Raw genomic sequence first — 72,089 nt, 5'->3', positions numbered from 1 at the left:
TAAAACATACTGGAAAAGGTAAAATTTCCAAGCTTAGATGTTAATGGTGGGGATAATATTAAAGCTTTGATTATATTTCTAATTTTCTTTGAAGGTCTCTCGCACTAAAATTTTATTTGAAAGTAATATGTAAAAGGAAATAACAACGCATTTGTAAATAAAAGCCTGATTTGGTTTACCTCATTTTTGACAAGTAAATTACCTTTTCTGGTTCTTAGGCTCCTTCATGGCAAAACATTTCTCCTGCTGTGTCAGTCAAGGCCCTACCTCCATCTGTGAGCCTGCTGGACCGTAATGTACGCAAAAGGGAGAAGCAGCCTCGTGAGAGAAAGCAAGCTAGGCAGGGAAAGTACAGAGGTGGGGACATCCCTGACCTCTCCTTCTCTGGTGTCCTAATCCTCTGATGGTTGGCTAAAAGACCTAGAGAAAAAAGTTTTAGGGGCCAGCAGCCCCCTCTAGAGCAGAGTAGAGCAAGGAAAGCAGAAGATGGATCTGAGAATGAGTTAATAAAGGAACAGCACCCACACCTTTTATTATAAAATTATTGTTCCGATCAAAACGTGTTCAGAATAGTAATAACCTACACTTGCCTAGAACTTTATAGTTTACAAAGCACAATCACCTTATATCACTTAACTGTCCTGATAAATCTGTGAGATCATTGTCATTGACAAGGAAACATGTTCAGAGAAGAGAATTAGTTTATGCAAGATTACACAGAAGAGGGAATTGTGGGATTTGAATTCAGATCAATATCTCCTGTTTTTCTCTCTCTGTCTCTACATATATACAATACATACATACACTTTATAGATACATGTTCATGTTACTTATATACATATACACAAATTTGCATAGCATTTTATACCCTTGTATATCATTTATTAATTTCAAATAGGAACACATATTACTTTTTTAAATGTTTGTCTAAATGTAGGAAGATAAAATATATGCTCCTCCTCAAAGGGGCTTGGCAACCTATAAGCAATTCCAATAACTTCAAATGATCACATTAATCTTTTAAAATAATGAGAATGGCTGACCTTTAGAACCAGAGGGTTCTTTGCTAAGAAATTTCGCTCACTATGAACCTCAATGGTATTATATCATTATATAATTATGGATTATATCATTAATTTTTAGCAAAATCTAACTAGCACTCTGGTTTCCTCCATGTCAATTCAGTATTATTTCCACTGCCTGTTAAGCCCCTGTATACGCCTATAGCCACCTACTGTGACATTTACTGGTGAAGTTTCTGCTTAATCCCTCTTTGTCCTGCCACGGTTATGTGCCCTGTGAGAGTATAGATGGCCTCCATTGTTTGTATATCTGAAATCTCAGTACCTAAAAGCATCTTCTAAATAGAGGAAGGACAATTTGAGCATTTTATGTCAGTTAAATACTTTTAAAGATCCCTTCCCTTGACTATACTTCTTTATCCTCATGTCTCTTCTGGGAAGCGCATGCAAAACTATTGTTATCCCTTTTGCATAAGAAGAAAATCATTCATAAAAGTTAAAATATTGTCCATGATAATATAACAAGTGTATAGCAAAGTAAGTTCTTTTGACCATGATTAGAAGGTGTTTTTCTCTCCTGAGGTTATTATGTGCAGGTCTGGATTTAAGATGGCTCTTTTATAAACTTTAAACTTAAGCATGACTCCAACTTTAGACTTAAGCGTGACATGGAAAAATGTTTTTCTTTATCGCATATTTCCCATTTCCAGTGCTGTTTATTCTTTCCTGTAGATCTTTTCTATCTGACATCAATTTTATTCCGCCTGAAAAATTATCTTTAAAATTTACTGCAGGTCTGGCAACAATGAATTAAATTCTGAAAAAAATCTTTATTTTTCTTCATTTTTCCCATATGTTTTCACTGTATATGAAATTCTAGTTTGACGACTTTTTTTCCCAGCACTTAAAATATGTCTTTGTCTTATAACTTGCAGAGTTTCTGATAAATCTGCAAAAATGTACATCCTTGTTCCTCTCTCCATAATATATATATTTTTTTTACTCAGGCTTCTTTTAAGATTTGTCTCTTCATCTCTCTTTCTTTTTACATTTTCAATATAATGTGTGTTGTTTTGTGACTTTTTTGGAGTTTATTCTGTGTGTGTTTCATTTAACACTGTATATGTGCATATTTATAGTTTTATAAGTTTAAAAAATTCTGCAGCTATTATTCCTTGAAATATATTTTCTGAATCTCTTTTGTCCTTTGTGATACAAAGTGGTCAGATTTTAAACCACTTGATATTGTCTCCCAGGTCACTGAAGCTCTATTCGTTTTTCATTTATTTGTTTCCTGTTGGGTTTTGCTTTGTTAACTTCTATTGCTTTGTCTTCAAGTTCATTACCCTTTTATTCTTTGGTAACTAACATTCCATTAAGCCATCCAGTAAATTTTTGGATTAGAGAGTATAGTTTTTCATATCTAGACAATTTCATTTATTCTTTTTATATACATTACTTTTCTTCTCAATATGCCTTGGATCTTCTTTAAATCCTTGAACACACTTATAATATTTGTTTTAAAGTCCTTATCTAGTGACTCTATCATCTCTGTTATTTCTATCTGTTTCAACTGACTGATTTTTCTCATGCATGTGGGTCATATTTTTTAATGCATACCAGATTTCTAATATATATTTTTTTTTGAGGAAGATTAGCCCTGATCTAACATCTGCCACCAATCCTCCTCTTTTTGCTGAATAAGACTGGCCCTGAGCTAACATCCATGCTCATCTTCCTCCACTTTATCTGTGGGACACCTGCCAAAGCATGGCTTGACAAGTGGTGCCATGTCTGCGCCCAGGATCTGAACTGGCAAACCCTGGGCCGCTGAGGCAGAAAGTGCAAACTTAACCACTGTACCACCGGGCTGGCCCCTAATATTTTATATTTTTGAGTGCTGTACTTGGTTGCATTACTTTAAAGAGTGTTGGTCTCTGTTCTGGTAGTCTTGGGAGGCTTGTTTCTAAAGCTTTTGAGGGAAAGTCCAGTGTGGTCTTACTCTAGGGTACTTTAGCTTTACTACAAAGGCAGACCCTCGTCAGGCCTCTTCTGGGGCCCAAGTATCCAGCGAGGTCTCTGCACTCTGATTGGTAAGAACTAAATCAATCCCTTCTTCTGTGTGTATTCTAGAATCCGTTCATTTCAATCTTCCCCTCGAATCACTCTTCCTCTAGCTATTGTTCTTTGAACAGCCTTGTGGAATTTCACTCAAAGATTCAGAAGTCTTTTTTAGATTTCCGTTGCTCTTTCTCTCACTAATTTCCTCTTCTCTAGTCCTCTGCTCCACAAATTCTAGTCCTTTTAACTTCTGCTAATTTGTATGTATTCTCCCTAACTTAGCAAAATCATGGACTCTGGATGCTTCCTTTTTACTCATCAAGTTGAGAAAGGTATAAAAATCAGTGACACGACTAAACTTTGGAAGGGAAATTTTTTTTCCCTTAATTGCATTCTAAATCTCTAAGTGGTAGACTCTGCACCAACTAGGATGGATGGGCTACGCAGGAGAATCTGAAATCACAAGACTTTCTCTTTTACTATTTTCTATTTCCTCTCTCTACCCCCTCTTCTTGAATAACACTGATGTTTTACAATGGTCTATGCTTTGAAGTGGCAGTTACTATGAATCCTTTGGGGTGTTTTTAACTCACAGTTTAAGGGCTTTTATTGATACCCAAATCAGACCATGTGTTTGACACTCATAGAGAAGGTTAGAAAGAAAGAAATCAGCATCTGGATTAGCTCTATGTAATGTTATATTCTAAATGATAATGAAAATTCACAAATGAATCTTGGCAGTGCTTGAAGCCATTCCGGTCAGATGTATTAAATTACTTGTGGGCAATAGGAGAACTTTGAATATTGTAATACATAAATACGATTAGTTTAATCTAGGAGACCTTATTAATAAAACACAATCAACCTTTATGTGCACAGACTGTCTGTAAGGATTCTCACTTCTCCTTTAGGAATTCTAACAGTTTGTTGGTTTAAAATGCAACATTGTCTTCTTCCTATGTATTAGTTTTCCGTTTACCAGAGAATGCAATTTTTATCACTTTTCTATCTTAAATATAGACTATTGTAGTTAGCGTTTTTGTATATTTGAAACATAGTCCTCTTATTTCTCCAACATAGAAAGAATATAAAATAAGGGGACAGAGGGGCTGGATTTGTGATCTGTGCTCAGTTTAGTGACCTTGGGCATGTGTCTTAATCTTTCTCAACACATTCTTCTCAATTGTTAAATGAGAATAACTTATAACCCACAACATTGCTAACATCAGCTGTAAAAACAAATGTGGAAGCATTTTATAAATGATAAAATATTTTGTGTTAGTTATTGATAATATCTGTATGTTTATTTGTCTATCTTCTCAAGCATGAGTGATCCAAAGACATAAACCCTAAATCAGTGGTTTAATATGACTGTACTCCTCCCCATGCTTGACTTCCTAAATCCCTTAGTTTGAAAAGTATAAAAAGAGCTAATGGAATACACTATTGCCTGCTGAGGTATAGGCCCCAGGCTCTTAAAGTCACTTAACCAGAACCCTTCACACCTGGGTTTCTCTGGGCCCTACTTTTATTTCACTAAGTTATTTAAATAGAACCCCAATCCCTTTTGAACTCATTAGTCTCACAGGTGGAAAATAAAAGGGTAGAGCAGTGTGACATCATCCAAAAGACCAAATAAAAATGAAGACTGTTTCAAGACATATGGAGCTTTTAAACTGTTAATCACTTTCCTAAAAGCTCCAGTCCCTAACGCTACGACTTAAGTTAGTCCTTGCCCCAAATGACAGCTCTTCTTGGGGGAGACAGAATGATGGAGGGGTAGTTCCTTAACCTCCTGTACAAGTAGGCAATTGTCAGTGACAATCCCCCACATTTTGTTATTTTGTTAATCTAAACAGCTGAACAGCCAGTTCTATTAGCAGTGAGAACTATTGATAACAATCTGGAAGGAAGAACTCAGAAGAAAATCAGAAGAATTTACCTTTTTAAGTTCACATTTTCCACTTTGCAAATGACCCTTTGTAACCTCCTAGGACTAATGGCACACTAAGGTTCATGGGCTCCTTGTAAATATCTGTTTAATATTGCTTCCAGAAATCGCCTCAAGGTGTGGCAATATTAACTCAATTATATTTTCCCCAAAGCCAGGTCATACCTGAGATAAGAACTCTCTCCTTTCCTGTTTCTTACTTTGATGTTATCAAATTTAGGGATTTTACCCAAACATGCTCATCAAACAAAAATTAGGCAATTGTTTAGATAATCCAAATCCTAAACCATCCAGCAATATAAAATATCTTCCAAATACCCCCAGACGGCAAAATTTAAAATTGTATCCCATACACTCTCAAATCATTCATATGTTCCCACAGGAAAAATTTGAATCATCAAAAGTATAAAGCATAATTTCTTTATTGTTTTTGTTTTGCTTTACTCTGCTCAGTCCTAGCCAGAATGGTCTTGGAATTCCTGTTGACCATCTGGGAGCGACGCAAATTGTCTATCCCTCTAGAGCTTCTCAATTTTATGTTTGCATTGAATGTGATCGCTACAATTCTACGTAGTAGGGTGAGGTGGGAATCAGATAGAATTAGGGATAATAAAAGAAAGTTGCAAAACTTGACGCCAATATAATCAAAAGTGTCTATCTACAAAAACTGCTAAATGCTTGTTATTGACAACTGTAACAATTCCTTCTATTTGCATAATCTAATTCAAATACTGAATGATATCGCTTAAGTGTAACCTAATTTAAGAAAAAAAGAACCCACCAAACTCATAGAAAAAGAGATCAGATTTATGGTTACCAGACTTGAGGGGTAGGGATGGGGGAATTGGAGGAAGGTGGTCAAAAGGTACAAATTTTCATTATAAGATAAATAGTAGGGAGGTAACATGCAATATGATGACTATAGCTAAAAGTGCTGTATGCTATATAGAAAACTTGTTAAGAGAGTAAATCTTAAGAGTTCTTACCACAAGGAGAATTCTTTTCTTTTTATTGTATCTATATGAGATGATGAATGTTTACTAAACCTATTGTAATCATTTCACAATATACGTAGATCAAATATAATACTGTATACCTTAAACTTACACAGTAATGTATGCCAATCTCTCAATAAAGCTGGAAAAAAATTAGTGGAAGAGGTGACAAATAAATAGTAACATTAATTTATTTATTCTTTCAAGTAATATTGTTGATCAACCACGATATGTCAGATGCCTTTCTAGCCAATGGAAATACAAGGAGAACAAGAGAGGTAAGGTTCTGATCTTATGGAACCTCATGCCTCTATGAGAAGAGAGAACAATAGACCAAGAAGCAAACAAGCAAACAGAAATTAGAGTGCTCCTGGGGAATTTCAACAGGGTGAAGCAACAGCAAGTGAATAGGTAGAACTTTAGATGGAACCTAGCTTTTAGCTTGAGCAACTGGATCAACGAAGAAGCTACTGAAGAAAAGAGGAAAGATCCATGTGAAGATAATTAAATATAGGTCTGGAGTTATGGGGAATAGTGGGGTTGGAAATAAATATTTGAGAGCTACAGCCTGGATGAGGTCATTTATTGATAATTGTAGATAGAAAAGAGTAGGGAGACCTACACCATGTCCTTGAATATTTTAATATTTAGAGTTTATGCAGGGGGCAAAGCCAGAAAATTTAAAAAAAAAAGAATCTAATGCAGAATGACCAGTGAAGTAAAGGGAAATCAGATTACTATGGAATCCAGAAGCCAATAGGAAGTGGCAATTTGTCAAATTCTTCTATGAAGTCAAACAAGATAAGACACTATTAGATATGTCAACAGGCGGGTCATTGATAACCATGATAAGAGTAGAAGCTGTACAGAGGTGGGCATCCAGTGGAGGAGAGGCCATGAGGGGTTAGGACTTGAGGACATTTGTTCATTATTTTTTCCGTGTAAATAAAAAGACTACGTTCATATACGTCAAATGAGGATTGTTTTTTACATATGGGCATGAGCAGTTAAGAGGGATGCGACAAAGAAAGAGAAGTTGATGCAGGAGAGAGATGGGGTGATTGCAGGAGGGCTATCGTTACCCCCATGAAGGTGAGCACATGACACCTAAGGAGAATCTTGAGAAATAAATAGAAATTGTCCAGACCTCTAAAGCAACATGGCTAATATTAAACGTAAAACTTTATGCAAATTTAGGCAACAAAACTTTATCCCAGATATTCCAGATCAATGTATCCAATAATGTCCTATACCCTAAAACTGATGCAGATGTTTCTTATTCTTTGAAGTGTATTTGCTTTTTATCTTTCATTAATTGCTGCTTAAGCTTTTTGTTGTGAAATATCCATGTATTTGTTTTTAATGACACCCAATATTAATGACATACATAGGAATAAATATGTTGATTTTTTAATCCCATTCAAGTTAATGAAGCACAAAAACATATTTTCTTATATGTGGTTCTGTTGCTGAAATGTGATTATAGTTCACTGTATTTCACAGCAAATGAAATTAATAATAGTACTTAATTCACCCACAACGAAAACCAACTCTGAAACTGCCCCTTGGTCTTCCCTCTTAGGCTCTTGGTAATGACATGAGCCCCATTCTTATTTTTTGCTAATGTGTAAAACTACACTGTGCCTTCACATAGGCCAGAGCAAAACCCGACAAGAGCAGCTATTACAATATGCCCCAAAAGCCAACAGATCTACCTGCACCAGGTCTAGACTGAGCAACAAAATTCACAGCCAAACATAAATATTTTACTTCAATCCACCTCACTCTGAGAATATGGCAGTTAATAACGGCAGAGATCCCTTCAGTGTTCAGTATAATGCCATGTGCTATAAGGCAGACATGAATACGAGGCAGAAAAAATAGGATACCTGGGAGTTAGAAGTTTGTTTGTGATATTCTGATGCTTCTCGGGTGAACACATTATCTTTATTCTGATAGTTTTATAGGTTTTTATTTATTGGTTTATTTTATTTATTGGTTTGTTTTTGTTTTGAAACATTTTGTTTATACAAATTCCTTTTTCATCTTTCTAGAATTTATTATGGGACAAATCTGACTTGACTTCCCCCTTCCTGAACTAATTCAAGGCTGTCTATTCAATAATCCATCTTTCACTACTCAGTTGAAATATTACTTATTTCATACATAATATATTACTTATTATGTGTATATTATATATGCATGAATCCAATTCTCCAATTTCTTATTTCCTTGACCTGTTGGTCAAGTCTGTACCATATCACACTTATCTAATTAATAGCATTTTAATATATAATATGTAGTAAGGCAAGTCCACTCTCCTTATTCTTCTTTCTTAAAATTGCCTTGACTGTTCTTGCAAATTTATGACTCCACGAATTTTAATATCAGCTTCTCAAGATCTATATGCATTTGACTTTCTGGGTAGAATGGAGGGTATGATAAGCTGTGCCTGCTTTTGGAATAAAGAAAATATTTCAAATTTGCAATCAGTTTGATAAACATTCTCTAAATTATTCATCTGTATCAGACACTTTGTTAGGCACGAGGGCTAAAAAATTTCATTAAATAAGAAAATATCCCTGCCCTCCAAAAATTTTAATGTAGTGAAGAGGACGCAGAAATATACAAGGTTGATGGCTGCAAAAGAATTTTCCTGCGGTTACTACCTGGGTAGTGTTTTCTATTATTCCCTGCAGTAAGTACCATGGCCACGCTCCTACCCATGAGTCTACTGAGTTTTGCCATACAACTTTTTCTTATCTGATTATATTTCATGCTGAAGTTTCACATGCACTGTTTATTTATTTTTAATGCACTGTGTGCCGTCTGTGTGCTGTGTACTGCAGTTGGATATGGAAATGGTCCATTCCCTCTAGGATCTGGTGATCTAGAGGTAGGGACAGACAGGGAGAAAAGCAGAGTTATGCCTCAGTAAATACTGTGAAGAGGGGTGCAGGGTGCAATGAGCACCACATGGTATAGGGAGAACACTGACGTGTGGAGATCAAGGAATTCCTCTGACTGCTGGGTGTCCCCACTACCTGCTCTCTTATTTACCAAGTGGAAGCATGAATATGTTGCTTATACTCCCTGAGTTTCAGCTTTTTATTTGTAAAAATGAAGATAAAAATAGAACCTTCCACATAGAGTGAGACGATCCATGCACAACCCCAGAACAGTCAGGCACAGAGGACGTGCTCAAGGAATAATAACTATTATTATTATTATTATCATTATTATTATTATTGGTTAGGGAAAATTTTGAAGATGAATGCTTCATCTGAATCCTAGAAGGAAGCAGAAAGAAGATCCAGGGGAATGATTTTACAAATTGCATTGCCCTCCATTGAGCTCGGCCCAATGTCAAAAGCCACCCAAATTCCATGAGGCAAATATCTTGATGCATATTTCACAGATGAGGAAATAGGCTCAAAGAGGTTAAGAAGCTTTCCCAGAAATACTTCCAATGAGAAGCAGAGATGGAAATCAAATGTAAGAATTCTGCTTCCACGTTGTGCATCTATTACCCTAAGTAGGGCTGCCTGATCCCTTGCCTGTTACCTACTAACAATAAGCTATGACTCACTAGGACGATTAAGTCAGTGCACCTGCTAAAGCAGAATTGAGCTCTTCTCTGCCCACTCATCTAAAATGCCTCGATTTGTTCTGATTGCGCACTCTTTACAAATGGTAATGGAGGAGAAAGAGAAATGAATTCACTTCACTTTTATTTTAAAGGAATGTTACAGTGCATTTAGTTAGGGGGGAGAATCTTGTCTTTTGGCCGGTATAGCTAGAGAATTTTAACCTAGAAGTCATTTTGAGTACACTACCGGGTTCCTAAATATTGACACTAGAACACAGTCGCTTCTCTCATGTGTTTAGGCGTTGTGAGAAAATACAAATTTCTACCCAATAGGAAGCACAGTTTGAATTACTGATGGCCTGATGCTCTTGCGTGGGCTTTTCCTTTTAGTGCTGAGTCACATGCAAATTTTTGATGCTGAAAATCATATTACACCATTTTAGAGACGGGTGGAAATTGAGATTCTGAGTTCATGATAAATGAATTTTAAACACCCCCCGATTTTTCTTTTCTTATCTTAAAGTTTCACATTAATATCCTGTGGCCATCTGCAGTGTCTCAATGTAACAATCCATCAGTTTGATCTTAAATCTATTCTATCCATGCCCCAAGCATAGAACATGACTCTCTACCATGCCAGCTGGGAAAATATTTACTTTGAAAAAATCTAACTAGTTACTGTCCATTATTTGTGTACTGATAACCTCTGGCCATGCACTTGAGTTAGGAAAGACCTCCAACTGCCCTTGTGGGAGGGCTTCGTGTGAGGCTAATTTTCACTTCTGTATATTTTTGTATTATTTTTATTAACTGGAAATTACACTGAAAATACCTGGAGGAATAATCAGTTCCATGAGAAATTATTCTTCACCATAACAAGGGAGCATAATTACTTGTTCACGTGTCCACATTTATAATTTGGCTTCATAACAGTACATAAATATTATTTCACAAAAATCTATCTGCATTGCATTTGTATAATTATCAGGGATTTAAAAGAAACTTGATAATTTCCTACTTCGGTGAATTTTGAACTATAAATATATCAGCATTTTATTTTCATCTGCTTTAGTATTAATAGCAAGTTCAAAAAGAATAACTACATAGAGCCCATTCTATGATACTTTTACTCGGTAAGTATATGCTTTTTCCCCAGGACCTTCTTTACCCAGATAATTTACCCGTTACAAGTTGAATATGTTACCAACATCTTTTTACCTTTTAAATAATACTTGTATTTTGGAAGAAAGAAAAAGGACTTTATCTTCCTTATGTTTAACATTGAGTCAGCTGTCTTAAAGAATGCTTTCCAGAGTCCCAGGAAAGAGGATGTTAGTGGAAATTGTAACTCATCATTTTCAATAATGAGATGAGTTTTTGACTTACATGATCAAAAAAAATCAAGCATAATTCCACAACTCAATTCATTTTTCCATCCAAGAAGTCCTGTCCTACAAATTACTCTTTCATCTTGATCAAATGAAAGATCCCCAGAATAAATTTGTCTTAGTCAGAAAACTGTGAGTGACAAAGGTAGAAAATCAACTCAAATGAGGTTTTCAATTATTTTTTAAGTGGGAGTTGGTCTACTAGTCCCTAGATCTCAGACTTCAAAATACCATTCCCCTCTGAAAGGAACCGAGACTCCTGTTTCAGGCAGGACAACATCTTGTCATTCCAAAAACTATCACAGAATGGGAAGACCATGTCAAAAGGATTAAGGAGTCAATTTGAGGAAACTTCTTTTTGACCCAAAGATGTTTAAAAAAAAAGAAGTGAGGAATAAATAAAGTGAAATAGAAAGCATAATATTTTAAATAGATGAATCCATAATGATAATAAAAAAAATGGTTGGTCACCTTTTAAGTATGCCAGACAAGTAACTTATTATTTTAAGAAGAGGTAAAGGGACAAAATAAACTATATATAATATCTTTGCTGTATAAACTGTACAACAGGGCAACCAAATAACTGATTACAGAAAGTTTTTGTTCATAGAAGTAAACATCTGGTAAGTGAGGAAGGGATGATGGTATACCACCATTTTGCAGCCTACGATGGGCAAACGGATGTAGGCAATGGGCAATGGTCATCAATAGCTACTAACTTCACAAAACATTTTGGGGAATGTTAAGAGCTTTCTGCATGTTGATGTTTTACATTCTAGGATTGCGGTGTTAGAGGAAATTGCAACTAAAAGTTGTGAATCCAGACCACTTCTCAGGAGTTTGTTGTTTCGTTTAAACATCTCAGAAAAGTTGATCTATTTTTCCTTCTTTTCTCCAATTGACTTTCTGTTTGAAAACACAGAATTTTTATGGCATCATGAATCGATCAGGAAACCTCAAAGGACTCCAACCTAAATGTAGTTTCTAGTTTCTACAGTATCTCTTTTTTTTTTTTTTTTTAAAGATTTTATTTTTTCCTTTCTCTCCCCAAAGCCCCCCGGTACATAGTTGTGTATTCTTCGTTGTGGGTTCTTCTAGTTGTGGCATGTGGGACGCTGCCTCGGCGTGGTCTGATGAGCAGTGCCATGTCCGCGCCCAGGATTCGAACTAACGAAACACTGGGCCGCCTGCTGCGGAGCGCGCGAACTTAACCACTCGGCCTCGGGGCCAGCCCCCACAGTATCTCTTCTGTCTGTTGCTAAGTTTCAGTCTCTACTGAGATTGCTGTGGTTCACGCTCACCATAACTTTCTCTCTCAACAATGGCAATAGCCACCTAACTGTTCTTTTATCTACTCTGCCACCAGAGTCAGCTTCCTAAATCATTGGACAGTCACGTTTCTCCATGTTGCAGAAGTTTTCCAAGCTTTTTCTCATAGAATACCCCTATACCAACCTCATCTGGACTCCATTCTTTCCATTTCACTTCCTGTTAAACCTCTTATTATAATTTACAATCTCAGTACAGTAGGCTAGGCCTTGGCTTTCCAGGTCTCATGAGACTGCACATACTATCCTATAAGCCTAGACTACTTGTACATCTAGTTGTATACTGTAGTAGATTTCAATTATTAAAACATTTTAAAATTATAATTCGTGTGTGTGCACATGAGCTACTCTCTAAAACTGTACAAAGTTGGATACTTGCAACAGGAAAGCACTTATTCATAGATTTAACGTCTGTTTCTGCTCCAATGCATGTTTCTGTAATGCAATTTGACTCATGTCCAATTAGTGTAGAGGGGATTGATGTCAATATAATATAGAAATCCAGTTGATTCATTCACCATTTTTTCTATTACATTAATATGTTACACCATCCAAGTTAGAGCAGCTCAATGTGAAGTACACCAAGACAGCTGAACACAAGCCCGGAGGAATGGATTATTGTACATGATGGTTAGTCACCTCACTTTTTTGTGTGAGTGCGGCTCAGTTTGGGCTCGTGTTCTGTGCTGTCTTGCGAGTTCTCTCCACGTGATTCTCCCTAATGTATGTGCATTTTGTCCTTGTCTATTATTTAGCAGCTTCAAAATTGTTTGCACCCTCCTGGCATTGCGAGCATTAATCTTTATTTTATTGGTAAACTCCAATATGTCTTCTATTATCTTTTTAATTTTATATACATTTTTTCCATGATAGTATGCTGTTGTATTGGTATCATAATGTATTTTTTATAAAGATTTATTGGTTTTGAGTGGTTTGTCCAAACTCCTATTTTTCCCATAAGTCTTGTTATTTTTTTTCAGAAGACAAATTTATTAAGGAATGCATATGTCATATTACATTATTCAGTGCAGTAAGGATAAAAAGAAAACCTACAAATGTTCAGAAGGTGTTTCCTCTATTTCCCTCCTCCCTTACATGAGGATATGTAGCTTTAGACTTGCCTACAGTGATGTTACGTTACTCTCTTCACCACTTCTAACAATTAGGAAACCAGTTTTATTGTTGGTCTATTTCGTCTCAGCTTCATTGAACATTCCTAAGATTGCATTTAAACCTTTAATTTGGCTCTGACTTGCACTTTATCACCTATTTCTCTCCTGTTACTCTAATTATTGCAAATGCTGTAAAAATAATTGCCTTGTAACCTTTGATTAATAGAATGGCCCATTGTATGACCTTACTATGTGATGGGTTTTGATTATTTTCAAATTCATCCTACAATATAAGTCAATCTTAGGAAGATTGACTTAATGGTATATCTCAAACAATACAAGGTCTATTAATATCGAAGTTGTGGATATTTCATACTTTAATGGGTAAAATTTCACCTGCGTGCTTTGACAATGTCAGTCCCTGCCTGTCTTGGTTTACCCAACTGAGGTTCTAAAGGCCAACGCTTGTGGACTCTGCTCTTCCCAGGCTGTGGTCAGTGAGAACTCAATGGTCAGAATGCTGAGGGTGAGGTCTGGAAAAGGTCTCCTGCCACCTTCCCAAGGCCAGTGTGCATGAAGCTATCTGAGCCCTGAGGGCCTCCGTGTTCACCATTCTGACCTCTCCCGCCTTCTCTTCAACCACCTTGGCCTGATCAGGCCTCTATCTGAATTTCAGATTTTATTCCAATTCCTCATTGAAACTGGCTATCATTGGAAGCTCCAGCCAGGAAACTGGGAACTTGATTCTTTGAGTTACTTTTAAACAATCCCTCTTCCCGGGGCTCAAGCTGGAGATTTTTACTGTAACTTCACGTTGTTGTCATGTCTTTACCTTGTTCACACTGCTGTGCTTAACTGTGAATCAGCCGCCCTTGCAGAGGAGCATTTGCTTTCCAGGAACCCTGGAACCATGTGTCTTCCCTCTCCCTCACAATTCTCAACACAGCAGGACAGAGGCGTCATACTTGCCTCTGCACTGTGCATTTGCAACTTAAACTCCTGACTTCCTTGATTGGCTAGGCTTCCCTCCTCGCAAGTTTGGTTACTATTCTTCTGGGAGTCCTTGGCGTTTTAATTCCAGTCAGCATCTCCTAACTTGCTTTTCAGCTGTGAAGTTGAGGGGACCTTAGCTACTCTAACAAACCTGGCTGTCATCTCAGTGGTTTACGGTAACATAAGTTTGACACTCACTCATGTAACAGTCCAGTGTGGTTCCTGCTCGGCGAGTGTGTGTACCTGGCTTCTAAGGTAACTCTGCTCATCTGTGTCAAAATGCAGAAGGGAGTTATTTATGGGCCAAGCCTGGAAGCTGTGTATAGCTATATTAACCTGGCTACAACAACACCTAGCAGGTAGAGAAAGTGGGAAATATAGACTCCCTGTGTGACAAGAAAAAAAAAAAAAAGGAGCTTATTGATCAGCAAACATCGTCTCTGCCTGGTGCATGAGAAAATATAAAGAGCGCTATAAACATATGTATGCCACACCAAAAGCCATTAAAATCATGACATACACTTTAAATTACACTTAAATCATGACAGATGATTAAAGTAGCTAAAAAAAAATAAAGACCAATTAAAATAAACATACCAGACATCATAATAATGCATTATATCTGGGTTTTTATATTTAGGCAATTTAAAATGGTTAAACTACAAGGAGAAAGAGTGTAACAAATTCAAATAATTTCAAAAGTTATTATCTTAACACAGTCTGTATGGATGCCATTGAGGGGAAATACAGAAATTATTAACAACCTGAGACATGGTTCAGAGGGCTTGTTTTCCAGTGGAGAGATCAACATGTAAACAGCAGACTCTTGTTATGAAGCCCAGAGGAAATAATGTAGAGAGAATGAATTACAAAAAATGTGGAAGGGTCTCTGACTTCTGCTGGGATCTAACTAAGCTAACTTGATCGCCTGACTCCTGGTCCATTTGGTGTGATTTTCTCTGGCATTGTCAACATGACATTTTCAAGGGTCACATTCTGGTGATGAAGCTTTCCTCCATTTCCTGACACATTTATCAGCATGCAAATGTCAACATTACTAACTCCCTTTCTTAATCTTCTACTCAAATTCAAAAATAAATTACCTGTTCCATCCAGGGTCAAACCCCTATATCTTGGAGATGAGCAATGCTATTAAATTACTGAAAATAACAAATGAATAAACAAATAAATTGAAATGGTCTCTGGGGAAATGCACAGAGCATTATTGTCTATTAGGTAAATACTCAGTAGTTTTTCTCTCAACCTTCTCATCTTCTCCATCAGCCTTCCCAGGAGAACGTCTCTGCAGCTCCTTTTACAACCCTGGCCACTCACATCATGCATTAGCCCATAGCATCTTTCCATGATTAACTGAGAGTCAACTTTTGTGAAAGCTTTTGCTTTACGTCATTTGTAGGGTAATTTTATGAACTGTAAATTTATCAGATTTACCATGGCATAAAAGTCTCCACAAACTAGCTCCCGTTTTTCTCTAGCTACATGCCCCACTTCTTCCAACTCATGGACTCATGGACCTGATTCTTGGTCACACTTGATATTCTTGACATTTTCCTTCTCCCTTTGCTTTATGAATGTTGCTCTATATACTAGAAGAACAGGCCTACTTCAATCTTCTTAAAAATCCATTCTCCTCATTCGTGTCTCAACTTAAGTGCCTCTTCTCCTAAGAAATCTTCACTAACATATCAGGCTGAATTTATTTCACCATTTGGTATGCTTTCACTGAATCTTGTACCTACTTCTGTTACAGCCCTCAGCACAGGCTTGTGGATCTTTCTGTATCTGTGACTCTTCATTGGACCGTGAGCTCTGTGAGGGCAGGAACTGTATGTTTTCATCTACATTTAGTTCCTGACACAATGAGAACCCAGCAAGATCCCGAGGCATAAATCAAGTATGAATCAAGGAGTCTATGCCTCAATTGAAGGAGACAAGCTATACACATAAAACAAATCTTTCATTTATTTATTCATATGCTTATTTAATACCTTTCTCCCTGTGCCAAATGTTGCTTTTGGCAAGAAGTATGCAAGGATGAGTAGCACACAGTGCTTGGACCTGGAGGAGCTCCACTTTCATATGGAGTAGCAGATATTTAAAGGCCTTATTTCAGTGATGCTAAGATAGTATTGATCATAACATGTGCCATTACATGATGTAATACTAAGAAATATAAAACACTGCCAATGAAACTCTGACGCATTGCTTTTATTAGGTAGAATTCTTACCATATTCTTGTTGAATTTTTTATTTTTTTGGTGAGGAAAATTGGCACTGAACTAACATCTGTTGCCAATTTTCCCCTATTTTGTATGTGGGACGCCTCCATGGAATGGCTTGATGAGCAGTGTATAAGGTTCATGCCGGGGATGCAAATCCATGAACTCTGGGCCACTGAAGTGTAGCACACAAACTTAACCACTAGGCCACCAGGCTGGCCCTTTGAAATAACTTTTTAGACTTATTCAAAACTAAATTGGTTCAATCATTCTTAACTTTTTTCACATTGAAGTCTGATTCTTTGAAGTCACTTTTCAACTGAGTTGTCAATTCTGTGTTTATCCAATCAACGCCATCCTCTGTGCTCAACAGAAGTATTGATTGATGTTGCTGAACTCCTTAAAATAATTTGTCAAGAACTAAAAGCTATTCAGCCAGATCTACATGTTTACTCTTGCTTTTTGAACGTTGCCTAAAACTTCTGATTTGTCATCTCCTTCATCCTTTCTCTGTAATCAATTGGATGCTGGAAGTTAAAAATGTTTTCACATTTTGTTTCTGGAAGTTTCTTTTACATTCTGATGTTGCTACTTTTAATGTCTGTGCATACATAGGCCATGACACCTACATCATGGCTGATGCCTAGTTGACAGCAACTATAAGATGGCATTGATTAAAAGACACATCCCAAGTTCAGAGATGTTACAATGTAAAAATAAATAAATTTAAAAACTGCACTTTAGATGGACAAAATACAGAATAATCTATCACTTTGAGTACTAAAATCATAATAAGCACGGCATATTACAGAAATACAGAGGATCATTTGATTAATTTTGCCAGATGAATCTAGGAAATCTCTACGTGTGTACAGAAACAGTGATATTTAGAGCTTAATTTTTGAAACTTGAATAAAAAGGAATTCAAGATGATTGTGACTTCATTGATGTTGTTATGTCTGCACAAGCATTGTGGAAATAGATGACAATTCTGACTTCCAGCTCTCTAATGTAGTTCACAGAGAACAGGTGAAAAGTGTTATAAATATTTCATGAAAAAAAATCCCATCTCCAGGTAGGATGTGCATATATTAAATACTGGCTACTGAAGATGTTAGTGCTTAATGTTATTTTTGAAAGGAAATAAATGTCTTATGATTAGGAATATTTACAAAGGCACATATTTGTTTACAAAATATATTTAATATTTAATGGTATCAGTGAAGGTAACTGTTTAAATTAGAGATATAATCTGGCTTGAAATGCAGAAAATTATTAAAAAATTAAATGTTTATATTAAAAATAACTATTACAGGTCTTCTTTAAGTGAATAGAACTAAAGAAAAAGTAAACTATCTCCAAATGCACATATACAATTACCACTGCTACTTGTTCTGCGAAAAAAATAATGGCAATAACAACAATTATCATTTATTGGATGCTTAATATATGGCAAGCACTGTTGTAAGGGTTTACACGTATTTAACTCAGTTGATCCTCACAGAAACCCTATGTGACAGGTCCTGAGAGTAAAGATGGGGAACCAGAGTGGATCCAGGTTATCTAATCCCAGAGCTGATTTTTTCACCACCATCCATGCTGTTGCTGAGGAGGCTTGAAGTAGATGCAGGACAATGGCTAATGCACAGAGTGAGCAGCTTTGGGAAGGGCAGCGTGGCCCAGCAGATAAACACGGGCTCTCAAGTCAGATGAATCTATGTTAAAATTGTGACTCACCACTTACCTATTGTGTGATTTGGGGCAATTCCCTTATTCTAGTGAAATCTCAGTTTCTTCATATCAAAAATTGGGTAAAATATCTGCCTTGCCAGAATATTAGCATAACTAGAAACAATGTTTATATGAAATGTCTAAGTAGGAAAAATCAAATGATTATCTGCTGATTGTGATAAATTTCCAAAAGAATGGGAATCTACCACAGTGGCTAGCAAAGGAGCAGCTAGAGGGAACACGACAGAAGGAAAAGATGCCAAATTGTGAACCAAAGAGACATCGGTTTTAATCCAATCTCTACCACTGCCTGATCTGTGTGACCCTGAGTAAGGCACTTCAACAACTTGAGCCTCAGTTTTATATCTTTGAATTGAGATGATAACACCTGCCTCTGAACCGTAGGATAAATAAGGGAATCCGAGTAAAGCAGTGAAAGCGGTGAACAGTTAGCCATTAATGATTAGGTAGCTAGTAACTAAAGTTTCACTAAAGTCTTTTTGAGGGCAATTTTTAATTGTAGCTCTTAGTAATTTGCCGTGCCCCCCATTGCCGTGCTGCTCAGGCAGTCTATTAACTGACTTCCACTAGGTTCCTAGAGATAACATCTGCCTAGCACCTGGATCACCACAGTAATGGATGCTTGAGATGCTTTTAGGAAATTAGGAGTCGCCCTCTCTCCAGTGCAGGCCATTTGAGACCACCAGTCCACCAGCAGGGCCTGCACAGGCGCCCAATAAATGAACTTCTGACTTCAGGGAGCTAACAACTTTACCATCAGACCATGCCTGTGCCACCATTTCGTGAACACGCATCCTATGAAGAAGCATGAAGTTTGACTACACCTGCACAGATCATCGAAATACCTCACTCCTCCCTGCCTCCAATCATCTATCCCCACAATTCATGATACCGAACCTGAAGTGAGTTAGCTCACCTGTTGCACAGCAAGCCAATCTCTGACACCGGTGTGGTGGAAGAAAGTAGGAATTTTATTTTTGCACAGCACTGAGCAAGGAGAGAGGGCAGCTAATGCTGAAATCCCAAACTCCCCGAAAGGCTAAAAGGAAGGGTTTTTATTTGGGGTTTTAGGTAGGGGAGAGGGAGCATATGGCCTTGCTGCTAGGAGCTTTCCCACCAGCCTGTCTTTGGCCTTGAGACATTTGCAGAGAGTAGGAAGCCTGTGACCTTGCTGATAAGCAGCTTCCCCACCAGCCTGTATCTCTTTGCAGGGAGGAGACAATCCAGGTGCTTGTCCTTGACATGTCTGTCTCCATGGAGAATAGTGGATTCTGGAGCCAGGAAGCCAGAGGGTAAGCAGGGAATGAGTGTTTTGGTTTTAACCCCATATATGCTGGGTTTAATGTGGGGAAACTGACATCAGGGTCAATATCATTCAGACCACCTTAACCCCCTCCCCATAAATATCCCTAAGTCCACATTTTCAGGGAGGTGGATTTGAGACTTGTTCTCTGGTCTCCTCACTTGGCTGCTTTGTGACTAAAACCCTTTCTCTGCTGCAAATGGGTTGTTTCAGTGTTTGATTTTCTGTGCAGTGGGCACAACAAACCTGGTTTGGTAACAGCACCAGGCACAGAGACTACGACTATAAATATTAGTTGCTGTTCTAATGAGAATTAGAACCATTCTTCCTCATTAAAATTAATCCATGAAATTATTATTCAGATGTCCCATTGTTGAATAACAACTGATTTGTAGGGATGGGGGTGTGGTTCATGGATATGAGTCAAAAGTCTTCAACAGGGATGAGAGAGGTGTAGAGAAGGTGTAATTCAACCCCTTGCTTTACCAGAGGAGGAATCTGAGACCGTGAGGGTGAAAAGACTTGTACAATGACATGAAGCTGCCCGTGCATGGACCCATTCCCCAATGGAGACATCAGTTCAGTTTCCATAGTCACTTCTGGACAACATTCAAAACATCAATCTGAACAGGAAAAATATGCTTCTTGCTTAAATGCAATATAAAACCAGTAAACAAATAATGGTAGCATTCCCCCGACTCAATGATATTAACATTTCCATATAGAGGTTTTGTTTTTGTTTTTGTTTTGTGAGGATGATTCGGCCTGAGATACCATCTATTGCCAATCTTTCTGTCTCTTTTTTTTTTTGCTTGAGGAAGATTAGCCCTGAGCTAACATCTGTGCCAATCTTCCTCCATTATTTGTATGTGGGACGCCTCCAGAGCATGGATGATGAGTGGAGCAGGTCTGCAGCCAGAATCTGAACCCGCCAACCCTGGGCTGCTGAAGTGGAGCATGCAGAACTTGAACCACTTGGCCACGGGGCTGGCCCCCTCGAGTTTTTTTTTTTTTTTCTTAATTTGAAATATTTCTCCTACTTTTAAAAATGTCAGCCTCAAACCTCCCCTATGAATTACACAGGAGAAGACTCATTCAGCTTATTATACAGATGGACAAAGTGCCTTCCGCTAGTTAGAGGTGGTCCTGGAGCGCAACCACATGTGCTGGTTCAGGAACTTGAACTCCCGTGTCAGCTTGTTTTGTCCCCCACAGTCTAGGTCTCAGCTGCCAGCTGGGTAAAGGTTTGTTTGCTTCAAAGACCCCAAAATATATTAAAATGTAACTTTTCTGTCTCTTTAACTCTCTTGGACTGCTTCTCTGGGACAAACTTTTGCTAAATCTTGCCTAGCATTTTAAATAATAAATGACTGAACTCTATTGAAAGCAAAATGCGTTTTTTTACACATCTTCGCTTTAGAAAAAGTCTGACATCACAAACATGAATGGTTGAAGAATTAAACTCGGAGAAAAAGGCGTTTCTGTCTCTGGGAGTGTTGGGATTGGGCAACAAAAAAGCCAATTTACTATATAATTTAAACTATCCTAACGGCTCTTATGAAGAAGAAAAACAGGAAAAGTGCTGTCAGTAGATAGCTTTTATTTTATTTTTATTTTGTAATGTGCACAATTCCCGGTGGCAGACAAACTAATACAGTCAGGACAGTATAAATTCCACAGGGCACATTGTTTCTAGTTTATGACTTATCCCCCGGAACAGTAGCAAAGGGATTCACAAGAATACGTGTTTAATAAACAAAAATGTGTGTCTCATAAGAAACGTGTTTCCTTCCATCTGCATGTTTTATAGGCTGCAGAAATATTTGGGAGAAAGTACTGAGTTGGAGTAACCTAATAAAAATAAAAACACCATCAATTGGCATAGACCGCAGACCAGCGATAACAATTTCAAGAGGATTTTAAATTCTCTTAGAAATGAAAATTGACTCCATCAAGGAATAATGGGTGTCGTATGTGAGGACAGGTTAGGCGTATACAAAAGTCCCACCTCAAGCTGAAGTTTTGAGTATTTTACAAGATATCAAGATAAAGGCACAGCTGCAATTAATCCTCAGTCACATGGTGAGTGCTGATTACTGTCTTCTTGTAACAGCTTTCAAGTTACTTTCTCAGTGCTGGAATTAACAGGGAAATAGCCAGTCAGCAGGAGGCTATGAAACAGACCAATGTCAACATTTTATAAGTTCCTGCCAAAGATTCCCTGAGAATTTTAAAAATGTGTCTATGAAGCCGAGAATGAATGTACCAAGTATTTTTATCCTAATTCTTTGAAAAATATTTGCCAAAAAAATAAAATATAACATATAGAACAAAAATCATATATATGTATATGATTTTATGATCATGTATATATGAACATAGACACACATACACACACATATATGTGTACAATGTGTGTAATAGATATGTATGTAGTCACTACACACTTATCCCTTTGCTTTCTTCTGCAGCACAGGCTATGCCTTGCTATTTTGCCATAGAAAGCAAAAGACACAACGGAAAAGGCAATGGCGTGAGGGTTCAGTCCCCATCTTTCCATTCAATAGGAAAACAGCAGAATGGAAAGGGGGCTTGGGGTTAATGTTCTTAGCCGAAGAAATTCTGACTTAAGCCCAGGCCATCCTAGCTATGTGACCTTAATCACCCAAGTCTCAGTTTCCCATCTGTAAAATTAGATTATATTAAACCAGTCTATGATTAATATTTTATTAAGATCAAACTTTATAAAATAGGGAAAATACTTTGCATAATACCTAACATCCAGTGGACCCTCAATAAATGTAAGCTGTTATTACCGTTGTTACTTTAATGATTATTAACTGTGTGTTTTCCAGAACGTCTTCATCTCCTGAAGCATCACAGGCTTGGTTTGTATAAATGCGGTTGCTAACGTCCACCTCCCCCTGCAGTTTTATAACTTCCAAGAGATACAGCTTGAGGAAGGATGTGGGAAACTACAGAATATAAAACAATGCTATGTAAACATTAGGATCATTGTATGAGTCACAGAATATACTCAAACAAGTGCCTTTTGCACCTTTAATAGTGAGCCTTGTGAGCATATTGTCACAAAACAAAGTCACAGTCCATCCGTGCAATTGGGTAGCGCTCAGTGATATAGAGGAACAAACCATGACACTTATGTGCAACCACACAATGCATCAAAAAAGGATTGCATTAAGAAAAAGAAGCATGACACAAAAAGGTTACTTACTGTATGAGTCCATTTATATGACTCTCTGGAAAAGGTAAAACAGGAGGAATAGAAATCAGATCAGCTCTTGCCACTTGTGGAAACTGATCCTTAATACGTTCCGATTTGGGGGTTACCACACAGCAGCACGGGGAACTTTGAAGGTGATGAAAATGTTTTTTATCTAGTTTTGGTGGTGGTTACACAAAAGTATACAATTGACAAAATTCATAGAATTCTGTGCTTAAAAAGGGTGATTTTCCTCTATATAAATTATGCTTCACTGATCCTAACTTATACACACAAACACTACCTTGGGATTACTATCCTCCAGATTTAGAAAAAGGGCAAGAGAAGAATTTGTGGGTATATCAAACTTCTTAATTGAATTAGTATCTTCATTGCAGCACCGAGAGAGAATTCCTAAAAAAACGCTTTAACAGCTTTCAGAAATAGGGTAGGTAGGAGTTTGGAGGTTAGAAACGGTCTTACTTGAACTGATATTGTGATAATAATATTATTGACTATTTACCAAGTTCTAATCACTGGAACTTTTATTACATCCATTTTTTAGAAGGGGAAACTGAGGCACAAAGCATCACAGATTAAATAGTTTGCACAAGTCACACAGCTTTTTCTTGCCTTTTGAAGAGTGTCAGAGCCAGGATTTGCTCCCAGAAAATCTGACTCCAGAATCCATGGTTTTCATGTGCACCATGTACTCGCTGCGCAGGCTGTATTGGGGCTACTGCTGGAAGTTGACTCTTTCTCTTGTAGGTGCTTTTAGGTAAATTTAAAGTGTCTGTCCCCAGAATATTTCTCTTGAAGTTTCCCACTTATCTATATCCCAGATTTCTGCTTGAAATTCCTTTTTATTCCCCAGGCCATTCCCCTCCAGCTTCTGACACTCTGCCTTTCTGAGACAGTGTGATCCTTCATTGGTTTTCTCTTCCACGTGGTCTGTTTGTGGTGAATGAGATATGTGCATGCATCTTTTGCCCTTCAAGTGCTGGTCCACCCAGTGCAGCCCTCTCTCCTGTGCCCACAGACTGCTTTCAAATTCTCAGTCATAGCTCAGTGCTAGTTCTCTATTCTTCCCAAAGGCAGAGGACATGTTTAAACTCTGAGTCATCCCAAGAAAGCCTCCTCACAAGACTTGATCTGAAGGAGGTAGACCCTACATACACATAGACACACACTTGCATATACTAGGCTCAACCTCCTCTCCAACACACCTTCATGGATGTGTGACCCGTGTGGTTTCACAGGCCCCCATGCTCAGAGGGGCTGCACACCTAGGGGTCAATGCTCTGTGGTCACCTTAAAAATCTTGCTAAGTTTGGCTTTGAATTTGTATTTTATAAGGGAAGTCTGATAGGACAGTGGACTGTGCGCTGGAGTTTTGAAGTCTATCCTCATGTAAGGTCCCACATCTCCTCACCTCCCAGCCTCCCTGGCATGGGTTCTCTGACCCCAGTAGGGGCCTGAGCCTGGGCGCTGGGAGGGTCAGAGTCGAGCACACGCACCCCATGTGCAGCATCACGTGGGACAAGCAGGATCCTCGGTGATCGCCTGCACTCCCACAGCAATGTCCCTGTATCTGAGGGAGTGCAAGATTAAATAGGAAACAAAAATGTCTATGTTACATCAAGAACGAGGCTGAGGAAGAAAGGGCAAAAACCTTTTTTTCTTGTTTTTTTGAATAAGATCCCTGCATTTTCATTTTGTGCTGGGCCCTAAAACTTATGGAACTGAGCCCACACCCACCCCATCCTTTTGGGCCGGAGAAGAGATGCACAGCCTGGCTACAGCCTCCTCTAAAGACATTTTTACAGGATTCCAAATACATTTTTTTCTCCACCCTCTGATTCTTTTTATGTCCTTGATGTGTCTGTGAGGTCCGAGAGTCGTGGAATTACTTCTTAAAAGGTATTTTTGTTCAGGAATTTCACATCTGTTATATTTGCTCTCTTGTCCAAATTTCCATTTTTACATTCTATTAATAAATGTGATTTTTTTTTTCTGTCTTCAACATGTTTCATTCCTCAGTCAACTCCTCACCCAGGTTGGCAGTAGTTATGTTTTTAATTACCGTTGGTGAGTGAGAAGTTGAAGCCCTGTCTTGAAAAGATTATTGTAAAAGTAATTAATGTTTGCCATTGATTTCAAATAAAAATAAATATAGTAAACATTTATGAAGTCCTAACTCCGTGCCAGGCACCATTCTAAGTGCATTTTATACTTCACTGCATTCTCACAATGTTTTGATGCCATGGGTAGTGTTATTAACTGTGTTTTATAGATGAAGAATTTGAGGCAGAACGAGGTTAATAAACAGTCCACAGTCAAAAAACTAGCAAGTAGTCTAACCAGAATTTAGATCCAAACACTTTAGCTCCAGTCTCCATGCTTTTAATGACCTGGCTACACTACAGTTGGAGGTACAGGAATTATTTCTTGCAGGGTCTTTATCCTCCCCTGCTTCGTGAAAAGTATAGTAATAATATTAATTTAGTAAGTGAGGGATGACCGTGCCAAGCACTGGGCCATGCTGTTGATGTTTTGTAATTTAATTTCCAAAACACTTCTCTGATATAGACATTCTCCCTAGTTTGAAGATGACGAAGTTGAAGTTTAGAAAGGATGAAAACATGAGTTTGTTCATAAGGCTACTAAATGTGGCAGCAATCCACTTCCATTCCAGGTCTGTGGGAGCAATGTACTACGGTGCTGAGGAGGAGGGCATCTTCCACTACGACGGTCGGTGTAGCTGGCTTGCATCCAGCTTGCACTCAACGCCAACCAGCTTGCTCCTGAGAGCCCATTATGTGCACCCCTGCCCAATTCCATGTTCAGTTATATCAGGTTGCTGTCTTGAAATAAACCATGATCAGTGCATTTGCACTACAGAAATCAGCAAAGACCATAAATCATGGTTTTCCCCCCTTTCCCTTTGGATGGCTGGCTTACCAGCAAACCATTATGTAATCTTCAGCAAGTTGCATAACCATAACGCAGCCTTTCAATTTCCCATCATTTCCTGATTTACTCTTGTTCTTTTTACTCCCTACGAATTGACGATGAAACTTTTTTCCATTGATTTCTTCTCTGAACTGTTGGTACAACCCTGCATCTACTCTTCTCCCTATTTCGGTCCACTCTCCATACTTCTGCCAGAACCATCTTTTCTGTCCTGTGTTTGTTCCAAAAAGAAAATAAAATATAGAGAAGTGTAATGCTTAATGTGACAACATCCATGTGGCTGTCCCCTAGCACTATGTTTCTTAACAAATGCAGAATTTATCATGAAACCATCCTGCATAAGCCCTTTGGTGATTCTCTATCCCAAGAAAGTGAGGAGAGGTCAACCTGGTATATAAAGTCTCTTTAGGATCTGCCTCCTGTTTATGCATCAGCCTGATATCCTGGCCAATCCCTCTCCGTCCACACTCTTTCTGGAGCGGTGCAGCATGACGGGTCAGAGCTCAGGCTCTAGGGTCAGACAGAGTGCTTGGGCTGGAAGCCTTTGCTCTGCTGCAGTTTAGGCGCGCGACTTTGGGTCCATTATCTAAATGTTTCAGTCTCTGCCCATAAAATGGGAAGAGCACTGGTAGCTAGCTTATTAGACTTTTGTGAAGTTTAAATAAATCAATGCATATAAATGGACTTAAAACCAATTTTGGCACATAGTGAGAGCTATATAAATATGTCATTATTATTGTTGTTTTCAACACTGTTATTATGAGTAGCTTTTTTTTTAGGTTTGATCATTTAGAACTGGAGGAAAGGGCTTCTCAAATACCCTCTGAAACTTAACTGTACGGCTCTATTGAATTAAGTGCTTGATATCAGAACACTCATTTAATTATCAGGCTTTGGGAAAGATGATAGACTTATTTGTTGGACATAATTAAAAAGAAGAAGTGGCACAAATTTCTCACTTTCTTCTCCATCCCTGTCAGTCTCCCACCTTTGGTACCAGGATGGTGGTGGTAGCGGTGTTTCGGCGGAGGGACAAAACAAACATTCACGAAACAACTTCACATAAAATGATCTCTTATGGAACTGACTGCCATGCATTCCCTTGGTATGCCATGATGATACAGGACTTTGGACATTGGTACCTACTCCCTCTCTGACCAGGGCTCCCAAATTGCTCACCCTCTTCAGCTTGTTCAGATTTAATGTTCTTTGTTTGTTTGTTTTGCTTTTGGAGCATTCAGATTATGTTCTCTTTTAAAAGGAATTGCCAAAGTTAAATATGTGATTATTGATTTGAGCAGATAGTTGAGGCCTGTGCTGTGGTTGTCTGTGTGTCCAAAGTATTTCATTTGATAGTTAGGAGGATACTATTTAGAGTATAGTCGTGAAAACAAGGGCTTTAGGGTCAGACAATTTGTCTTCTGGTGGCCTTTCTTCAAACAATGCCATCTTCAGAAAATCACACAGCAGCATGGGTTTCTTATCTATTTAATGGAAATTCTGCACTTACCTTGCTGAGAAAACAGACACATTATGGCTTGTTCTTACTTTAATTATTATTAAATTTTTGTATTGAAGGTGACTCCAGGGAACCAGATGAATTATAGAGGCCAGTTTGAGAACAAGTTTAGCAGTGACCTCACTGAATCTTCCTTTTGCCTATGGAGAAACTGAGTTGCAGACGCAGCTGTGATGAATCAAAAGGCTCTCAGCGAATCGAACCAAAGATCTGACCGGAAAATCAGATCTCCTGACTCAGGAAGAAACAAAGCTGCAAAGATTTTTATTTTGTTGAAATGCATCTTTTCAGACTGTGCGATTTGGGAAGAATTTCAAAATATACACTTTAAATATATGGGGGGTAGTATGTAAGTGATACCTTGGCAGTGGTAACTGCAAGTGACAATGAAGCGCTCCCAGAACTCTCATAGATGGATCTCATCTACGAAACAGAGAATGAGGCCTTAGAGCTGCAAAATTTCTCCTAAAGGGTTCAAGAGACACATCATCTCAATCACAAAGCAAAAGTAAAACAAATCCCAAAAAGTCCTATAGGTCTTAATCAGTTTTAAGAAAGCTAAACAAGTAATATATTTACAAAAAGGGGATCTTGCAGCAAAGAACATAAAATGAGGGAGAGAAAAGTGCTAGTGTTGGACACGCAGCTCTGCCCTGATGAAACAGCTCTCGCTTACAGTATTTGGTTTCTGTGGTAGTCTGTCTTAGTTGTTCTTTTTTTACTGGCATCAGGTTATTTTACTGGCATGTCTGTAGCCATTAATCTCATCCATTTGATTTTTCTTGATCTGCTTCTGTAATCACCCAGTAATCTTATGACCATGGTTTGTCATCCTGTGTAGCTTTTCTACATGGAGAGGTTCTTCCGAGAATGGCGATTATTTTCTCATTAGGAAGTAATAAGTGTCATCTGGTTAAATAAATTATGAATCTGGTTTGGCAAGTGTCTGACTCCTTTGCTCTAATTACTGAGAAAAGTAGGTCTATTAGAGATATTTTAATAGCTGAGTATGTCAGAGAGCAAGGGCTTAAGACCAGATCAGAGAAAACCAAAGATCGTCCTGGGATGATTCTAATAATGACCTAAGAATGATGTCTGAGACTCCTCCTCTGACTAGCAAGGACAAAATGTAGTGTGCACCTGGAACTCATGAGAAAATGTGCCTCTTACCTATAGTTTAAATTTGTGGAGCAGAGGGGAATTCAGAGGAGCAATATTCTAGGGACACTCATGGTCAGAATCAGGGAAAAGAGAAAAAATTTGGTCATGAGAAATAAGAGTAGGTGAAGAGAAGTAGCCTCTGTATAAAACTAAATTATATAAAATGTGGAAAATCAAGTTTGGTATAGAAAAAGGACAGTATACAAAGTGGTTAAGAGAAAAGATAGAAAGTTGACTGTATGAGTTTAAATACCAGCTCTTCCGCTTTTCCACTTACTGATCATGTACCCATGGAACCCTGTTCTCATAGGACTGTATTATCTATTATCTGTTATCTATTGTATATCTATATTTATCTATAGGGTTAAAATATAACATGATGTCTATCTCTATCTCTATCTATCTATCCATCTATCTAATCATGTTAAAATAGGTTTAACTCATAGTAAATACTTAACAAATGCAAGAGGTAGATAGTTGTGTCCATGGTTCCCTCCAGTGCTGAATTATGCAAGCCTGCAACTTTTAAAGAGGTCAAAGAAAAGCAGAAAGCAGCCTGGAAATGGCAGGCCACAAAAAAATGTAGGTATAGAACTGAGTCGGTAGAAAATTGGACAAGATTTTAGTGGTTATAATATGACCCAAGAAGCCAGCTTCAGGCCTCAAGGCTTAGACTAAACAAAACAATTGTAAGTGAAGATGCAGTGAACACCAGGTATATTTCTTCATGTGCATACAACCCTTCCTTATCTATTATGTTTCTTCAGTTTAAGGTATTAAAATCACCATTTCATGGAAGAGGGATACAACCTAGAGAAATGAAATAATTTGTCCAATGTCAGGAAATGATTTAAGAAATATCAAAAACTTAGCTTTGGAGACTGGCCCAGTGGTAAAGCGGTTAAGTTCATGTGCTCTGCTTTGGTGGGCCAGGATTCATGGGTTTGGATCACGGGCACAGACCTACATACTGCTCATCAAACCATGCTGTGGTGGCATCCCATATACAAAACAAAGGAAGATTGGCACTGGTGTTAGCTCAGGAACAATCTTCCTAAAGCAAAAAAGAGGAAGATTGGCAAGGAATATTAGCTCAGGGCCAATCTTCCTCACAAGAAAGGAAAACCCAAAACTTAGCTTTGTTGTGTTAGATAAATAATATGGAGTTGTCCACTCATTCCACAAATGTAAAAAATAGTAGTAAGACGGATCAAGTCCCTTCCCTCCCAGAGAATATTTTTCCAGTGTGATGGACAGAAAGTAAACGTGTAGTCATTAGAATAAGTAATATCACTTACTTGCTATGAAGTGTAGATATCATTTATTGGGGTGGGGTGAGGTTGAGATGGGAGAAAGTCCTGTGATTATTCTTGCTATTTAGGCATGAGTTTAAATTTGTACTTTATAAGTATTTGAAAGTTCTGCTGTAAAGGAAAGGACTTCTTCCCCCTATGATGTAACACGATGTGATAAAATTTAAAGAGCTATTTATGAGCCTTGTACTCGGAAATAATCATCAGTAAATAGTTCTTAACATATGACTTGAAGTTGCCTGGAGTTAAATGCCTTTAGAATGTGAGATTTGGCAACACCGTGTAGTTTTAGCAATAGAAAATTATGGTAGAAATAAAGTATACATGTTTTGTGGGACGGGCAATCTGCTTCTGAACCATGCTGAAGATCTTGGAGAACAAAAGGGACAAGTTTGGGACTTTAAAATTTTGCCTCTAGGAGTGGATAGAAAATAAACATTTTCTATGCCAGCTCTGTTGTGTTGCTCTAGGGCAAATATTTCAGGAAACCAAATCCAAAGTCTTATCCAACAAGTGGCTAAATTACAAAGCAAATGGAATTCATAAGCTTCTCAGGTCTCTTATGTTATGATCAGGAATAAATGGAACTCTAAGAATTGGTATTGGGATTGCAAATTCCCAAATCTCAAAGGAAAAAAGCAAAACAAAACACATCTTTTTCCCCATCTGAGTAGGTTCACTTCCCCTTGACTAAAGATCCTAATAATAATCTTGCCAGATGCAACTGTCTTGCACAGGCAAATTGAATCTCCTTAAGACCCAACTCCACACCTCTCACTGCTTCAAAACCAAAGTCAGACTCAAATCCCAGTAGATCTCAAGGAGCATAAATACAAAGTCTGAGAAGAGTTACCATATCTACAAAAACATTGCAGAATTTTGCCAACTCATACACATGGAAATCAGAAGAATATGTACCAGAATGAATTCTAAGGGTTTTTGAAGAGGGAAGCAGGAATGCAGCTTTAGATCAGTGTGAATTTGCTACTCTTGGTAGACCAGCCAGAGAGTCTAGATTCAAAATTAATGGAAGCAGCTTTATTGAAACCTAGGTTCACTGGTGACGTTGCTTCTCTGAGGTTAATTTAAGCCTAGAACACAAAGAGATGTTGCTCTTTTCCTGTCTGAACTTCACTACCACACCATCCTCAATCCCACTTTACCTATAGCAGCCTCAAGCAGCCAGGAGAAAGTCTTGGCACATTGTTTCAGTCACAGCTCTCCTACCACTGTGGCTGTATAGTTTTAGGCATATTCTACTCTTTTCACATGTTTTGTCAAGTCTTGCACATCCTTGCTTACTGGATCAACATTTGCTGTTGGAGAGTCTTATTTTTATTAACATCCATATTCTCCTGGAGGTCTGAGAACTGTTTGCCATTTCTCAACAAGCTTCCTCCTGTTGAGGAAATCATTACAGGAATTTGCAGATATGACTCATAATTTGCGGTATGCATTTGGGAAATTATCTTTTAATTTATTCTGCTGTTTGTTTCTACATTTTTGTTTTTTAAGTGTTTTAATTATGCTGAATACAGTAATACTGGATTTACTCTGCTATCTTTAACTCTATGACATTTTAAATAGAAAAACTAAGATTCAATGAGATTAAACATTTTGACCAAATGCACACAGAAAATAAGAGATAAACTACAATTAAAAATGTGTCTGTCTGAACCCATAGGATTTAAAAAAAAAAATTCCCCTCTTCTAGCAAGGGGATAGAGCTTATAAACAATATGTGACAAAACTAGACACTTTGCTAAACATTTTGGCATGAGATTGGGCAATGGGCCATGTTCTAACCCACAGACGATACAGTCTAAACGAGCATCTCTCAACTCTCATTTATGGTGTGCCTTAAACCCTATGTTTAATAAGATCAGGAAGAAAGAAACCATACAGAATTAAAGTAATACAAGTGACAACTTGACATTGAATACAGAATTTCTTTCTACATGAAACTCTGGACAACCCGAATTTATTTTCTGATAGTCCTCTATGCGTCCTGATGTATCTTTTCCTCCAAACAGGATTGCACAGTGGAGCAGCCAGATATAAAAATCATAAATTATATATGCAAATCCACGTTTATCTGTGACTATCATCTGTACCACAAGAAGCAGCATGGATTTGAAGCAAAATGATGCAAACTGGGTAACCGGCTTACTACAGTTTAGCTTTGCCTACCTCAAGCGAGTTTATCAAGATTTTTAAAGTCCTGTTTTAATGTCTGTAAAATGAGGATAACACTCTGCAGGGTTATGGAAAGATTAAACATGGTGTCTGGTACAAAGCATTAATACAATATTCATATTATTACTGAACTAAGTAAGTAGTCTTGGGCAACCCAAACTTTTGGAACTTGTTTCCTCACCTGCAGAACAGGAACAATTGCATCCATTTATAAAGTATTGTTGTGACAATTAGATGCAATATGACCAGCACTCTCATTGACCACTGGTACACACGTAAAATTGATAAAACTTCCCATCACTGTCTCCATCCAACTTACCTATCTTTATCAGAGAAAGAAATAAGTAGAGCAAGAGATGAATTCAACCGAGAGGGCATCATTTCTGTCAAGTGTATGTCCAAATGATGAGGCTTAAATGTCATTCCTGAAAAAGTTCAGATAGATAGAGGTCTTGCTGATGATAAAGATAAAATGTACAAAGCATTAGATCAGAGACTATTTCATAAGCAGTGTGTCTAAAATGTGGGGTGTTTCTATGACTTCTGTGAATCACTCTAGCAAATTAATTGAACCCAAGGAGGGGATCGTGGGAATCTCTGATTTATAGCCAGTCAGTCAGAAGCATAAGAAACAATCTGGACTTGTGACTGGCATCTGAAGTGGGGAGGGCAGTTTTGTAGGACTGAACCCTTAACTTGTGGAACCTGATGTTATCTTCTGGTAGCTAATGTCAGAATTGAGTTGAACTGTAAGACACCCAGCTGGTGTCCAGAGCATTGCTTGGTGGTGTGGGGTAACCTCCTCGCTGACATTATAATTGGGTCCTAAATCAAAAGACCAACTAAATGAGAGATTCGACTATACATTTAAGCAGAATCCAGAAGGAAAAAATTATACAGAGGCAATATACAAATATATAATGATTATATTCTAGAAATGATAAAAAATATGCAGTCTTAGGATTCATTAACTTTAGTAAATTTTAAGCAAGATAAATAGAAATTTCTGATTAGGAAAATTAATATCAAACCATAGGATAAAAGAAAACAGATCGTATAGGAGTAGAGTCTAAAATTTTATCAATATTCTTGTGGAAAAATTTATAGATTTGAAAGATGTTTAAAATGTAAAGTTAACCTGACTATATGATGAATTGAATATAAGGTGTGAGGAAGAGTGAGGTATCAAAGATGGCAGTTAGGTTTGCAATTTGCACCACTGTCTGGATGGTGAAGTCATGCTCGGAGATATGGAAAAATAGAAATGGATCAAATCTGATGTGCTGAGTAGGAGTGGAGGGCAGAGACACAGTTGGGTCTAGGCATATTGTGCTTGAGGTGCTTATGGTTGTCCAAATTGTGATATCATGTAGGCAGGTAGCTATATATATATGCATATACATATATATATATATGTATATACCAGTACATATATATATATATGGAATAAAAAATGGGAGTTTTTAAGTGGATATTTATATTTGAGAGTGATCAGCATCAAGGTGGGAATTAAAATCTTAGAAAAGCATGAAATTGTCTGGAAAGAGATAATAAAGAAAAGGAGTTATAGGCTTGGGGAAAAATTGTAAGAGATTTTAAAATCTAACAACTAAATATAGGAGAAACCTATAAAGATAATCACAAAGGGAGAACCAAGGGGGGTGGCTACACCATTGACGTTTTCACATGGATTAAACCAGGAGTGCACAGTGCGATAGAAACCAGGTACGTTTCAAGACAGAAAAAGTTTAAAGAGAAATATGAGAAAAGAAAAAATCTCCTCTGGATTTAGTGAACTGGAGATATTTTATGAATTTATCAAGATGTGTTTCAGTTGAGTGAATTGAGGAAATAGCCACTTTGGAATGAGTTGAGAGGTAAGAGGGAAATGAATAATGTGGACATTAAGTTGGAAAACTCTTTGAAGAAATTTACCAGTAAAAGGGAGAGTTATGAAGGGTACTGGTTCATAGAAAAGGTTTTTCAAACGTTTATATGTATAAATTATAGAGTTGCAATGAATGCAACTATTTGATAATTACCATGATCATACTAGTAAAGGGGAAAGGTTAGAGCCCAGGGCACAGGTGGAGGGATTCACATTACACACAATGAGGAATATGTTCTCTATAATAGTGGTTCTCAAAATGTGGTCTGCAGACTGGCAACACCAACATCACTTGGAAAGTTGTTAGAAGTTAGACATCCTGAGGGTGGGGACCAGTATCAGCGATTTTACAAGCCATCCAGGTGGTTCTAATGCATGCTAAGGTTTGCGAATTACTGATTTATTGCAACAAGATAGAAGAATGAGAGGATGGGTATGATGCAGTGTGGTTTGTGTGTTTGGTGATTGGAAGTCGAGAGATTTCCCATCTGATAGATCATATTTCCTTAGTTAAGAAGGAGATACAGTCAAATGATAGTGAAAGAAAATGAGCTCGTCATATTTTGAAGAGAGAAGAAAATGTATCATTCAGGGAATGAATTGACTAGAGCAATGTAGTATAATTTCCTAAGGGAATTGAGGTCTTGTTTGAGGTTGGCAATCATTAATTAATAGTGATACATGCTCTGCTGTGTGAGCTTTTCAGCTTTTTAAGGAATTCAGTTGGAAGTGTGGGCAAAACAGATAATACTATCTATTGATGTAAGATTTAGATGCCAGTGATACTAAAGTATGTCCGAGAGTGGTATTGAAATGATAGATTGTAAAATTTAAGTTGAGTAAAAAAGGGAATTGAAAGTAGGTAGGGTTGGCAATCAATAAAATATATCTTTCTTAATATGACTAATTGACCAAGTCAAACTTAAGGAGAGTTGGTCAGGTTAGAAGGATGATTGGATGAATAAGTGATTCTGTAGCTGGAATTCTTTCAGGTTTTTTGAGTGTGACAGTGCAGATGGCTGGCTGAGATGAAGTGAGGAAGATGTCTACTGAAGATGGCCAGGAAATTGGAAAAGTCATTTGTGATAGAAAGCGACAAAGATGGACCCCATTGAACCTTGATTTCTGGTTTTCACAGCCTTGTATAATTCCCTCCCATATTGAATCATGTCTGGCCTATGTGATCAATTAAATACCAAGGAGGTGATGGTATGTAACTGCTGAGGTATTGTTACGTTTACACTTTTGCCTCTCTCAGATGGCTCACGCTGGGAAGCTAGTCACTTGCCGTGAAGATAATCAAGCAGCTCTCTAGAGAAGTCCACGTGGTGAGAAACTGACACCTCCCGCCAAGAGTGGGCACAAACGTACCAGCCATATTAGGCGGCAACTTTGGAAGTGGATCTCCACCCACAGTCAAGCTACAGTCTGACTACGAGCTACAGTTTCAGATGCCTACAACCTCAGCAGACATCAGTGACCCTGAGTCAGAACCACCCAGCCAAGTCACTCCCTAATTCCTGACACACAGAGAATGTGAGAAAGAATATATGTTTACTATTATATTAGACCACTAACTTTTGGAATAACTCATTATAAAATAATAGATAGCTAATGTAGCATTCATGTGAATATTGCAGTCACCTACTTATTACCACGAGAAAAAGTATGGGAAGAAAAGACTAAACCAGATTGCAAAATCTTTGAAGAATATTACATCTCTCCCAAGATTGTTACAGGGAAAAAAAAAAAAAAAAGGCCGGTGATGCTTTCTTTCTATGAAGATGGGTTAGTTTTAAAAAGTAGAGGATGATGATAATCCTGAAGATTTCTGTTCTCTCATGCTAAGTTAAATGCAGTTTAGAAACTCTAGAAGTTAAACCAATATTATCCTCAGCTCTAGGTGAGCAGATCAAGACAGTTATATTTGTTTTATTTTAAATACTAGTTATTGAAAATAAGCAAACTTGTATTTCCTTTCATCTCTGAAGGAAAGATGAGATAAAGTAATTGCCTATATATTAAGTATTTACATTAAGATCTTCTGGATTATGATAGTTTCACTAACTTGTACTATGAAAAAGGTGTTTTTTTCCAGCTTGGAGTCAGACAGAACGTCAGAGAAGAAGCAGCATTCTTTCCTAACCTGCACTTCTGCCTGTAAGACCAGCTTCCTGTGAAACCACATAAGAATCAGTGGGAAATCCTGGGGACGGAGAGGAGTAGAGTGGAAATTATGGAATGGAAGCCACTTTATCATGCCACCTTTCTCCACTGGGAATTGTGCCTACCAGTGAACACTTAAATTTTAGTTCCTGTGATTTATTTGATACAAATAATAATTCTCTTTTCATTTTTTTAACACTCCAAGATATATAGTGCTGTGATTCTATTTGTAAGAACTTTCACCGTTTTTATCCATTGAGTTAATAGAAGCGCCCCCCTTATCCTTGCACAGTAAGCATTTTTCACAGCCTTCTGAAGATAACTGAACCTCAAAATCAATATGCTTGAAAGTTTAGTGAAATCAAACCCAAAACTTCCCAACACCTCAATAAAAGCCAAAAACTATTTAAAGTAAAATGGAAGTACAGTGTAAACAAGTGTTTCTTTCCATAATTGTTTTAGTAAATTCTAAAATAAATTCTAATGATAGTTCTTCTATGCCCAAAATGAGCATCCATTGAAAAGTTTAAAATCGTAGTAATTTTTGGTCCTGAAATTGAAGCACTGATTAAAAGGAAGTTAGAAATTAGTTTCATTAACAATGTAATGACAGGGTAAGGGATGGGGATGAAAGTAATGTCTCTGATCCTTTTTGTTAATATTTATGTTGCAGCTATATTTATTGTCAATGTTGGGGTGATGGATTAAACCTGAAAACCTTAACCATATGGACATGAGAGATGGGGAATGTCCTGGGCATTTATGAAGGAGACCTTGCTAGAACTGATAAAATATTGTTCATTATTATGTCAGAAAAATATTTATGAGGATAAGTAAACATTAGACATGCTAATTTAAAAATAGAATTTTGAAAAGTGTGCCTATTCAACAAAGTTAAAGCCCAAAAGAGGAAGTAAAATTTTGTCATTGTCACAGGAACTAAAAGAATATGTTTTGAATTTTCATTCACAAGAAAACACTCAAAGGTGTTTGAGAAGATACTGTAATTTTTCCAAGGGATTCACTGGGAAATAAACATGTAGTTAACAAATGCCAGTTGATGAAATCCTTTGTATACAATATGAGGAAACAGAAATACAGACATGAATTTTATTATCTTCTGTCCTCAAGAAGTTTTAATCTGATTAGATATAGACATGGAAAGAATTAAGGATAGCATGGGACCAAATCAGTAAGAGCTAAATAGAGGAACAAATAACATTCCACATAATACAGAGATAGTATACATCAACAGCCAATTAAAATAGTATAGAAAGGTATATCTATATCTATATTTGAGGTATAGAAAGGTAAGATACACAGAGATATATAGATTTATATCTTTCTATACTGTTATATATAATATATATATAAAAGTTATATATATTTATAAACTTAAATTATAGAAAAAAGAAAGATGATTATTTGTCACTATTTCTTGCATTAATACTTATTGAGCTACTTCTTGAATTTAATATTCTACACTTGACTAAAGCAGGCATCTCCATTGCTACCCCATCTTAGTTCCATCTATATGTGCAACTGTCTCAAACTTGACACTGAAAATCTCAGTTATTTCTGTAACTTGGGTCCATTTTATGCATCCTGTGTTCAGAATGAAGTTTTTTCCTTGTTAGGCTCTCCTTCCTACTCCTTTTATCTAAGATTCAGCTTACACTTATTTAAAGGCAGAAATGTGATGTTTATCCACTTATCCTTTTCAAAGCAAGTAGTAGTTTTTACAGTAGTAATTTCCCATTCAATCCTGAGGAGAAAATCTAGATTTTATCTCCATAGAGGGGATCTAAGTTTCCTGGAGGGAGATAAATTAAGAAAATAGTGAACAAGGGCTGGCGTGGTAGCATAGCGGTTAAGTTCGTGAACGCTGCTTCAGAAGCCCGGGGTTCACCAGTTCAGAACGAGGCATGGACCTACACAGTACTCATCAAGCCATGCTGTGGTGGCCTCCCACATACAAAATAGAGGAAGGATGGCACAGATGTTAGCTCAGGGCCAATCTTTCTCACATACACACAAAAAAATAGTAAACAGAACAGACTGACTGAGACGAAAGTTTCTTTAAGGAACAGACATGTGACTGGTATGGTTGTTAGAAAGCCCGGGAAAGTTGCTGTGCTCCAAGCGTGTAAGGGAAGTAAAACAAAGGACTGACAGTAATGTTTGAGGGATGATAATGTAGGAGCCAGGCTGACTAGTTGCCAGCAAGAACAAGGGTATATACTTTGTTGGATTTATATCTATGTACTTCATGTGTTTAAATGCCATTTTAAATGGTTCCTGTTTTTTAAAATTTTATTTAATTTTATTTTCCAAATTTGTATTGCCAATATGTAGAAATCTAATTGAGTTTTATAGTGAACTTATTAAAATTGAGTATTAAAGTAGATTTTGTTTTTTATAGATCTTGGGGTTTTCCATGTTGAAGATCACGTGTTCTATGAATAGAGAGGTTCATCTCTTTCTTTCCAATCTATATTGATGCTTTTTCTTTCATTATTGTGCTAGCCAGAACCTCTTTGCGATGTTGAACAGATATGGTGAAAACAGACATCTTGGTTTTTTCCCCGATATTAGAGGTAAGGCCTTCAGTCTTCCATTTTTAGTTATGATATTAATGGTAATTTGTTGGCAAATGCCTTTTATCTGATTAAAATTTTGGTAGAATTCACCACTGATGCCATCTACACCTGGAGTTTTCTTTGTGGCGTGATTTGTATCAATGAATTCAGTTTCCTTAACAGATATAGAATTGTTCATTTTATCTATTTCTTTTTGACTGAGCTTTGATAGTTTCTGTTTTTCAAAGAATTTTCCCATTTCATCTAAATTTTGAAATTATGGGCAAAAAATTGTTTTAACGATTCCCTTATTCTCTATTTAATAGTGTAAGATTTGCAGTGATATCTCTTTTTTCATTCTAGATATGGTCAATTAGTATTTCTCTGTTTTTCTTGAACTATAGAGCTAGAGTTTTATAAACTGTACTTATCATTTCAAAGACTCATCTCAGTTTTATTTTCCTTTTTTCTTCCATCAATTTTATGGATTGATTTTTTCTTTTTATGATTTTATTCCTTCTGCCTCCTTTGAGGTTAATTTACTCTTTCTATTGTAGTTTATATGTAGAAATTTAGATCATTGATTTTAAATCTTATTTTCAAATATAAACATTATAGCTAAAAGCTTTCCTCTATTCAGATTACTTTAGTTTTTACCTCATGTCCTTTTTCTGTTTCAGGATTCTATCCAGGGTACTGCATTATATTCAGATATCATTTCTCCTTAGGCTACTCTTGGCTGTGACAGTTTCTTGTTGTTTGTTTTTGATTACCTTGACAATTTTAAAAAGTGCTCATCAAGAATTTTGTAGAATATCCCTCAGTGAACATTTGTCTGATGTTTTCCTCATGATTAGACTGAGGTCATGGGTTCTGGGGAGAAAGATCATAGAGATAAATTTCAATTTTCATCACATCTTATGAAAGGTATGTACTATACTTGCCATACTACACTTACTGCTGATGTTGACCTTGCCACCTGGATTAGGTATTGTTTGTCACATTGCTCTACTGTAAAGTTACTCTCGTCCTCCTCTTATTGTGCCCCTAGAAAGGAAGTCCCTGTGCACAGCTCGCACTTAAAGAATGGAGAGTTTTCTCCACCTCCGTGAGGGCAGAGTAGCTGCATAAATTTTGGAGATCCTACTAATTTTGATCTACTATGTTTTAATTGGTTTTCAGTCCAAAGCAATCTTTAAATTTTCCTTGTGATTTGTGCTTTAATTCATAGATTATTTATGTGTTCGCTCTTTAATTTACAAGTACTTGAGGCATTCTTAGATAAGTTATGTTTATTGATTTCTAACTTAAATCCATTTGGTTAGAAAATTCACCCTCTATAATTTCAATGCTTTAATATGTATTGAGACTTGTTTTATGGTCCAGCATATAGTATATTCTATTGAACATATGAGTGAACTTGTAAAGAATGTGTATAGTTCCTGTGTTTAGAGATCAATAGATATTAATTAAATCAAGGTGAATGATCGTATATTCTCAAAACTTCTGTGTCTTTCTTAATTATTTCCTAGTTGATCTATCATTTCCTGAGAGGGAGATGTTAAAATATAAATGGGCTATTAAAATATAAAGATGTCTTTTCTATACAACATGCAGTTGGGCATTGCTTTTAAAATACATTCTGACAATATTCTCCTTTTTATTGGCATATCTATTCTATTAAAGTATGTTTGTTTTAATTATTGATTTAATTGTGTTTGGGTTTACCATTTTAATTTTTTCTATATGTATTTTTTTCTATGTTGCTCTTTTCATACCTTTTTTGGATTTTTTAAATAAAAAAATCTTTTTTCTGTTGCCTTTTTAAAGGTACTTATTTGTATAATTTTAGTGTGTGTTCTAGGAATTATGGCATGTATCCTTAATTTTTCATAACCTGTTAATAAAGTTGTAAAATTTAGAAATCTTTCAACCAAGATTCAAGACTCCTCATTCTTTATTCCTTTAGTCAGTTAACTTTTTCCATAAAGGACCTCATAGTAAATATTTTAGGCTTCTCAGGTCACAGGAGATCTCTACAACTTCTTCTTCCTCTTCTTCTTCTTTGTCCTTCTTCTTAACAACCACCTAAAAATGGAAATAAAAATGTGATGTGCGAGGGAAGATATCAGAATGATAATCATTCATCACTTAATTGATTCACTCATCTAATATTTATGGACTATCCAGTCCTTCTTAAGTCCCGGGCTATGCACTGGAGATACGTTGGTAAGCAAAACAGAAATAGTCCTTTCCCACTTCAAGATTATATTTTATTTTTTTTGAGGAACCTTTATACTGTTTTCCATAGTGACTGCACCATTTTACATTTCCATGAAAAGTGTACAAGGGTTCCAATTTCTCCACATCCTAGCCAGCACTCACTGTCTTTTGTTTTTTTGGTAATAGCCATTTTAATAGCTGTGACTTTTGAGTATATATTCAAAAGAATTAAAATAAGGATCTTGAAGAGATATCTGCACTCACATGTCCGTTGCACGTTGTTCACAAAAGCAAAAATATGCAAACAACCAAAACGCCATTGACAAATAATGGATAAAGAAAATGTTCTATATAATATATATATTAAATATATAATTGAATCTTATTTAGACTTAAAAAAGAAGGAAATCTTGTCATATGTAACAGCATGGATAGATCTGGAAGACATTATGCTAAGTGAAATAAGTCAGTCATAGAAGGACAAACAACGCATGATTCCACTTATATTAGGTATCTAAAAGAGTCATAGACACAGACATCAGCACAGTGGTTGTCAGGGCTTGGAGGAAGGGGAAAATGGGGAGTTATTGTTCAATGGGTACAAAGTTTCAGTTAGCCAAAATGAATAAGTTCTAGATATCTGTTGTACAACATAGAACTTATAGTTAACAATACTGTATTGTGCACTTAAGAATTTAAGAGAGTAGATTCCATGTAAAGTGTTCTTACCACAATTAAAAAAAAGAAGGGCAAGTGTGGGAAAAGCAGGAATTACTCAAAACATGACACAAATATATATTTAACTACTCTGTAATAACCGCTATCAGGAAAGTTCCATAACTTTATTAAAGTAGGTAATTTACTAATCTATGGAATTATGAAATGTTGCCCTGAGATAGTGACAACTGAGCTGATGTCTGAAGTATGCAAGTTGAGAAGGAATAGTGTTACAGACAGAAGAAGGGCATGCGCAAACATTCTGATGTAGAAGGGTGCATTGAGCTTTCCAAGAATAAAAGAAGGTCAGAAAAGCTGGAGATCTGAGAACAAAACTATAAGGATGGCTATGGAAAGAGGCAGGGGCCCATTCTACGAAACCTTTTTGTCACATTAAAAACCAAGTTGCTTTATCCTAGGATAATGAGGAGCTTTAGCAGGATATGAACAGAGAGTTAACATTTTTATAGTTCTATTTTAAAAGAATCTCTTTTTTAGCAATGGAAGTAACATTCTGGAAAGGAAACCTTTAGAAGCTAAGGGAGAAGTCAGGATGGAGTTGCACTAACAGAAGAGAAAAACTGAGATAGTGAAAGTGAGTATGGAAAAAAGTGGATGAATTTAAAAGATATTTAGCAGATAAAATCACAGAATGGTCCATTTGAATGGATATTGTGCATAACAGAATTATCTAAAGGATGATTTGCAGGCAAAATGCAGTTTAGGAAGAGCCTTCTGCGCTAAGCTAGTCTGTACTTTATTTTTAAGATCTGGGGATCCATTGTAATATTTTAAGCATTTAAGTGGCATGACCAGATACACATTTTTGAATAAGCATTCAGATAGAGGAAGCTGGTGAGGCTGAAGTCAGAGAGGTCCATTAAGAGGTTATAGCTATAATTGAGGTCAGAAATGAGAAGGGCAATGGGAATAAAAAGGTTAAATATCTTGCTGGGTGAGGTGAGAGAAAGAGTTTACTGGAAAGCTCTCAGGTTTCTGCTTGAGCTATTAGATGGGTGGCTAGTAACAGTCAATGAGGTAGGAGTGTAGAAGGAGGAGCTCCAAAGTTTCATATTTTGGACAAAAGGTTGTCAATATTGCTCATATTGTCCATGTTGAGATTTTAGTGCTTGGGAAATTAAACTGGAGACAAGTAGTTTGGTTTTGTCCTTAATGTAAAAAGAATTGGCCAGAAGTCTAAATCCTTAACAAGTCAACTACCACAGCTTTTGTTTATCTCTCAAAACAAAGATAACTAGAGGAATAGATTTAGGGAAAGAAACACTTTGGTGAGCCATGAGAAATTGGTTTTTCCCTATGGCCATAATGTTTCTAGACTGAATATGGGACCATGTCCTGAACTCACCCCATCCTCTGGTTCTGAGTGGTCTTGTGGTTAGAGGAAGAATAAGATGTCCACTTCAAGGGAAGATAGGCTTGCCCCTGCACAAGGCTCATGTATAATTCTCCCACCAAATCCAAACTTTATGCAAAACTGGTTCAACCGTGTTTTGTTAAGAAATCCCTTCTATTCTTGGGGCCATGTCTTTGAGGAGAAAGAAAAACATTGTTCTTCTCCTGGAGGTCAGAAGTGTCATTAACATCAAGTAGATTGTTGCAGATACTAATCTGGTGATCTCAGGAGAGAGACAAAGAATTTGGAGTCTGTCACGTGTGTGTGGTACTGGAAGTCATAGTGACAAAGACAGGCAAGAAATAAACCTGAAGCCCTCTGCCTTCTCCCCCAAGGCAGAACTTGTTCTCTAGGAATTTAAAAATTCCACAGAAGGGTATGGACTGGATCCAGGTAAGCAGTTCTGTTTTAACACTCATAAACTCATACACTTACCATCACTAATCGTGGGCATCACATCCCTAATGAATCAATCAGTCCTTTGCATCAAATAGATCAATTCAGTCGTAGGTTTTATATTTTATTTCAAATAATCTCTTTTCTTTCTGCAGGCAACTCTTTGCCAAGGTTGATACATACAGACATTGCCTCCTAAAGCTATCTACTTCAAGCCCCACTGCTTACTCTGTCTTTCCCAACACAGTGCATCCGCACACCTCTTTCACCTGTTCAGGACAGCATAATTCATCCTGCAGGTGCTTATGGAGCCTTATCTACGTCCTCATGCGACTTTCACCACACCACAGCAGAGACTGCAGCCCATCTGACAATCCACATTCTTCTCTCAGAGCATTTTTCTGTTCATATGTACCGTATTCCCACAACTTTTAATAATATTTATTACTGAATCCAAGAAATTGGATTAATTCCAAAATCAAGATAGGGAAGTATGAATAAAAGGCTTACAGCACTACACCCTAATGATAAGGGAAATTTCAGTTGTTAAGTGTTGGATGTGAAGGGGCCTCTAAGATATTTAAAAGAAGCAGATGAGGTTTCCACATCTAGAAACAATCCACGAATGTTCTTAGTGACTCAGTTGAAGACAGATCAACTATATATAATGTGACACTCTTAAAACAGAAATGTGTACAATATATTAATAGAAACCAGAGGAATGCAAACACTGAAAGGTGGGGGTAGACATTCCACAAGTGTCTGAAATCCAAACCTTAACTCCTGAACTCTGTGGAAAGAGTTGACCCTGACACTTCCTCTGTTCCACAAACAGGGAGCGAGTTGCCAAAAGCATGGCTGGAGGGGCTCAGAATTTTAACTTATTTAGCTACAAAGTGCCCTGGTGCCCTGAGTCAGGAGTAAATTGAGGTGGGAAAATGATTGGCTATCAGCTTCAAAACAGCTGTTTTCTAGGCCAGAAAGGCCAGGCTGCACCCAAGCCAGCCCCAGACTGAAATCAATTACAGAAGCTGTTAAGAGAGAAACTTAGAAAGTTTCAAGCCTGAGGGAAAAAAAGCTTAGAGATGGGCTGGTACTTAGTACAAGTGACAGGACCGCGATGTTTCTTGAAAAGGAGAAAGTGGCTCATATTAAGGAGCCAGGGAACTTCAAGCACCAAAGGCAAAAAGTCGTTAATAAGGGAGCAGAAGTCTTGAGAAAAGGAGCAAATGGCATCTGAGAAAATTGACAGTACTCATTTTAAGAGACAGGAAGATTTCTCAATTTCTGGTGGAGAGGTAGAGATGGGACCAAACAGGCAGAAATGGCATGATACAGAGCGGGGGCTGCAGGAGGAACACTGCCAGACGAATCCCACTCCTGCATGACATGCGCCCTGTGAAAAGAGCCCCAGGTCAGAGGGCACTGCTACCCTGGGTTCAAGGGGAGAGAAAAATACTCTCTCTGGACTCCTGAGAGTGCTATGTCTTTGCCTAGAGGTGCAGAGGCCCCAAATCAATACGCACAATCCATTCTGAGATTTTTAAAGATACATCCACTTATTTGTTTATTTAGGCATTCACCTGTTCATCCATAAACACATGCACATGGAAGGCACAGACGAATGACCAATGCAGTGCATTTCGATAAGAATCGCATAAGGCGTTGTGGGAACTCTTACAAGATGTAGCCTCGGGGTGAGTGTCAGAAAAGGTTTTGGAGAGGAGGTTTGCCTGAACTGAGACTTGACACATGTGCGGCCAAGGGAGAAACACCGGCAAATGCTGAGGCCTCGACAGGTGAAAAGAACGACTGAGTAGGATATCTCTGCAAAATAATACTCCCTTAACATTGTTCTGGAAAGCAGTGCTGCAATAGCGGGAAGGAAACAGGGCAGGTTGTCAGACAAACATGAATTTGAATTTTCTCTGCCACCTACGAGCTTGCTAACTTTGGTCTCATTGCATCAAACAGTAGAGTCAGTTCTCTTATTTGCAAATGAAAACGTTATCATTTTCCTCCTTGGGGGAGTGAGGAGTCAATGAGATCGCATATGTAGACACTCACACATTACTTGGCATGTAACCATCATGCTCCTAGATCTATAGCTCTGTTGACAGCAGGAAGATGTGTGGATAAAATATCCCACAAGCCCTCCCTTTGCTTCCTTCTGACAGGATCAGAAATAGGACACTGTAGCTGTCAGTGCTGCCCCACAAATAGGGATGTGGACCAGACTGATTGGAAATGTCCAGAAGAAACTGGCTGGATAAGGCATAGATCACCATGATAGAGCCCATCAGGAGGGAGGGAAAGGTGGCCTGAGGATCCGTAGGGATAAGGAATCAGCATGGAGAGATAAAGGAACATGGAGGAGTGTCATGGCAGTGTGGTTGTGGCTATTGCATGTTGGAGCAGTGGCCAGATCAAGGAACTTTGTGGTATTCGTTAAAAAAATGAGAGCGTTTAACATGGAGAAGTGTAGAATTGAAGACTCAGTATTTTGACTTTGGCAATTTGTTTTCGGTTCCATTGACTCTATCTGTCATGGAGATCCCTCCCTGGTGTTGAAGTGATGGAAGAAATATCACTTCTCTGTGCTTCACATCAATACAACCTCAAGTGTTTCTGAAGTGCAGGGACCAGCTAGCTCCATCCATACTACCACAGAAAGCTTTGACTAAAGTGGCAGTGGCGCTTAATACTTGTTAAGGTAGCTTCTGAGGAACTGTGTCCTTGTATGGGATCTTGGGTCCTCAACAAAGAATTTACAGCAAGGTATGAAGACCATCAAGCTAGACCAGGGGGGTAGTCATGTTACTGAAAGTTCGGTCTCTGATCCTGATGCCAATCCAAATAACGGGAACAAAGTCTTGGGTGAAAAAGGAAAGGCTTTACTTTGCCAGGCAGAAGGAGCAAAGCAAGAGCCAGTGCCCCCAAAATTGCTAGTTGCCCATTACGAAATGGATAGGGGTTTTTATTTGGGGTTTTAGGTAGGGGAGGGGGGCGTGGCCTTCTTGGTCAGCATTTTTCCATTGGCTTGTGTCTGGGTCTGCTTCCAGCAGAGGAGACAAAGGATTTCTCAGAGGAGTGTCCTTGGCTGTTTATCTCCATGGTGGAAGGTAGACTCTGACGTCAGGAAGCTGAGGAGCTGGGTCTGGAAAGCTTCAGTTTCTTGATATTCTCTGGACATTAGTTTCTCTGTAAATGAACTTCAAGGTCCTGTGATTAGCCACAACTTTCGTGGGAGGCCAGCATGAGGTCATCTGCACTTTAACAATTTGTAACTTCTATTTGGTTCTATAGCTCAGGGAGTCAGAGGTTAAAGAAACAACCATTTACACGTGAGTATAACTAAAGAACCAGGGAACTGGGAATGTATTCCTTTAGTTTTAACCCATATATACTGGGTTCACTGTAGGGGAATCAGAATCAGGGCTGATATTAACTAAGAGTTGGTAACAGTAGTGCCCTCTAAATATCTAGCACTGGGGGCCAGGCTCTTCTGTGCTCAGACAGGTCAGTGGCCGACTGACTGGGATGTAATCTGTGCACTCAAAATGGAGGTGCTGTGGTGAGAGGGAGTCTTTTGCCAAGCCCCACAGGTAAAGTTCCCCTTGGAGAAAAAAGAATTCCTCTGGAACCACATATTCTTCCATTTCTTACAGGAGGCTTTATGTATAACTATTGTCTGGAGTGCCCAGAGCTCAGTAGAGGAATAGTTTCTTCCTTTTTTCTTTTCTTTCTTTTTTCAATACCCTGTCTAGGTCGTTTAACCAAGACCTCTGACTTTAAAGTGCCAATTCTATGTTTCTGACCTCAAATTAGATCATGAGCTTTGAACTTTCCTTTTTCTCCATTTTGATTTGCCGGACTGCCTGTTTGGGTGTTTGAAAGACCTCTCACAATTAACACGTTTAAATCAGGACTCTTGATTCCCTGCGCTCAAATGTGTTTGTTCCCCAGCCTTCCTGGTGGCACTACCATCTTTCCCTTCGCTCAAGCCCCAAACTTTAGTCTTTATCGATTTCTCTTTTTTTACTTATACATATTCCGTAACCAAGGCATTCAAAAATACCATCTTCTCTATCTCTAAAAGATAACACGCACCCTGCAGTCTCACTCTATCTTCACCGATATAACAGTGTTATTTTGTTCCATTCCAAAGACTTCCTAATGTCGCTAAGAATAAAATTAAAACTTCTTTTTGTGGTCTCCAAGGTCCTACTCAGTCTTGCCCCTTTTTTCCTTTCCCATCCCATCCTATCCCACTTCCTTCCTCAGTCACTGTGTTCTGTAAGAGTATTTCTAGATATTTGCCAACTAACCGTCGAGTAATTTTTCAGAATTTGATTCCAGCGTCCCTACTTGAGATACATTTCTTGGATATATCAATTTTGTTAAGTTTTCTTGCTGACTATAGTTACATAGAATATGTAAGTTTGTTTCTCCATTCATGACCTAATGGACATTTGGTTTCCTTCAAGTTTTAGGCTTTTAGAAAAAAAAAAAACTAATGAAAATTCAAGTACAAGTCTTTGTGAGGACATATATCCTCAAGTTTCTTGGGAATGATATTTCTGGGACATATAATGGTGGTAAATTTAACTTTTTTAAGTGGTCCAACTGTTTTTCAGTGTCAGTACCATTTTTGCATGAGATTTCCAGTTGCCTCATATTCTTGCCAATACTTAATATTGGCAGTCTTTGTAATTTTAGCAATTCTTATGACTACGCATTGGTATGTCATTGTGATTTTAATTTTCATTTGTCTAATGATTAGTGATATTGAACATCTGTTTTATGTGCATATTTTCATTTATATATTCTTTGGTGAAACATATATTCAAATATTTTCTCATTTTTATTTTAGTTTTTTTAAATTCTTGATATAGAGTTATAAAAGTCCTCTAAATAGTCTGGTTACAAGCCTTTTGTTAGATGAATATTCTACAAATATTTTCTCCCAGTCAATAGTTTGCTTTTTTATCTTCTTAGTATTATTTTTGAAGATCATTTTTAAAAAAACAATTTAAGTTAGAAATAATTGTTTCTTTGATGAGCCATGCCTTTTTCATGTGTCCTATCTAACAAAACATTGCTGAAAACAGTATCACAAATGTTTTCTCCTAGGTGTTCTGCTAGAAGTTTTACAGCTTTAGCTCTCACATGTAAGGCTTTGGATTACTATAGTTTTAGTGTCTGTTCCTTTTGGTAGTTTTTGTTCTGGTTGGGAGTCATAGTCTCCTGCTTATTTGCATATTGATAATTTTTTAGTGGAGGCCAAATATTATGTATTTTGTATTGATGATTGTTGGGTTTTACTATGATTTTAAAAATTTATTCAAATTTTGTTCCAATCCACAAATACATTGCTTTAACCGATTGGCTCCTGTGCAACCCTGCTTTTTGGATTTTCTTACCTGGCCCAGAACAATCTTTATTCATTGTTGCTATAACCCTACTTCAGGCAGGCCCCCTTCTGAGGTTCTACCCAATGTCCCAACATTTCAAGATCTTTCCACTCTGGCTGTTAGAAACTATTTTCCTTCCCCTGAAAAATATTCTTAGACCTGTTTTTTTTAAAAGATTGGCACCTGAGCTAACATCTGCTGCCAATCTTCTTTTCTTCTTCTCCTTCTCTTTCTCCGTCTCCTTCTTCTTCTCCCCAAAGCCCCACAGTACAGAGTCATATATTCTAGTCGTAGGCCCTTCTGATTGTGCTATGTGGGACGTCACCTCAGGGTGGCCTGATGAGCGGTGCCATGTCTGCACCCAGGATCTGAACTGGTGAAACCCTGGCGTGTCTAAGCAGAACGCATGAACTTAACCACTTGGCCATGAGGCAGGCCCTTTCCTAGCTCTATTTAAGCTCTAGAAATTTTTAAAATTTTTTTCCTTTTGCCTATTCTTTTGTAGTGGTTTATTTTCTGGCTTTGAGTAGTTTCTTCTTACATTTGTGAACTCAGTCAAAGAATCCAGGAGACCCCGCTGCAGTTCCTCACGGTTCCTTTCTCCTTCTCTCCATCACGTTTAGCACTCTGCTCCACTATTCTAGCCTCACTGTCTTCCTCACCCGGGACCACTAGTCCCTCTTCATTTGACCACATCTCTGGACTGTTCTGGTGATTTTCTCCAGGTGGCAAGTTGATGCAGCCACAAGACTCATATTGTTCACTATTCTTCACTCACGGATCAAAGTCTTAACTTGTCTGTTGCCTAATGTCTGAAACTTGTCTCATATGCTTTATCAGTTTCTGCTTTTTTTATGGAAAAAAGTACAGTAGCATCTAATTCTTCATGGCAAAATTGCATCCCAATACATACCAAAGATTAAAGTCTGGAAGTGATAACACAGAAAAAAATGACTGAAAGCTGCAGACATGAATTATTTGAAAGATAAATTATGGTAAATTTAAAGCCTCCTAGAAGGCTAGGATCGCAAGGAACATGGAACTTTACCAATTAATCTTAGGGATTTGGAATTCGGACTAGAAAGGGCATCTGATTTAAACAAGATTAGAAGGTCCCTGAGCCAGGACTATACGGCCCAGATTCTTGACTTCATGGCTTGTTTGTGTGTGTGTGTGTGTGTGTGTGTGTGTGTGTGTTGTATACACAACTGCATAATTTTTAAATATAGAAATTTTAATACAAGAAATATAATATATAATATAATATATATATAATATATAAGAAATCTGGCACTTTTCAATTTTAATATTTTTTAGAACATCTGTAACATCTTTAATGCTGGGGGAAATGCCCACCAGACAGTCCTCACATTCTGGGGAAATGACTCTGACTCTAGCTAACCAGGTAGCGTCTCTGCTCTACTCTCATCAAGGCTGTCACTACAGGAAGAGCTGCACAGCAGAATCCAGAGGATTCAGCCATGAATTGTCACAAGACCAATAACACCCTTCCTGTCCTCAGCTCTAACAAGCTTATTTACTTTGCCCATAAGCCTGTCAAGATAAGTTTTATGGTGGAATATTTTGTCTGAAATAAACACAGATTCACCTGCCATTTGAAAACAGCAATGTTCCAATACATTTATCCAAATAGAACTCTGCTCTAAGAAAAAGGGTATGCGGGTGGGTGGAAAATGTGTTATTACAATAATTGAGACTGTTCCCAACATCCATCTCACACATAGACATGGTAGATTACTGCCTACATACAAAGATTTGAGAAGAGCTCAATAGTTTCCCTTGCCTGACAAAACTCTCTCACCTACTACCCTAAAAATTCCACTTTTTAAGGTTATTAAAGCCTTTGAACCCATGGAAAGACTATTAACCCTGGATAATATCCCCCTGTGGTCATTGTTAGGAAGGGTCTAAGTCCAAAGAAAAAAATTCTAAAAATAAATCATCAGTGTCTTGTGCACCTAAAATTTTAGAAACACTAGTTTAATATTTTAATCTTCAGCACTCATTCTAAAACTCAGTGTTTCCTTAATAATCTATCCTGATAATCTTCTGTCTACTTTTTTTTTTAAAGACTTTATTTTTTCCTTTTTCTTCCCAAAGCCCCCCGGTACATAGTTGTATATTCTTCGTTGTGGGTCCTTCTAGTTGTGGCATGTGGGACGCTGCCTCAGCGTGGTTCAATGAGCAATGTCATGTCCGCGCCCAGGATTCGAACCAACCAAACACTGGGCCGCCTGCAGCGGAGCGCGCGAACTTAACCACTCGGCCACGGGGCCAGCCCCTCTTCTGTCTACTTTTGATTTATTCCGTCTGATATATCCCTAGCCCACTGATTTGGGCTCTGGCCTAATGAGAAATGTCATCTCTCCTAATAAGAGATAGGGCAGAGATATAGATGTACGAGGGGTCGGTCAGTCATCAGAGAAAGGTTTGGGGCACTAAAAAGACAAAAAGAAAATCACCTATCTTAGAATTCTGCCCATGAAATTTTACTATTTCGTGTAGTTCAGGTTAGTTAATACAGTCTGGTATTTATATATTTATGGCATATTACAGATACTTGGTAAAAAATAGCACTTTTAAGTTTGTAGATTGCAAAGTTACTTTAGTTTTAGAGATGTCCTCTCCCTCACTCGGCCCAGCAATATTCTTCTCTCTCTTTAGGACAGTATTTCTCAACCTCGGCTGTATACTGGAATCATCTGGAGAGGCAAGGCTGAGAACACTGCTCTAGGTCAAGCTCACTAATGCCTCCTCTATGAAGTTTTTCTTTCCCTCATAAACCAACGTCATCTAAATAGTTTTTAATCTTCTGAGTTTCCTCAGGACTCTACTTGGAATTCATTTAAATATATTTATGGAATATATGGGTATGTCTGTGTGTGTTTTCTTTCTTTGCTTGAATGTGAGCTCCTTGAAGGCAACTTGTGTTGTGTTTGTTTTGTATCGTCATGTTGCTTTCTTTAAATCACCCTCATCTTTGGGCACCTCCATTCAACCTGTCCAAAAGCATCTGGTGTATGGAAATGGGTCAGAAAATAAAAACAAACTAGAACACAGAAATACACCACTGAAGGCAACAAGCGACATGGTTGAAGTTTCCAATCATTCTTAAAAGCATGCACAAAGTGTATATCCAGACAATGCCCAGAGCAAGAGAGTATACATAAAGTCACTGACAGCTCTAACCTGATTTCATGAGAAATGTGCGATGTGTATGGTGTAATATAGCACAGTGATAAAGTGGGAAGTCTCTTAAGCTATACCTTCTGGATTTAAATTCTGTCTCTAATATTTAATAGCAATATGTTGGATAAATTACTTAATCTTGTGTTTATTTTTTTTAATCTGAAAATGTTTGTAATAGTGGTGACCTCATATTATTGCTGGGAGAAAGCCTGATACACAAAAATATTCAATACACATCAGCCATGTGTAACTTTTAGGTAGTTAATAACACAGACAATAATATTAATAAATTTAACCTTTTGATTGAAAAGATGCCATTTTATTATTTATTGTCATGGAATTCAATAATGTTGGTGATCCAGAACATTTTTTTATATTGAAAAACGTTGTACCTATTGACCACATTAGTCAATCACTTCTCACTGTGGGCATCTGTCATGTATTTGTCAACTATAATATGCATTAATTGATATGTATATTTTAATAGAAATTTTACAGAATGTGTTTTCAATTTCCTAATTATAATTGAAATACTAATATTATAATTACTTTGAAGAATAGATTACAATATAGCTGACAAAATGATGTAAAATTGCCATGGAAAATGTGATGTTATCTTTTTTGTTTCTTTTGTAGACAAATATTTGCCTCAAGTCTTTGGAGCCAATGTCTATATATCCAGCATGCAAATGAAAAGTCAAATGGACTTTGTCTGAATTTGTTTATAGTCATTTTACAATTGGTGGGTGTTATTCCATTAAGATGTTCTAATTAAATGGTGATAGTAAAATTTTATGCTGTATCTTGGATGGAAAAAAAAGAAGCATCTTATGCAGGATGGCATTAAGTTAAGCAAAAGTAAAAGAATTTTAACTGCAGAATAAAGCATTAATATTCAATTTATATTTTTATTCAGAATCATGCTGAATTTTTCCATAGCAGTATACACGTGCTCACACATTATCAAGAAGACAGACAACTCACTTTCAAAATGGGAAAAGGGATTAATTAGACATTTTTCCACAGAATATAAACAAATGGCAAATAGCCACATGGAAAGATGCTCAACATCATGTCATTAGGGGAATGCAAATAAAAAACACAATTAGATACCATTTCATATCTACTAGCATGGCTATAATCAGATAGACAATAATAAGTTTTATTGACAATGTGAAAAAATTAGAACCCTCGTATATTTTTTATTTGCAATGTAAAAGAGTGTAGCAGTTCTCAAAAGTTCACACATAAAGTTATTATATGACCCACTAATTCCACTTCTAGGTATATACCCTAGAAAAACGTATACACACACACACACAAAAACTTGTACATAAGTGTTCCTAGCAGCATTACTCATAATAGCCAAAAGAATGGAATCAATTCGACGGACAAATGGATAATAAAATGTAATATATTCAAACAGTGGAAGATTATTCAGCAAGGAAAATGAATGAAGTACTGATACAGGCTACAGCATGCATAAGACTTGAAAACCTTAGACTGAATGAAAGGAACAGCTCACAGAAGACCATCTATTCCAGATTTCATTCTCGTGAAACTTTCAGTATAGGTAAATATAGAGAGAGAAAGTAGATTATTGGTTGCATAATATTTGGGGTCTGTGATTGGAAGGTGACTGCATATGGTATGAGCTTTCTTTTAGGGAAGATGAAAATGTTCTAAACGTTATGGTGATGGTTGCACACTCTCTGAATACACTAAAAAACCTTGAATTGCACAATTTAAATGGGTGAATTTTATTTTACAAGAATTTTATGTCAAGAAGAGTATTTAAAAAGTATATCTTTGGGGCCGGCCCGGTGGTGCAGCGGTTAAGTTTGCATGTTCCGCTTCTCAGCAGCCCGGGGCTCGCCGGTTCGGATCCTGGGTGAGGACATGGCACCACTTGGCAAAAGCCATGCTGTGGTAGGCATCCCACATATAAAGTAGAGGGAGATGGGCACGGATGTTAGTTCCGGGCCAGGTTTCCTCAGCAATAAAGAGGAGGATTGGCAGTAGTTAGCTCAGGGCTAATCTTCCTCAATATATATATATATATATATATCTTTGGTGACTAACTGCTTTTAAACAAAAAATTCTCTTTTATATCTCAGCCAATGAAATTATCATTCATTAAATCATGCAAAATCAGTAATCCATCGAATTTTCCACCTTTCTGACATTTTAGGCACCATATTGTTGATTTTTATCTTATCTTCTATACTTCTCTTAATCTTGCCTTCTTTTCTCTACATCCATTCCTTCCAGCAGAATGAATTCTTCCTTCAAGTTTTTGTTTCTGCTACCTATTGCTGTATAAAAAAAAAAAAACCACTACAAAACTTAGAGATATAAAATAATAACCATTTATTTACTCACCATAGTGTGTTGGGCTTGGCTCAATGGGAAAGTGTTGTTTCTGATCCATGTGGTGTTGGCTGGGTGTGTGGACTGGAGCTAAGAATCCAAAACATCTTTATGCCCTTGGTTGGGAACTCAGTTGGGATGGCTAAAATGCCTCAGGGTGGCTGGATTTCTCTCTCTAGCCAAGAAGTCATATTTCTTTGGTGACTTGGGGCTCTGAGGAATGAGAGTAGAAGCTTCCAGGTCTCTCAAAAGCTAGGCCTGGAACAGTTTACCCAGTGCCCAAGAAAGTGACATGCAGTAGTTCAATAAATATTTGTTGACTACATGCATTAATAAATGATCTCTAGATGGCAAACAATGATTTATGTTTTGAAGACACATAATATCTATCTCACAGAGCAAATGTTTTAAATAAAAAGATGGAAAAATCAACATACAATAAAAATATAGTGTAATAGATGCTAGCATAGAAGATATACAAGAAGTTAGCATAGTGAACGAAAGTATAAATTAAGTTTGTCTAGTAAGTGTTAGGGAAGATTTCTTAGAAGACATGAAAACTGAACATAAACAGAAAGCTGAGTGGGATAAGAATTATATTATATGTTTGTACCTTCAGCTGAGCTGAATTTGGGATCTCTAATCTACATTTTTTACTCTGTTCTAGTCCCACAGATCTGTATCAATTTGGCTTATTTTCTCCTCTATAGTCCAGCTTGTTATGGTTTTACCTTCACTTTTAGAATTCATTCACTTCTCCCTGCCCTGGGAAAACATCTTGAAAGACAACCTAGTTTATGGTATTTGTCAGCTAACTTGGGGGGTGATAAGAATTTTCGTTCTTAGAAATGCAAAAAATAATACAGCCTAGGAAAAATAATGAAAGTTAATAAAAAAAGATTTATAAATTTTACTTGAATTGAATTTCTGAAAAAGCAGTTTGATAGGTTTTATTCAACTTGTATATTTGTGAAACAAAAAAGAGCTAGTTTTCTCTTTTTTGCTAAATATCAAAAATTTTTGTGAAAAATTTCCTAGAGAAAGGTGAATAAAACCCATTTTTTCTAGCCTATGAACTTTGTAATTTTGATATTTATTCTGAAATGTCAGAAAAAATTCATGTTTCATGTGTTTCATAAATGGATAGCTGTCTCATTGAAGTACAAGAAAATGGTTATCAGTTATTTGATGAGGTTTTTAAGGGAATGTGTGCGTGTGTTTGTGTGTACACTTGCACTTTGTATGGGGAAATGAAAAAAATTGAGATTTAAGCTATACATTTTTGAGTCATGGCAAGGCTATGTAGTTGAATAGCTTATGATTTTACATTTTTAGGAAATTAAGTGCATATTTGGTTAACAAACATGCTATTTATATTTTAAATATTTTATCTATGGTTAGTTATATCATTATTGTAAAATATTCAAACATACAGTCTAGTAAAAAATACTAAGCACCACAAGCAAATTTTAACAACGGTTAAGTTTGCCTATTTGCATCATATTGTTTTTAAATAAAAGACTAGAAATGAAGGTGAAACCGTACATTTTCTCCTTAATTTACCAAGAGTAACTGCCATTCTCCAGCCCTAGAGGTCTAGTGGTTAAGATTTGGCACTTTCTGGGATGGCCTGTTAGCATAGTGGTTAAGTTCGCATGCTCCACTTGGGCAGCCCAGGGTTCATGGGTTTGGATCCTAGGTGTGAAACTGTGCATCACTTATCAAGCCATGCTGTGGCAGTATCCCACATACAAAATAAAGGAATATCGGCACAGATGTTAGCTCAGCAACAATCTTCCTTAGGGAAAAAGAGAAGGATTGGCAAGAAATGTTAGCACAGGGCCAATGCTCCTCACCAAAAAGAAAAAAAAAATTTGGTGCTTTCAGCACCATGGCCTCGGTTCATTTCCTGGTCAGGGAAGCACATCAGCCATCTGTCAGTTGTCATACAACAGCAGCGGCCTGTTGCTGTGATGCTGAAAGCTATGCCACCAGGATTGCAAATACCAGCAGGGCCACTCTTGGTGGACCAGTTTCAGTGGAGCGTCCAGCCTAAGACAAATGAGGAAGAAAGACCTGGCCACTCACTTCTGAAAAAATTGGCCTTGAAAACTCTATGAATAACAGTGGATCATTGTCTGATATAGTGCTGGAAGATAGCATGATGGTGCAAAATGACTGGGCGGGGTTCCACTCTTCTGTACGCAGTCTTGCTAGGAGTCAGAATTGACTCAACAGCACTAACAACAACAAAACTGCCACTGTAAATACAGCGACTCCAAAACCTATGCATAATTTAGATGATATAGGGTACCTGTCCAAAAACAAATATTAGAATATTGTTTGGTTAAGTTGAAATTTTCATAAACCTTATGCAGAACAAAACTACAGCTACATACTAAAAATGCTGGTGAAATTTTTCACTATGATGTTGAACGAAGGAAGCAAGACACAAAAGAACTATATACTGGATTATGATTAGAGCATGTGGTCTATAAAATATCTCTTTGGAGGTGAAGTTTCCAGAATGGTGTAGTAAAGAACTGAGCAAGTTTCTACGCAACAATATTAAAACTGCACAAAATTATTTGAAACAACCAGAATTCGGAACTGAACAGTATTCAGAATTCTGAAAATTGTACAAAGGCGTACAACAAAATTGAGAAGCATTTATGCAAGAAAACTGATGAATCTTGGATTAAAACAGTGGGAGTCTATGGTGTTTTCACCTGGGTTGGTTCAGCTCCTCCCCTCCTTCCTAGCTCTGTCACAGCAGTCATTTTACCAGTGCAGGGCCAGACAGACAAAAACAACAACTTAGGTAAAAGCTTAACATAGAAAACAGAAAAAGAGACAGTCAGATGAAACTCTTGGTGACTATGCACACACCCATGGCTACATGTGCTGAGCAAGACACTGTAGGCTTCACACTATGGGAAAATAGACTTTACTAAAGTATAACCAAGATGCTAAACAAATAATCAAGCAAATAACAAGCCCTAGATGGGAGGGAGGAAAGAGCATACAGACACTATTTTTAATGTCCAGGTTTCAACAAAATATACAGACATAAAAAGAAACAGAAAAGTATGACTCTACACACAGGAAAGAAAAACAAGCAAACAGAAAAATAAGCCATGCAAACTGCCTATGACAGGGCCCAGATGTCACATGTAACAAAGGTTTCAAAGTAACCATTACAAATCTGTTCAAGAACTAAAGGAAGCCATATTTAAAGAAGTAAAGGAAAGATTGATGACAACGTTAATCCAAATAGAGGATATCAATAAAGAGGTAGAAATTATTTTAAACAACAACCAAATGAAAATTCTGGAGATTTAAAATAAAATAACAAATGAAAAATTCACTAGAGGAGCTCAACTCTAGCATTAACTGTTAGAAGAGAGAAACAATGAACTTGAAAATAGATGGAAAGAGATTATGCAATCCAAAGGCAGGGAGGAAAAAGGAATGAAGAAAAATAAACAAATCATCAGGGAAATGTGGGGCACCATTAACCTCACAACTATAAGGATAATGGGAGCACTAGAATATAGCAAGAGAAAAAAAGAAGCAGGAAAAAATATTCAAATAAATCATGGTTGATATTTATCAAATTTGATTTTTTTAAAAAAATTAAATTGGGTCTGGCCCAGTGGCATAGCAGTTAAGTTTGCATGCTCTGCTTCAGTCAGCCTTGGGTTTGTCAATTTGGATCCTGGGCATGGACCTATGCACCACTTATCAAGCCATGCTGCGGCAGGTGACCCCATATAAAATAGAGGAAGATGGGCACAGAGGTTAGCTCAGGTCCAATCTTCCTCAAAAATAATAATAACAATTTGAGGAGCCAGCCCTGTGGCATAGTGGTTAAGTTCAGTGTGCTCCACTTCAGTGGACCATGTTCACAGGTTTGGATCCTGGGCATGGACCTACACTAATTGTCAGCCAAGCTGTGGTGGCAACCCACATATAAAGTGGAGGAAGATTGGAACAGACATCAGCTCAGGGCTAATCTTCCTTAAGCAAAGAAAAGAAAAAAACGGAGGGAGATTGGCAACAGATGTTAGCTCAGGGCTAATCTTCCTCAGGAAAAAGAAAATTATACATCCAAGAAAATTCCAAATAGGATAAACACAAAGAAATCCATATGCAGACACATCACAGTGAAAACGTGAAAAGCCAAAGACATGGAGAAAATCTTGAAAAGAGAGTGACATCAAAGAATTATCATGTATAGGGGAACCTCAACAAGATTAAGAGTTGACTTCTCATGAGAAAAAAATGCAAACTCGAAAGCAGTGAGACGACATTTAAAGTGCTAAAAGAAAAACATCTGTCAAACAAGAATTCTTATATATATAGCAAACCTAACTTTCAAAAAAGAAGGTAAAATAAAAACATTATTTGATAATAAAAATCAAGATAATTTGTTGCTGGCAGATCACTTTTAAAAGGAATACTAAGAGACATCTGTAGATAGAAAGCATTTGACCCCAAACAGTAATTACAACAATTAAAATTCACATGAAAAAGCAAAGACATTAGTAAAGTTAATTGTATAAGTAGCAATGACAGTAAAAAATGCATATTTCCTCTTTCTCCTTTTGATTGATTTAAAAAGCAATTGTATGAAGTAGTATGTACGTAATTTATTATTTCAACAGAACAGAGTTGGAGGACTCCTATTTCCCCATTCCAAACTTGTTATAATTGTACAGTAATAAAGACAGTGTGAGAGAGAGATGATAGTCATACAGATCAGTGAGAGAGAATTGATAGCACAGAAAAAAACCCCATATATCTGTGGTCGATTGATTTCAACAAGGGAATCAAGATTTTCAACGGGAAAAAAAGAGTCTTTTCAAAGAATTGTGCTGTGACAACTCAACACCTACGTACAATGGAATGAAGTTCGATGACTCCCTCACATCACATACAAATTTAACTCAAAACTAATCAAATATCTCATTGTTAGAGTTAAACTAAAATTCTCGGAGGAAAACATAAGCATAAGTTTTCATGACCTTGGAATAAGCAATGGTTTCTTATATATGACACCAGAAACACAAGCAACAAAAGAAAAAAAAAATAGATTAATTAGACTTCATCAAAATTAAAAATTTTCAGTTTTCATGTGGATTTTATTAATAATTCCCTTTATATGCAAAGAATCTGTGAGGTAGTTGGGAAAATTGATTACCAACCAATGATGGCATTGAGTCATGGGGGAACCCAACAAGCTAAAGTGGTGTATACAAAAATGAAGCATTATAAATCTTAAGGACTGGGTAAAAAATGTTTAAATTAAAATTTAAAAAGTTTAGAGAGTTCAGTAATGAAATTTAATCTCAAAGTTTAAAACTTTAGTCTATGCTTCTTCTAACTTCAAAGCAAATCATTACAATTCAATAGGAGGATTTGAGAAGAGCTCTACAAGTTGTAATAGGAGTCTAGATAAAGAGGGCGAGTTTAACTCTTCATAAAAGTAGGCGGGGAACTTGTCCATCTTGATGCCACATCAATTTCAGTGTCCTTTGGGTAGACATTATCCTACCATAACGCTTTAAAAAATATCAGTGTATCTAAACATGCACCTGAAAGAAAGAAACCTAGTTTCTCTCCAGGAAAAACAGATATGTCAATTATAGTCTGTCCTTGGAGTCTACCTATTAAACTGGAACTTTGTTGAAATCCTGAAGGAAATATTAATTCAGCCAGCTCTCATTTACACGCTAGTGAACTTTATCCTTTTAATTGATTCTGTTAATAGCATACATTTTAGTTTGGAGAAAATTAAAGCTTCATGTATAAAGTTCATACACATGGAATCCTGAGTTTTCTGGATGGAAAGTAAATATTGTTCACAGGGGGAAGTGGCGTAAAACGCAAGAAAATCTATACCTTAGGAAGAACGAACATTTCTGAAGTTTTGAGATATGCCTATTTACGTGAGAATGAGCAGAATGTGCCAAATAAGCTTTCCAAATCAAGACGGAGAAAAATGATCAATTAGTTTCTTCCATGTAACTTTACAGTCTCCATACACTTGTCAGATATTTTGAGAGATATTTAGTGACTTTATTCCCTGATGAGCTAATTATTATTCTCTTATAGTAAACTTCTCTTCAGAATTGTCTTATTTTTGCCCTATTTTATAATAATCCCCCAAGGTCCATATTAGTTATAACTTTGCAGTTATTTTGGTTTTCAATCCCATAAAAATGAAAATAAAAAAACCTGAGGGTTTGAGAAGAAAATATTAATCATCCTTATTCAAAGATGTTGAAATGTCATCATTCTTTACTTGGTACTATTTATCGTAAGCAAGCCATGTAAGGCTTTACATTCATATTTCACTCAACTTTAAAATAAACTTAGAGGTTCGATGCTATTATGATGTTCACTTCAGGGAAGAGTAAATGAGGACCATTAAATTTAGTTTTTCTGTATCGAAGTTTCTATAGCTAAGTGGCAAACTTGGGAATCTAACCCAACCATTCAAAATCCATAGCTCAAGCAAGGCAAGATTTCTATGTTCTAGTACCTTTAGCTGGAAGCTGAATACAGATTTCTAACTTCTATTCCATAGAAACTTGCTGATTGCCCAAGTATAATTTAATGAAATAAACAGGTAAGACACAAATATAAGTTCAAATATTATAATTAAGCAACATGGAACATGGATGGTTAATAGTTTTGTTGAGATTTAATTCAAATGCCATATATTCATCCATTTAAAGTTTATAATTCAATGGTTTTTTTAGTGTGCAGCCACCACTGTAATCTAATGTTACAACCCACTGGAATGGGGATTCCCGCCTTCCTTTTGCACCCACTGGGGTGGCAGGGATTGGGCCCCCAAGGCTCTAGACACCCTCACCCCTGGCTTCGGGCACTATAACACTTAGTATTCAGGGTGGAAAGTGGATAACCTAAGTTTACATATCTCGTTCGCATCTACAGCAGATATCTGTTGTTGTTTCCTGCCCATCATTTGTTATTCCTTCTTTGATCAGAGCAGCCTGATTTTTCTTTGAGTAACCACATGTTTCTATCTATGTATTTCTGCTAAAGCTAATCACTTGCTGGTCCAGGTATGGCTAATTAGAATCAGAGTGAATAGATCAGGGAAGATCAAATGATCAAATTACTAATGCCATGCCCAGGTATTTGCTGTACTTCCAAGGGAAATGGGTGTTAAATTTTTACATATGTTTTCTAAGCTGATATAATATGAGCCTGAAGATGTTAGTGGTCATCTTTGTCATGACATAGGCAGAACCTGCCTAATAATGAAACCTCAACAGGAAAAGTTGGTCAAGATAAATTCCTGTGGGGGCTGACCCTGTGATGTAGTTGTTGGCTTTGTGCACTCCACTTTGGTGGCCCAGGGTTCATGGATTCATATCATGGGCATGGAACCTACACACCCCTCATCAAGCCATGCTGTGGCAATGTCCCACATACAAAAAATAGGGGAAGATTGGCACAGATGATAGCTCAGGGACAATCTTCCTCAAGCAAAAAGAGGCAGATTGGCAACAGATGTTAGAGGAAGGCCAGTTTTCCTACCGAAAAAAAAAAAAGAAAAAAAAAAATTCCTGTGGCATCATTTGATCATGCCAATTCAGAATTGCAGGGAACCAGTCTATCCCTAGACTCAGAATGTCTTATAGGGGAGCCAATCATCTCCTCCATGTTGCTTAAGGAATGTTTTGTTTGTTTTCCTTCAGTTTCATTAAAAGGAGTCCTTATAACAATTTCAAATCCGTACTAAAACCCAAGTGTTTTGATTCCCAGATTCTTAGCTCTGTGTTTTTCTTTTACATGATGGTACCTCAGACTACTTCATTTACCTTCATGATTACCAGAATGAGATATGATCTGGATAGTACTTAACACTTCAGATCATTGTTCATCCCAGCAACATTTCCAACTCTTGATGCCAATCAAGGATTCCTGGCAATGGATCCATAACAAGGAAACACAACCTGAATACATGCCAAGACATCCCCACACAAGGAGGCCCAGCTCTCACTGTCTTCATCTTCCTCTGGCACGTGGGATTAAGCAACAAGACTAATTCATTTTTCTTCCTCTTCTTTTTGTCCTTCTTCTCCTCCTCCTCCTCCTTCTTCTTTATTATCTGCATAGCTGCCATAATTGACAGTGACAAAGAGATGGTAATTACAATCTGTTTATTTTAAGTAGTTACCCAAAGTAAGAAATGTTGATGAAGAAATGAAGTAAAAGAAATTGTAACAGTCTTTTCATTTATGAGATGGCACTGGCAATCAGGATGCAATTTGTTTTAAGAAAACTTAAATGGCTACCTATGTGTTCCATTTCATAATATAATCTTTTAATTCATGAATTTATATTCATCACTGTAAAATGCAACATCTCATCAACCGTGTGATAACAAAATGTTGAAATCATTTCTGCACTATATCCATCAATACCTATGCAACTAAACTTATCAAATAAAGAAATGAAAAATATCCCAAGAGAAAATGAACAAGATATTAATAACTAAATTACCAAATAAAAGTTAGAAATAACAAAGAAATAAAAACACATAAAAGAAAATAAAAATAAAGCAATAATAAGAATCCATCTTTTATGTTAGATTCTAATTCCAGTATGAGTGATTTTCATTTCCTTTATCACCATTTTATCTTTTTATAATTCTTCAAAAATTAATTTGAATTAAGTTTTTTGAAAAATGCACCTGAAAAATGGACAAGAGATTTGGAAATTTTAAAAATATAAGATGTTCAGAGTTCTCTTTATTAAAGTCCTGTTTCTATTTACCAATCAATAAAAATAATAAGTAGACAGGTCGACCTGGTGGCAGATTGGTTAAGTTCATGCATCCCACTTTGGTGGTCCAGGGTTTGTAACTTTGGATCCCAGAAGCAGACCTACACGTCACTCATCAAGCCATGCTGTGGCATCATCCCACAAACAAAGTAGAGGAAGATTAGCACAGATGTTAGCTCAGCAACAATCTTCCTCAAGCAAAAAGAGGAAGATTGCCAACAGATGTTACCTCAGGGTCAATCTTCCTCACCAAAATAATAATAATAATAGGTAGAAGTCTAAAGATTAAAATAACACGATATTATTGTGTTTTGAATTTCTTCAATAAGTAAATTAGACACTTTACAGTGTATTTTAAATGTTTTTCTGTCCATTAAATTAATCAGTGTAAGTAAAGACTGAGAGGTTTTATTACTTAACAGATAAAGATTTATAGTGTAAATGTTAGGGAAAGAAATCTCATTTATCCAGAATTTTCTGAGAAATAAAAGAACAAAATTTGCATATTTTTATCCTGTCTCTAATAAGAACATTCAAATAGTCCATTACATGCCAGCATTATTTTAATGAACTTTAATGAGTCATTGATGCAGTCCAACAGTGCGCAATAAATGTCAAAAATATTTGTGCCTTCCAGATTCCTTACTAAATTTGTGCCTACATATCTAATTCCCTGGTTTCTGAAATAATCCTTCTATTTTTTTAATGTTCACAATTCCACATTCAAATGAGATAAAAGCAACAAAAATATGACGCTTTTAAAAGGAGATTTAGGGATATGTAAAAATCAGATATACTAATTTTAAATGGAAGTATTATTTTTGTCCTAAAATTCTCATTTAATCAGGTTTAATTTGCTACAAAGTACATAGTCATTAAACTATATTAAGATGAGTCATAAGACTCTCCAGACTAATGGAAATTTTAGAGATAATGTTGCAGAAATGGGAAAAAAAACCCACTTGGAAAGTGGAGGAGCAAGAGCAGCACTATTAAATTAAGATCATCCCTTAAATTTAATCCTCCACAAGAAAATAATACCCTTATATCAAGTTCAGATCTACAAAATTTTTCTAATCCAAGTGTTTTAAAGCATAAATTTTAAAGAAAATAATTTTCCTTGATATGGCTAAAGAAATTTCCATACTCAATATAAAACTTTAATACTGAGAGAAGTAAAAATGTTTCTAAAGTTATCTTTATTAATTTATATTCATCCCATCTCTTCTACGAGGAATTTGAATTATATTTACTATGATTTTAATAAGTCTTCCTTTAAAAAGAGCGGAAACTGTAAAAATTAAAGATGCTATGGAAATTTCCAAATCCCCGCTGAAATGAGCTACAGATTCTGAAATGAGGAGATTGGATTAATTCCTTTAATTGAAGATGTTGTATCCAGAAGATACATTTCTGATATCAAGTGTATTTTTTAAGTGCATGAATGAAGATGAAGATCAAGAGTAGAATAGAGATGCCATTAATAATCATTAAGATGTTTTAGCTTCAGGTTAAAGGAGGCTCAATAAAAAATAGTAGTACCAGAAGTATAAGTTTAACGGGACATTTGGGGACGTATTGGAGGACAAGTCTCTGCCCATGGAGGATGATCTTCAAGTTCCTAAGGTCTGAAGAGCCTTGGCCACCATGTTGAAATTTACTCCATGAACATTTATTGGATAGCATAATGTAGAAGAGTTGTGGACAAGAGTGATACATGAAGATTGTTGGGACATAGCCCTATCTCTCATATTCTGAAGCAGATTAGGAAGAACAAAGACTTAAATAAATATATACAATAGAAAATGACTTGAAATTATACAGTATATATGTGACATTCTAAAAACAAAGAAAATTGAAGAATATAGTCTGCCATTGAGAAATGGGAAGGCAGAAGTCCTATAATTCTATGTAGTTGAAACAGGAGTTCTCAAACTTATTTGACAGTAGAGTTATTTTTCCTCATTATCCCTATTAACAGGTGACAAAAAAAGTGTTCTTCAGACACACTTTAGAGAAAGATGTGTGAGTTGTTCTCCAAACTGGTTGATGAGCAGAAATAACCAGGAATTTTTCATACTCTCCTATGGAGATCTTGATTCAGTATTTTAGTGTGTCTTTGGCAGGAACATGGTATTTGCATGTAAGAAAATAAATAAATAAAAGGAAAGAAAAAATAAAAGGAAAAAACTATACTGGTAATTTTAGTGATAAATCATAGGAGTGTTTAGGAACTAAGTCAAATTTAAAATTATATAGGGAAGAATGACATGTAATAAGATTCTAAGTCTGGTTGAGCTCAAATCATGAAGGGTCTTAAATAACATACAGCATAAAATTTAATCCATAAGCAATTTAAAAAACTGGTTTAATAAGGTGTAATGTAATTACCTTGGTCCTTTGGAATGACTGCTCTGGTAGAAACAAAGTATGGGTGGCAGGAAACTTATTTGAATAATCCAGGTGTAGAGCTTTTGGACCTGGGTTGATCCTGTGGAAACTGGAAAGAGGGGTGGATGTCAAAAGCAATTCTAAAAAGCAATTGTAAGAAGATGGATGATTGGCATTTAAAGGGTCATGGAAGAGGAGACTTCAATGGTCAAGGAGTCTTTAGCATGGGCAAAAAAAAAAAAAAACTAATGGTAACGACATTAACTGAAGAAAATGAAAAAGATGAAAATTTCAGTTTTGTGTGACATAGTGATAGTTATAAACATTAATGAAGGACTTTGTTGTTAATGCCATCCAGTTCATTCTAACTCTTAGCTTCCCTGTGGACAGCAGAGCAGAACCCTGCCTGGTCTCTTTGCACCATTCTCTCACCTTCTGGCACTGTATCAGGCAATGCTGCACTGCCATTCATTGGGTTTTCACGGCCAATTTTTTCAGAAGTTGGTGGCCAGGTCCTTCTTCCTAGTCTGCCTTAGTCTAGAAACCACTGAGCCTGTCCACCATGGGTGACCCTGCTGGTTTGAAATCTCCGTGGCATAGCTGTCAGCATCATAGCAGCATGCGGCTACCACAATAAGCCAATAGACAGACAGGTGGTGTGGTTCCCTGACTGGGAAACAATCCCAGGCCAGGGAGGTGAGAGCCCCAAATCTAAACCACTAGACCACCAGAGTTGGTAGTGGAGAACTTCCTGTATGTCAAATACTTTTCTTTTGTTTCTGTCAAATACTTTTCTAAGGGCTTTATGCATATTAAATCATTTAATCCTCATGGCCACGCCGTGAGGTAAGTACAATTATTATTTCCAATATATCAATGAAGAAATTGAATACAGAGTTTAGTAATTCACCCAATATCCAAAGTTATTAAGTCGCAGAACAGGAATTGAAACTTGTCTAGTCTAATTCTAGAACATGTGCTATGCACTATACTGATGCTAATTCAGTGGCTTGTTGGCTTCAGTAAACGGCAGCCAGCTAGTTGTCCACTTTATCTCAGCTTCTTTGAAATACATAAGATCATCTAAAGTAATAATTGCAACTCTGTATTTTGGGGTTTGTAATATACGTAGATGCAAAATTTATAAAAATACGACCACATTTGGCAAGGAGGGAATGGAGATGCATAGAAATAATGTTTGTATATTTTACTGGAACTAAGTCAGTATAAAACTGAAGCAGATTATGATAAGTTAAAATGTAAACTGTAATCTCTAGAGAAATTTAAAAACACAGTAAGAAAATAATTTTAAAATATATAATTAATTAGTCAAAACAGGCAAATTTCTGGTTATGAAATAAATAAGTCCTGGGGATGTAATGTGTAGCCTGGTGACTATAGTTAACAATATTGTGTATTTGAAAGTTGTTAAGAGAATAGATCTTAAAAGTTTTCATCACAAGAAAAAAAATTTATATGTGGTCATGGATGTTAACTAACCTTATTGAGGTAATCATTTTGCAATATATACATAATAGTAGCCTCCTCTTACTGTGGTTTAACTGTGATTTCAGTTACCCACAGTCAAGTGCAAAAATATTAAATGGGGGGCCAGCCAGTGGCGCTGTGGTTAAGCGCGCACTTTCCACTTCTCGGCAGCCTGGGGTTCGCCGGTTCAGATCCCAGGTGCGGGCATGGCACCGCTTGGCAAGCCATGCTGTGGTAGGCATCCCACATATAAAGTAGAGGAAGATGGGCATGGATGTTAGCTCCGGGCCAGGCTTCCTCAGCAAAAAGAGGAGGATTGGCAGTAGTTAGCTCAGCGCTAATCTTCCTGAGAAAAAATAAAAAATTAAATGGAAAATTTCAGAAGTAAACAATTCATAAGTTTTAAATTGTGAAATGTTCTGAACAGCATGATGAAATCTCATACAGTTTTTCTCTGTCCCACCAGGGACGTGCATCATCCCTTCATCCAGGATGTTCATGCTGCATGCACTACCCCCACCTGTTAGTCACTTAGTAGCTATCTCAGTTATCAGATCAACTGTCACAGTATCACAATGCTTGTGTTCAAGTTACCCTTATTTGACTTAATAATGACCCCAAAGTGCAAGCGTAGTGATGCTAGCAATTCAGATACTCCAAAGAGAAGCTGGAAAGTGCTTCCTTTAAGCGAAAAGGTAAAGTTCTTGACTTAATAAGGCAAGAAAAAAAAATTATATGCTGAGGTTGCTGAGATCTACAACAACTCTTATTACAGTATATTGTTATAATTGTTCTATTTTATTACTAGCTATTATTGTCGATCTCTTACTGTGCCTAATTAATAAATCAAACTTTATCATAGGTATACACATAAAAAGACTTAGTATATATAGGATTGAGTACTATCTGTTGTTACATGCATCCACTGGGAGTCTTGGAACATATCCCCTGCAGACAAGAGGGGGCTACTATAAATCAAATCATTAAGTTGTGCACCTAAAACTAACACAGTGTTATATGCGAATTATATCTCAATAAAAATAATTAAAATATTACAATGCAAAATATTCACTTAACACTATAAAGATTTGGCTCACAAGTTTATGTAGTCTGGCAAGTTGAAATTCTGCAAAGCTGATGTCCCAGTTCAAGTCCAAAAGACTGGCAGGCTACTGAAGAACCAGGAAAAGCTAATATCTCAGTTCAAATGCCATGAAGCAAACTAATTCTCCTTTATTTGAGAGGGTCAGTCTTTTGTTCTATTCAAGTCTTCAGCTGATTGATGAGGCTCACCTCCACTGTGGAAGACAACTTGCTTTACCCAGTCTCCTGATTAAATTTTAATCTCATCCAAAAACCTCCTCATGGAAACATCCAGAATAATGTTTGACCAAATTTCTGGCCATGTCATGGTGCAGTCACACTGACAAATAAAATTACCATCATAGTGTGTTTTCTAATTCTGTGATTCTATTTTCTTTTGTAATGCCCTTAATTTTACCACTTTGTTTCCAGCTCAGACTTCTCTCCTCATGCCCATTTTTCTCTCATACCCCATCTTTTGCCTGAAATTTCCTTTGGATGTCTTTTAGTAATACCAAACTTAGCATGGCCAAATCCTAATACACGATCTGTTCCACTCCATCCTTACTGCTTCCAGATTTTCCTCTCTGGGTCTTACCAACTTCAACAAATGGCAGACCATCAAACTATTTTCTTAAGACAGAAATCTAGAAATTATTCTTAATTCCCTCATTTGCCTTATCCTTCATGTCAAATCCATCATCATATCTTGAATGTTGACCTCCAAACCATATCTCAGGTTTATCTACTTCGCCAGATAACATCACAAATTTATCTACTTCTCGTCTTCCACGCAAAATTCCAAGTCCAAGCCATCTTCATCTTAACTACAGACAATGTGATGTCTTCTTGACTGATCTTTCAGATTCTATTCTTATCTCCCACCAATTCCTCCTTCACATAATTTTTGGAACATATATATTTAACACATAAATTAAAGAATTTCAACCTTAAGCTTAAAATAATTCCAACCACACTTTGAATAAAATTCAAACGTTACTATATTCTACAAGGTGCCTACAAGCATCTTGCCAAAATTTATGTATTCAACTTTAGTTCAAAATAATTCTTTCTCTTGTTCACTCTATTTTGACCTCCTTTAGGACTCACAAATATCACGGATTTTTCCACGTGATACTCTTTTTTTAAAAACTATTTTATTGAGGTTATTATGGTTCATAACATTGTGTAATTTCAGATGTACATTATTATTTATCAGTTTCTGTATAGACTGCATCATGCTTACCACCAAGAGTCTAATTTTTATCCATCACCATACATATGTGCCCCTTTACCCCTTTTGCCCACCCCCCAATCTCTTTCCCCTCTGGTAACCACTAATCTGTTGTCTTTATCCATGTGTTTCTTTATCTTCCACATATGAGCAAAATCATGAAGTGTTTATCTTTCTCTGTCTGGCTTATTTTGTCTAACAAATAAACAAATGTCCATCCATGTTCATGCCTGAAATGTTTTTTGTGGAGTTCTTCAAATGCAAATCTACCATACCATTAATTTTCACCCCTCAGAAATCCAAATACATATATGTCTCTGTGGACCAAACTACATATGTTATGCCCTAACCTGCTCATCTGTAACACAATTTTATTTTCATTTCATTGAATATATGTAATTCAATTGTTGCTTTGTTTACCTCCTTGTGGTCTGTTTCCTCACTGGAATGAAGATTCATGAAGGCAGACACCACCTGCGTGCTCACCACTGTATGCCAAACACCTAGCACAAAATCTGGTACACAGTAGGTGCACAAAAAGTATTTGTTAAATACATGAATAAGCAAAATGGTGAGTGCCTACTAACAATTCTACGGTTGGCAAACGCATTTTACCCAAAGTCTAATCAATCGCTGATTCACAATGATTTCATGCCTGATAACCACTGAAGAGATAATAAATGCTTAGATGGACTAATAACCTTACCAGGAATATTTTGAGTGCTTGCCTATGAGATCCTCAGAAACCATAAATCAGACTAAAACAGAGAAGGTGTTGATACAACTGATGGCAGTGAATATGGATTTATTGATCTATATATTTCCTTACTGTAAGAAATGCAACTAAGATTCCTTCTTCTTGGGAGATTGTTATTGGAGTATCAGTCACTGTGGAGCAACAAAAAGAAAGAAAAAATATTGAGGATAAAAGGCATTGAAACCCAACTCCCATTTTTGTACATGCTGAGTATGATGCAGGCTCTACAACCCTTATCTGAAATGTTATGAGCAGACGTGTTTGAGAATATATATATAAATACTCTAGAAACGTGATTCAGTTCATATACTACACATTATACCGCAATGGGATAGTGCACCATAATAAACCATATTGATATTTCTAAAGCCAAACGTGTAAATATCCATTTTTTGCGGAACAAAGACTATAATGTAACATACTTTTATATAACATTTTTTTGCCAAAATTATGAAGAAACTCTCAGATTTCAGGGGTTTTGTATTTCATGATTTCAAAGAAAGGATTTTAGATCTGTATCTACAGGTATAATTAACGCTTCCTCTCAAGAAATATATGTTGACAACATTTAAATAAAACTGTAAATATGAAAAGCAACGCCTCACCTCACAATTTAGACAACAATTTCAGAAAGTTTAAGATGTCCACATGTTTAAAAAAATACTTTAGAAAAAGATAGACTACCAAAATATTATGTTTTACATAGACTTTTAAAAATTCTAATAACCTAACTTGTTCTGATAAACTTTGCATACATTATCTCATTTAACCCACAGAGAAAGTAAATAGCTTGCCCTGCGTTAGACTGATAGCAAAAGGCAAAGCAAAGATTTAAACCAGAATCTGATTCCAAAGACCGTACATTATACAAATTAGCATGCTTCCCCACAGTATGGGAAAGCAATTTCTCCTCCTAAATCACTAATAAGAAGGAAGAGAAATGTAGCTGATACCTACCCCACTGATGAATATTGCTTTGTTTTTTCAATTCAATTATACTTATAACTTTATCTAAATTCACAAATGTGGAAGTCCCCACAGATATCTTAGTGAAGTCCATTATTTGCTGTTGTTGTCTTTCTATAGTACTAAATGATCACATCTTGATAAATTAAAACCTTCTCCTGGGTGTTGTAAGCTGATGTTTGGAACAGCAGTGTGCATTTTGTCAATACGACTTTCATAATTCCCAGAGGGTGACTGACTGTAACATAATAAAGTAACTGATTTGGAGAATTTAAAATTGCCATCAATCAAAAGAGTTACTCTAGATGCTATGATTTCCCATCAAGAGGCAGTCCTCCTGAACCAGCAGACATACTGCTTCCACCGATTTTGGGGGAGGTGATCATAATATTTACTTAGCAGTCTTTCCATTTCAATATATCCCAGATCACAGGGAAAGCTAATTAGCCAGACCTAAACAAAGCACTAACCAAAATATAATTATATTATTTCAATGAAACAGTGAAATTGTTTTGCAGCCAAAGAAGTTTCACAGATTGATACTCAATATATCCTTGCTGAAGGAATGCGTTCTATCCCAGGTCTGCCACTGAGTTACATATGTGACCTTGGAGAAGTCATTTTATTCACTCTGATTATACATCTTTAAAATGAAAGAATTGACCTCTAAGTGACTTCTCATTTTATATTTCTATGAAACTATGAAAGATGACAGAAAATTTGGAAATAATTGTTCTAGACTAGTGCTTCTCAGTAGAAATTTCAGTGATGATAGAAATATTCAATATCTGTACTGTCTAGTATAGTCACTGGTCACATATGGCTCTTGAGCTCTTGAAATTTGTCTA

This window comes from Equus quagga, chromosome 5 (assembly GCF_021613505.1).
Source record: "Equus quagga isolate Etosha38 chromosome 5, UCLA_HA_Equagga_1.0, whole genome shotgun sequence".
NCBI lineage: Eukaryota > Metazoa > Chordata > Mammalia > Perissodactyla > Equidae > Equus > Equus quagga.
The sequence above is the reverse complement of the archived record's forward strand: the minus strand, read 5'-3'. Positions refer to the sequence as shown.